Below are 60,948 nucleotides of genomic sequence, written 5' to 3'. Positions count from 1 at the left end.
GAGACAAGAACCTGGATTGAGTTATATTGGATCAGCCATGGTAGGATACTGCTCCACTGTTCAACAGGGTAGAGGACTACACCTATTTCTTGGGTCAAAGTTAGATTTGTTATTGAAACACTTGCGCCAACGTCTGGATTGCCAAAACTGTTGAATTTACTGTTAGCTCCATGAAATTCACCCAAGGAAGAGACTTTATTTGAATGAGCATTTTTAATTAAAGCTTAGTCCAATCTTTTCATTTGGCACTTACAACTGATGACACTAAACACCATTAAAGTAACAATTATTGCTGAGCCTCCAATCAGGACCGCCTTGGAAGAGGACAGGTTATTGTCACCTAAAGACAAAAGCAAACTGGATTAGTTAATTGTCAGATTTGATAAATTGTTTCAAAGCCATTCCAAAGCAATTTTTCACCTTGCTCCATCTGGTTCTCTACTGTAGAAAATTCTGTAGAAATCAGAACAGCCCCTGATGACACATACCCCTGCACATGGTGGGTTCTGTCAGCACTTCGCCCTGTAGTAATTACACAGCTGGTCAGTACAGGATTACAGGCAAACAGCACAGGTTTGGTGCCCATCTTCAAGCATTACCTATTCGTTGTTTCCTTGGTACACATTGACCTGGACACAGGAATCTATTTACTGGCTCCTTCCTGCACAAGGCTACGCTGCAATGGAAATACACCTGGGGGAGAGAAAATGATAACAATAGTGGAATACAAACATACTGAAAAAACACTGTACTGGACAAATCCTCACCTGTTCCTCAGTATAATTGCCCAAGGTGAAAGTAAACATCTGGACTTCAAACCTTTTGAAGTGAGCAGGATATTTAACCCTCTCACTCTCGGCTACCGGATGGAAGGTGGTTCTATACAAGTCAGCTTTGTTCTCACAGCTGTAAAACAAAAGATAGTCACTTGCCACCCAAAGGCAGATGTCAAAACTGTCCCACCTTTACAAAGCAGCAGCTCCTACTTGCCTGTTGATAATTAGAGGCCACTGTGGAATGCTGCGTCTGTCCGGTGACGCAGTTGCCCAACAGTCTTGCAGGAACAATTCAATTTGTGGATCTTCATTGTGTAGCAGTTGCACTTCAACATAGACAGGATCAGTCAGATACTTCACGAGTGGATAGTCACCTTCCTCATACAGGGCAGAATAGGACACATCTGCAAACCAACAAAGCAAAGAGGTCCAAAAAAATTAGGGGTGGAAAGGAAAATCCTCATTCCAATTCTTAATTAAGATAGCTGCAATCAAGTCAGACTGGATCTCAAAATTTACCCCTCCGACAGAGGTGTTCTAATATTGAGCCACTGTAGGTGGCGATTTACCTTTGGCAAGTTGCATCATCAAGACGAGAGGTCCATATCCAGGTACAACAGTTGGCTGAGGATTCACTTGGTGTTCAAACTGAAGATGCAGAGTGTCATTTACATGGTAATGACAGGATACTGCAAGCCTAGGTACATAGATGGTCACTTTGTATTTTCATATACTCACAGAAGGGAAAGCAAACACTAAAATCAAGCTCTTGCTCCAGAATCTTACCGATACAGTGGATCACTAGCTGGTGCTGATTTTTTGAAGAAAGCCACTTCATTCTCATAGATCATGTAGTCCTCCTCAAACTACCACAAGAAACACAATTAGTCCATGATGAGATCATGTCTAATACTAATTGTCCCAGAGGCAGTTTAGTTTCAATAGAAGCCAGTTGTTGCTTACCCTTCTACTCGTTCCACATGTATTTGCAGAAAAATCAAATGTGACCTTGAAGGCACTCCTCTCCTTTGGTCTACAGGTTTTATCTTTCAGCATCATTTTCCCATCCACTCCCAACAATGCTTCCAGCTTCAGAACAGTGATGACAATCCTTCCACTTGGGAAACATGCTATATTAAAAGGGAAAAGAAAAAAAAAGTTAGTGATGCCAAGACTAAGCAAGAGTTGATGCTTACAGCAAGTGAAGTCAGGAACTTACTTATCAAATCACTTATTGAAAAGCTGCAAGAAACAGAAAAGTTGACCAGAACTTCCAGGGTTTCATTATCCCGGAATGTGAACGCAAACCTGCTGCGAAGACCTTGCTCATTTATTGCCTGGAATGAAGCCACAATTAGTTGGGATACACACAAACTAAGACAAAACAGATTTGAGTTAAATAGTTACTACCTCATGAACAACTTCAGCTGCATCGTGTGGAACGGTTACTACTGAGTGGGTACCATTCTCTCTCAGGTGATAACCTCTCTGCTCAGCAGAGTGAGGGGTGAGCTGCATGTTTCCAATGAAAGGAATCCAGTACCGATCTGACATTCCACGTGTTACCATCAAGGTCACGTTCTCTTCATCACAAAAGCCATCTGCCACAGGAAGTACTAGCAAAAGGCACATTTCATATTACTTCAAAAAGCATTTTCACGGATCACTTTGCAGTCTACATCAGGGCAAGAACCACCTACCTATTGTGTGCTGATGTATTAAGTGAGCTGGATGCGAGAATGTTAGATTTTCTGGAACCACAGTCATTGTGTAGATGACATCAAGGGTATATCGTTCAACACCATCACCTATATACTGGAAGGAGGAAGCCACAAGTCAGCACCATCTCCCAACGTGGAAGCCATTCACCCAGACATCCCATTACCTTTCTGTCTACAACTGGTGACTCCATGGGAACTTCCAGGATGAAGATTCTATTTAAGGTGGTCTCATCTGGGTTAGTCCCAGTGTACACATTAAATATCAGGGTTTCTTCATCCACAGGGAAGGACTGTGTGCCCAGAGTGAGCTTGGTGAGTTCTACATCAGGAAGGAAGTTGCCCAATGAGACATTGAATAGCCATTGCTCAGGAATGGTATCTGGAAGAAAAAAAAAAAATTGGCATCTGTGTAACTAACTCATCCAAACCACCAATTAGATATTTGAACAGCTTTTCCTTTGTCCCATTTGTAGGCTTAATGACTATTTATAATTGAGGAAGCAAGTTTCCAAAAAAGGTAAAATATATTGTTTGGGTTTAGAGAACTGAAGGGTAACTTTGGACAAGCTCCAAGTAGTGAGTTAAAACAGTATTCCCAATAAGTTAGAGTTCACTCAAAATTTTTAGATGAGCCACATTCAGTAAACCCGGAATGTTCACTGTGGGTCATTTGGGATTTCCAAGAAAGACCAGCAACAGAAGCATGTTCTTAAAAGTGAGCATCAATAGGTGTTGTTCAGCATTCTATAGAAAGGAATTTAAACATTAAATCTCTTAAATGTAGAAAGCAAGGAAGTTAGCCTGTATACTGAAGAACACATCTGCCTTGGGACCCTCCAATCACAGGATGAATGCCTATTTCACCAGTTCCCAGATCTTCCCAACCCCAACTCAGCACCACCCTCTTGAGCTGTTCATCTTCCTTCCCACCCATCTGCTCTACTCTGGAGTATCACCATCACCCCCACTTAATCTACCAACTGCATTCCCAGCTATCTTCCCCAGCCCCACTTTCTCTCAGCCCCCTTGTGTAACCCTTCCCTTAACATTCTTGAAGATCTTTGCTTGAAATAGCTCTTGCTCCTTGGGTGCTGCCTGATCAGCTGTCTTTTTCCAACACCACATGACTGATCTCCAGCATCTGCAGTTTTTATGTTCTCCCCACAGAATTATGTCTGCTTAACTTACAAAGTTAAGTTGAGGGGATGCTTCATGTGATTGTTTATCCTATAACTGACCTCATTCTAAAAGTGGTAGTATATTCAACTAAAATGTGGAAGTTACCTCAGGTATTATAAGTCTGTGGAACTCATTACCCTTACATGCAGTGGATGTTGCAACATTAGTGTCTCAAATTTAGACAGAGGGTTGAAGGTTTATGGAGAGTGAGCAAAAAAGAAATAATTAAGTCTTTGGGTGACTAAAAGTTTAGTAGTTCTGGAGAGTACCCATTGTTAATTACAGGTGACAAAAATGGTGAGGAAATAAAGTCACAAAATCTTATTTATTTAGTACACAAGCCCTTTGGCTCAAATATGTACCAAACATCACTACACTCAGCCCTTAGTTTTGAGAATATTATGAGTGTTCAACCAAAGTACTTTTTCTTAAAGGCTTCTTGTCTACTTTCCCCAGACAGTGCATTCCAGACCACCACCTTCTGGCAAAAGGAATCTGCTCTTCTCTCCTCCCCCCCTCCAACCCTCAACCCTCCTGCCTGAATCTGGAGATTCAAAAGGTAATTGCAGGGAATACAAACAAAAACTCTTCAAACTCACGGAGAAAGTCCAATTAAAAAGTTGGACAAGCACACTTCTATTGCAAGGAGACTGGACATACTAAACCAATTGTTGGAAGCTCAAGACTGATTATTCAGGTGTTCATTTTCACTGCAATCTTCAGAAAGCATCAGGAAAGGGATAGAAAATTTTTGCAGTTTTGGTAGAGCAGGTTTCCTCAGCCTGCCAGAGAGATGGTGAGGGAAAAACTAAAACAAACAAAACATTCTATGCTAAAGCAAATCAGAACACTAGAAACTGAGTTTTATTTCAAAAATTAACTCCTTATTCTGAAGGAGGCAGGCCAATAGAATTGTTACACTGAAGCAAGTCAGTCATTGCTGTTGGCTGATTACTGCCTTCCAGAGGGAAGGCAGACAGGACAAAAAGTTAGCAGTATATGTATGGAGAGGTCACTCAATTAATGGGACTAGTTTGTAAAGTGAGTGATTGTAGCATGGGTAAAGTGCAGTCATGTAATAAAAAGTCACTTTAGAGAGAATTGCTTAAAGTATGGAAGAATCAGACCTAGTTCAGAAATAGCCAGAGGGTCATTCACAAGAGCACTGTATGACTAAGTTTATCATAAAACAGATTACAGGAGGAATATCCAAGAGTTTTCTGGCTGTAATTAGAACATAGCTAGAAATAAGAGGCTTTGTACAAGATTCTTTCCTGTGTGCAGTTATGAGGTGTCTTCAAAAACTAAAAAAAAAAAATGTGCATAACTCACATTGAATAGAAATGCAAAGAAACTAATCCTAACAAACAAGATGTACCATGCATCTGTATCATAAATAACTATTTGCCCTTTAATTCCAATAAGAGGTTTGGAATATTCAGCAGGTTAAGTCATGTAAGACTTCCCAGAAAATCAGGAAACTGCAGTATTTTCCAGTGAAATATTCAGATTGGAATAAAATTCATTCCTTCAGCTCATCCATAGGTTTAAAAACATTGTATAAGCTGGACCAAAAACCTGGTCAGAATGTCATGATTTGACAAATTCCTGTTACTGTTTGCCATAAGGAATGGACCTAACAAAATCCATTGTCAAAAAGGCCCAAAAACATGGAGAAAAAAATCCTTGTACAAATAAACTCTAAGCCAACTGAAAGACAGTGAGTTGTCAAGCACAAAAAAGTGACTTTAACCTTAAAGACTAGAGTCACCTTGGAATGGTGACAAATTTAGTACATCAAAAGGGTGGATTTAAATTAGAAATTTCAAATTTCTACTCTATTCTTTTGACAACTTTGGCAAAGGCAAGAAATTTGAGTGGGTAAAGCAAAGCAAAGTGCCTTGACAACCTGAAAGTCGCAGTGATTACTGAGAGTTTTAGCAGCAGTAAACTCTAATCCATTTAGTTATTCCAGAGATATGTTGGCACAGAATTGAGGAAAAGGAACCAGTTATTTTTCTGGTCAAGTTGAATTTGTTCCAGAAATATTCAATATAGTGAAGAAAGTCACTTAACTGAAGTCTACCACATTTTGAAGTCTGCATTCCTGACACCAGTGATTTGTGGATTTATAATCCTCATTTAATTCATTAAAGCTACAGCAAAAGTCTGGATTGGTGTTAAACTTCAACTATTTTAGATTGGAATATCATTTGTGACAAGAGGCAACAGATGCTTGGTCAAGATTAAACGTAAAGGAAATAAAGTTAAAAATGAATTTTTAGAATGATTAAAAATATTCTTGATTAGAATAGAAACTACTTCAGTTTGAGGAAGCGTGAATATTTTGGAAAGGCATTATGTTGTAGATGAAACTGGTTTAGTTTCAGTTCTGTGAAGACTTAACAGCCAGAAAAATTAGTGGGTCAAAACATCTGTAACGTGACCAAAGCTCGCTGACTGGACATGCTACTTGCAATTTACAGAATAGCATACATTTTTTAAAAACACTTGCACTTGTGCCAGTCTCAGCAGAAAAATCTAATGAATTCAATCACTTTCTACATAATCGAAAGACTCAACCTTAACTCTTCAATTTATCTAACTGATAAGACTAATACTTCACTCAGGTGTCTCAAGTGTCATAAACCAGGATATTGCTGGGGGAAAAAAAAAAGGGCTAAATCCTGTTGTTCATAGAGATCTCTCCAAATACCATTTTTCCACTCTTGTTAAAAAAAGGCTTGGCAGCCTTGAATGTTCCCTGACTTGTGACTGTGGTAACAATTGATCAATTCAGCTTCCATCCTGGAATTGGAGGTCTTAACTATTGGTTGGCTTGGGGTTCAATAGGCTGTTAACATTCTCAAGCCATAAATTTGTAAGTTAGAACAGTCACATTTGGCTTGGATTTAAAAACAGTAAGCCCATCATTGGAAGATATTAAAAGTGAAATACCAACTGGAGTTCACTCCAGTTCTTATTCTCCCTTTCTCTCCCAGCTACCAAACCAATAGTGCAAGACAAGGGACAAGTGTCCTGCCTCCACAAAGCCCATTGTGGAAAAACAGCCATTAGAAACATTTTGTACAATAATGACAATCATTTAAACAGCCTAAAATCAAGTTATGCCTTATATTAATAAATATTTTTCCGAGAGAATTTGAGTGGAGAGGAATCCCATTCTAAGTTAGTTCAGCCATCTTAGAAAAGTTGGCATGTACATACCATCAATGAGAACCAATGGCTGAGGTATAAAGGGTGTAGTAACTGGGTGGATCACGTTGATTTTATTCAGTCCCCATGCCTCATCTTTCCACAGGTGCTCCAAGAACAAATTGATGCTGTACTTTATACCATACTGTCCATCCACCACATGGCTCTGTGGAAGTAGTAGTGAGAAGAAATGAGTGGGCAGTTTGATAAATTGGTAATTTTAGATGGTAAAGTCCTCTCAAGATAATCTAAATTTGTATGTTTACCACACTTTAATATTTGGATACTGGTCTTCATCAGGATATAAATAGTGTATAGAACTACAATTTGTTCACATATGAAACTATTCAAGGTGTAGAGGCACTGAACTTTCTGGCAAGAACCTGTCAACTATGGTTGATGATCGGAGTCCATTTCAAACACTGCAGTGAATCAGGAAAGATCATTTTATTGGACTGGTTTGGTTCCACAAGTTTGTCACAAACTAGGAATTTCACATGTTACAGGGTGGGTGGACGGACGGGTGGACGGACGGACGGACACCTAGATCCTTTTAGAGGCTCCTCCAATACTTCGCCCAACAGATTTGGGATTTCTGAAGTTTGACAACAAGCAGGCTACAGGATTTTGATTTGGGAGACAAGGCAGGGGGAAATAACAGGGAATCTGATAGCAAGGACAGGTTAATCCTCAATGCTAGAGGGGAATTGGGGCAAGGATCCAACTGTGACAGCTGGTCTGCACAAGACTACAGATAGGCCAGGTTTGTACATAGGTGGAGTCTGGAAAACTTAAGTCAAGGAAATTGTATCAAGTTCAAATGCAGGCAGTGATAAAAAAATCAAAAATCAATGCAACTGGGAGGGACAGCAAACACTAAATTGCAGTAAGACAGGTAAAACCATTAAGGCTCACTAGTGTACAACATTTATAGCCACATGGTTAAATTGACACCAAAGTAAAAAGCAATACAGAACATTCATAGATAGGACTGGATTTCTAGCAGGTAAGGGATGTGATGTGTGCAACTCTGCTGCAGCAAGAAAGGCACGGTTGTCAAGTTAAAAGGGTCTAAGGACCTAGGAGAAAAGGGAGGACTGCAGATGCTGGAGAGTCAAAAAGTATGGTGTTGGAAGGGCTTATGCCCAAAACAGACTCTTGCTCCTCAACCTGCTGAGCTTTTCTAGTGCCACACTGGCAAATAAGGACCCATCTGGGAGTGGGCGGTTAGGCAATTTTGGAAGATTGTAATTAGAGGTTACATCTGCAGTTCTACAAATTGAAGGTTAGATAAAGCAGGAAGCTGCAGGCTATTTCAAATCTAATTAGTTTTTGGGATAGCTAGCAGGAGGTACCAACAGGACATTTTAATCACACAGCAAGGTTTTCCTTTCATAAGGGTTGGAATTGAGCACTTAAAATCAATGTTGATAACAAGGAAAAGATCATGCACCTGGAACTTCTAGAAGGCATTTAACAAGATACCACAAAAAGGGTAGTTAGGGAACTTGAAAGATGACTGATCAGTAGGAAACAAAACAGTCTGGATAAATTGCTAGCTGGTGAAATACTGGCATGCTTCAGGGATAGTTTACAATCTACATTGGTTTTTATTCAATGATGATGGTGTTTCTTATTTTGCATAATAAATTTGGCAAGTTGAGAAGTTACAAATAAAATGAGGGGTACAAGATAAGGGTGAAAAGCAGGTAGAATGCAATGTGGAGAAATGTCAACTCCTCCATTGTAAATGATCTAGCTTTCTATTCTCTCAAAGAGACTGGAATGCTGTAGAGGAATCAGATGTCCTAGTTCATAGACAGCACAACTGTTAGCATGAAGGTAAACTAATTAGGATGAATAGAATGTTAGTCTTTTCTGTAGTGTGGGAAATGCATTTAGAAGTCCTCCTACAACTGTACAGAACATGGTGTACTGTTTAGTTTCTTTACCGAAAGGGGGGAGACACTTGCATTGGAAGCAGTCTAGAGGAAGTTTCCAAGAGTCAAACTAGTGACTAACTGTAGTCTTGGAGAAAGAAAGTTGAGCAGGTTGGACTGGCACACCTAAAATTAAGAATGTGGGGTGATTTTTTTTAGACAAACTTGAAGGGACTAGTTAGATTAGATCTGGAGAGCATCTGCAGTGCAGGATGCTAGAGGAAAGGCAACTCTAGAATGATTTTCTTCATTAAATGAGAAATCTAATCAAAATCTTGTCTTCAGTGCTTTGCTCAGAAGATATCATTGAGATTCAAGGTCATATTACATTTCTAGTAAACTAAAATCATGAGTCATTGAGCTGGTACAGGAGTAGAAGTACATATCAGAGCAACCACAGATTTGACAAACTGAATGGCCTTCTGCTCTTATGAAATACTGAAGATCGTTTGAGTTAGCTGCTTTTATCCTTTCACTTGCAAGGCAAAATCCAAAATCCAACCTTGTAATATCCATCCTGTGCTCCAATGGGGACCCTTATAGCAAGGCCTGTATCATTCTTATCAATGGTATAGTTTCTTTCTCCCATTGTTGTGGAATTCAACTTGATCCCATTTACTCCCATGGAGGTGTTGTCCTGATGAACTGCACTGGTGACAAGTGGAGTGAAGATTCTTGGTACTGTCCAGATGATTAGGTCATCAGTGAATGAAGTACCATCTGAGGGATAACAAGTAGTAGGTTTAGAATTGCTAAAAATAGAGTTAGAATGTACAGCATGGATTCAGACCCTGCAGTCCAACTTGTCCATGCCAACCAGATATCCTAAAATTAATCTAGTTCCATATCATCTAAACCCTTATTCATACACATCCAGGTGCCTTGAAATGTTGCAATTCTACAAACCTCCACGCTTCCTCTGAAGGCTCATTCCACATGTGCACCATCCTCTGCATGAGAAAGTTGGCTGTTAGGTTTAAGGTGAGGGAAAGAAAAGGGACCTATGCCCTCCAGTTCTGGACTCCCATCAGCGATAAGACTTATCTATTCACCATATCATGCCCCTGGATTTTTAAAGCCTCTATAAAAGAGGCTCAGCCTGAGCCTGAGGTTAGAAGGAAAAATAGTCCCAGCCTATTCAGGCTTTCCTTTTTGCTCAAACCCTGGCAACATCTTGTAAATCTTTGAGCCCTTTCAGGTTTCACAACATCCTGTCTACAGAGGGAGACTAGAATTGAATGCAGTATTCCAATATTAGCCTAACTAATTTAGTCCTAAATATCTCCACTAACTCCATAGAAGTCGAAGCAGCTCCCTAAGGGTCATGAAGAGTACTCAGCCCTCACTCTACTGCTTAGACCAGACCGTAATGTTTCAAATGAAACAGGGAATATTAAAAGGAGGTGTGTAAATAGACTTCAATGAAGCCTACAATTGTGCTTAATTTAAAAGATACAAGATTAGCAATCTTACCAAGAGGACAAGCCACAGCAGTGTCAACAACAAGAATCATCCAGTGCTGTTTATAAAAAGTACTTGATCGTATTACTGACAAGGGCACACCATGGACCTAATTATAAAAAAGCATCAGTTACTGCATTTACATGCAATCTAAAAAGGCTCAGGAAAGCCAGAGTAGTATAATGAACTTACCAAAACAGTTTGAGCCTCATTTGTATGATATGGAGCACGAAGCAATATACGAGACATTGTACTATTGATTCCATAATTCATTTGATGTGCTTCTTTGACAGTCATAGTCCTTTTGTCACCAGATATATGGAATACCACTTGCCATATTCCACTTTCTGCACTACTTGCCTAGATCAGCAATAAAGATAATTAAAACTCCACTGAAGCTGCAACAAGGACTGTCACAAATTCTGCAAATATTACTGGAGGTCACCTTCAACATGAAGTTCATGTACAATGCCATAAAGGAAAACCAAAGAGAGACACCAGTGTCCCTGACTTCCAACTTGCCTATCTCTATTAGAAGTGTGAAGCTGCAAGCAAAATGGAAATTCCACAAGACAATTTGATATAATCAATGCTCTGACATCTTGTGTCAGAAAAAGGCCTTTTGACATGTTCTGGGGCTCAAAAAAAGTTAAACATTTTTTTAAAAGATCACAATTCTAAAATTAACATTTTGGCCCAGTGATGATCCATAACTTTACTCATGTTTTGATTAGACACTTAGGAAAGCTCAAGTTAACAAGCCAAACAGGTTAAAAGGCAGTACACGGCAATTTCTTCAAACAGTGTTGGAAGAAAAAAAAACAAATACATTGGGCCTACTTTTGCCATTGTTCAAGAAAATATAGTCTACAGCCATGGTTGCATTCATTAGAATGAAGCATTGCAAATTAAAACGAATTACGAAGAATAGGCCACCATTGAAAATTTCATCCATGACATCTTACTTCTGGAAGAATTAAAGACCAGTCCTGAGAATCCTGTGCATAATCGTCTTCAATTGGTGGTATCTTTCTTTGTACTGAAACCTGCATAAGATTTAAAAAAATTACTGGTCATTAACAGCAGCCCCAGCTGCATACATAATTAGTGCCGAGTCAATGTTAGATGGCAGTCTGAGCTACTGACTAGACAAAGGATGATTAAAGTTAGTTATGAGCTCAGATTCTACAATTTGTTGTTAGGTACCTAATTTGTATTTTAGATATTACTAGTCTTCCAGAACAGCTTAGAATTGCTACTAACTGTAGAAAATAGTCAAACCAGTATTTGGCATTAGCCGTTTACCTGCATGTAGTTTTCTTCACAGAAGATTTCCCTTGCAGCCCATGGTGAGTACATACATGAAAGTGTTTGAACATATGTTGAAGCCATTATCCTGTTAGTTCCTACATGTATTTGTACAGTGAGGTTGAACTGTTCATCATTCTGTAGACAAAATTAAAAAAAGTATAATTCAATAACAAGGGTCACCATCTTGACATGGTCTTTATACACATGCTTTCACTTTATCCTGCAAAGGACCTGAATATTTATTCAATTATAGTGACTATAGGTTCAAAATCCTCTCCATCTCATGGTGTTAAAAGATGTTAAAACACAAAACAGGCTATGCAGTAAAGATGAATTCAGTGACTCCGTAAAAGGAAATTACAAAACCAGAAAACCACCAAGATGGAGGTTTGGATTAAGTTGCGTTAGGAGTTGGTTGAGCCAAAAAGAAATTTCAAATATAACATCCAGGATTTAAGTAATAAAAACAATTGTAAAACTTATAAAAGGTAATGCAATGGAGAGAGGGGTAAACAGGCACAGAAACCAATTACACTTCAGGATTTTTGCACGATATTTTTGTTTGACTTTTTCTGTATGGAGGTACTAACCTGTTGCAGTTACCCAATAGTAACCACAAAAATCTGACTAGCTGCATGGTTTGTCTCTTCCTCCCCCTACCACTCCACATCCTCCAGCCCCCTCCCTTATGAGAAATACATGGAGCCTTTTATTCCTAGAAGGATTCTCACTGGTCTTTCCTTCATCCATCAGCCCACCTTAAAGTAGGTCAACTCATTCTTGGGGGCACTTAAACATTTCTTGCATTTTCTTTGGTTCTGTCTACACAGACTGAAGATAGGAAAAACACCTAGATCTGAAATTTATATCTTCATATCTTACCACAATATGTACACAGCAGCTGAGGACAGAGGCACGGAACTCAACATTATTCCACAAATCCACTGTAATGGTGTAGCCACACTGTGAAGCAAAGCTTGGTGTAACAAGATAGATTTTACCAGCAGGATCTAGAAAAGTTATAGAAAACCTAGAGTTAGCTTCAAAATCATGAACTGTCTGCACACACTGCAAACAAATTTGCTTCAATTGGCAGGAATACCTATACAGGTGCACATGGAAGTTTGCTGTTTATTCACCAGAAAAGCAATTAGATTTCTGAATTATTTATTAAAGGATCAAAGCAATGTCACTTTCCCTAACTAAAATAGTAAGTACTGACTTAACAGTGTGACTGAGCACACTTAAGATTAATGATCTGTTTTGTTCCACATCCATTCTAATTGATTCTCAAGAGTGGTTCTGAAAATAGATTTTTAGTGCAGTAGTTCAAAACCTGGAAATGCCTGCTAGAGTCATGACGACAAACCTAGGTTACATGTGATTTATAAAATGGAGATCCTTATTAATGGAAGCAATGGCTTAAAAATTAAATAGTCAACAAGACTAAAAATGTTGACCAAGACCAAAAGGGAACAGTAATGTAGATTCACTCATTTGGAAGTGACAAGGTAACTTGTTGCATTGTTAGGTACAAATCTTCATTAACCATAGTGTTCAAGTTATGAAAATCCATAATTAAATCAAAGTCACTATTTTCAGAATCTGATTTTTACTAACAGTAAAACAAAACATCCAAATATCACACTGAGCTTGGACTTTAAGCTCAGGGTTGGTAGCTTAAAGTGTTAAAACAAATTAACTAAGAATTAGACAGTCATTCCAGGCCAGTCATTGAACAACCTGTTTAAGGAGAGCCTACAGTGATAATACAATGATTATCCAAGAATCATCTAATACCAGAGAAATATGGCAAGAGTGTGGTGTGGTGTGGGGTGGTAGTGAATTAAAATGGCAGGAGGCAACAGTGTGCCTTTGAAGAGCTGGTGTAGTCAATCATTTTCTGCTGCAGTTGTGAAATCCAGCCAATTAGGATGAGTGGAGAGCAAGCATTTGTTTGAACAGAAAATTCAAGCCATCAGGCTTACAAAAAAAAAGGTGCAAACTTATTGCAAGTATCCCATGAAACTTTATATTGGGAAAGATGGGCTTAATTGAGCATCAAAATTCAATCCTTTTATCACTCCAGTATTTAACAGTATCAAGACACTGACACAACACTGTTGTAAATAGAGGTGGTGAAAAAAAAAGCAGACAATTCAGATTAGTCTTCAGATGACATACAACGGATAGGTCCATCAGACCAATATTGGGAGCAGAGATCTGTTACACACCGACTCCAAGGTAAAGCAGCAACACTCACCAACAATGCTAATCTGCCAGAACTTCCCGGCAAGAAAATCCTTATTCAGTCCAACCCAAAAGACACTGTCGCGGCATTCAGCCTTCAGCAAACCTACAACAATAGATTAAAGAAAGTTCTTCAACATTAAAGACACCAGCTCAGAGTCAAAGCACAAAACAAACACTTTATCTTTGGATAGAACACTGACCTGGAGGGGCACTTTGCATCCAGACTTCAGGAGCTGTTGCAGACACCGATAATATCAAACTGTTAAAGAGAGGAAGAAGCAATTAGCAAAAACATGGGAGCGTCCATCCCGTTTCCAACTTTCTCCCCATCGCACAGACTCACCCAAAGAGCAGGATCGATGCCATAATCCACAATCTAGCCCCTGGCTGAGCAGCAACTGCTGTCCCAGCTCCCATTGTAAAAGTGACAGAGAGGGGGAGGAGGCGCGCACCATTTAACCCGGGCCCCGGGTCACGCGCTCATCAGCAGCAGCCCCTCCCCCTCCCCCACACCTGTCCCTCCCATCCCCCTCCCCCACACCTGTCCCTCCCCTCCCCCTCCCCCACACCTGTCCCTCCCCTCCCCCTCCCCCACACCTGTCCCTCCCCTCCCCCTCCCCATACCTGTCCCTCCTCCACACCTACCACTCACCTCCCCTCTGCACACCTGTCCCTCCCCCTCCCCATACCTGTCCCTCCTCCACACCTACCATCCCCTCCCCTCTGCACACCTGTCCCTCCCCTCCAACTCCCTCACCTGTTCCTCTCCTTACCCACACCTGTTCCTCCCCTCCAACTCCCTCACCTGTTCCTCTCCTTACCCACACCTGTTCCTCCCCTCCAACTCCCTCACCTGTCCCTCTCCTTACCCACACCTGTTCCAGCTGAACCCACTCTCCCCTCCCACCCCACTCCTCTCCAGTTGACACACCTGCCAATTATCTGTTTGCTGAGTCTCTGGTAACTGGTAAAGGTCTTTTCTGATCTTAAATGTTAACATGGTGTACAATTTGGTGGTAAAGTCAACAGAATATTTAAAATGGTAACAGAGTTCCATAGAGTTGTACAGTAAGGAAACAGAACCTTTGGTCCAACTTGTCCATGCCGATCGAAAAACCTACATGAATCTGGTTCCATTTGCCAGCACCTGGCCCATATCTCTCCAAACCCTTCCTATTCATTTACCCATCCAGATGTCTTTTAAATGTTGCAATTGTACCAGCCTCCACCACTTCCTCTGGCTACTCATTCCATATACGCACCACCCTCTGAGTGAAAAAGGTGCCCCTTAGGTCCCTTTTAATTTTTTCCCCTCTCACCTTAAACCTTTGCTGTCTAATTCTGGAATCCTGGCATAAGTAAGTGAATAAAAAAACTTTAAGTAATCAAAAATCATTAAGGGTGACAGTTCAGGTGATGTGTCAGGACTACAGTAAGTTGGATTTCTAGATCCTATTGTGATCGAGGGCAAAGACACCTAAATTTATGAGCTGGAGGGTGAACTACAGACACTGCCTCAGGGAGAGGGAAAGTTACTTGGATATTTTGTACCACAGGCAGTCACATCATTTTGGATAGGGTTTTCTGATTAGCCCAGTGGCCAGGGACAGGAGAGTGTGACCGTATGTAAGACAGGTAACAGGGTCCAGAGAGCAGGCGTATCTGCTCCTTCAGTTCTGCAGTAGGTTTGAGGTTCTCTCAAACTGTTTGGATGAGAGTAATGCTGCTTGATGGATGTACAAACTGACAATGCCATTGTATACAGGAAGCCATTCAAGTGAGGGAAACAACAAGGAATGTATTAATATGTGATAGTATAGTGTTTGGGTTTGAAACTGTTCGTTGCAGCAAAGAGTGAGAGTCTGATGCCAGGGTTTTGGACATCTATTTAGGACTGGAATGAAACTTGCAGTGGGAGAGAGATCTAGAATCATAGAATCCCTACAGTATGGAAACAGGCCCTTTGGCCCAACAAGTCCACACCGACTCCCCAAATATTAACCCACCCAGACTCATTCCCTTATCCTGACTATATAGTTACTCCTGACTAATGCACCTAACCTACACGTTCATGAACACTATCGGTAATTTAGCATTGCCAATTCACCTAACCTGCACACCTTTGAATTGTTGGAGGAAACCGGAGCACCCGGAGGAAACCCACACCGAAACAGGGGAGAATGTGCAAACTCCACACAGTCAATCACCCGAGTTTGGAATCGAACCCGAGTCCCTGGCGCTGTGAGGCAGCAGTGAGCCACCGTGCCATCCCATCTACTGGATACCCATTCCACAAATAGGATTAGGAAAGAGGCTCTGCACAGTGAGTAGAAAGAGCTAGGCACTAAATTGAAATGCAGAACCTCAAATACCTTATAATTTCTGGAACATTACCTGAACTGTTTGCAAATTGGCATAGATGCATAAATTAGAGAGATGAATCTGTACCTCAACAACTGGAGTGGGAGAAGTAGGCTTGTGACTCACTGACATCAATACTGGTAAAGTAAGGGCTGTTTCATTTGGACAATCTACCCTTGAACCACATAACTAGCAAGAAGGAACATAGGAAGCTAGGACTGGAAGGGTAGCACTCTTAATCAAGTATGGTCGGAGAGTGATGGTGGTGGAGTAGTCTCCTAAGCCAGAGATCGTTCACTTCATCTATTTCCTTTCACTTTCATTTGTTTGTTTCTTCTTCTCTTTCATTTTTTTTCTCTATTTACCTCCATTCCTCAGATGGCATCAGTGGTGCAGAATTGAGCCAGCATAGATTTGAAGGACTCCCAGCCTCAGTGAAACCCAACACGGACTCCCAGCCTTGAGGAAGTCTGGTGTGGACTCCCGCCCTTGAGGAAGCCCAACATGGACTCACTGCTTTAGAAAGACAGCAATGCTGATCTTCTACCTTTATTTCTTCACCTTTCCAATTTATACCTAAAATATTGTACCTCAATATCTTTGTGCCTAAGATGGCCCTGGAAGTGGCGACATTGTACAATTTTCACCGTACTCATGCATCCCTGTACTTGAGTACATGTGACAATAAACCTAATTCTAATTCATGCAATAGTTAGAGGTGACCTTAGTTCAAGTGATCAGGGTGTTAAATTAATGTAAGTAGAATTGAGGGATTATGAGGGAAAGAAGCCACTAATGGAAGAGATCTCCAGATTTCCTAACACTGACATGAGACAAAGTACACAGGAAGAAATATTGAGTGCTTATGATAAAGGAATGGCAATAATCATGAGTGACTTTAATCTACATATAACTGGATAAATGAGAGTCACAGTAGTAGCCTGGCTGAAGAGTTCATATAATGCTTTCAAGATTATTTTTACAGTAACACATTTTGGAATTGACCAGAGACCAGATTATATTAGACTTGGTATTGTGCAATGTGACAGAATTAACTAATGACCTCAGAGTTAAGGCACCCCTAGGTTGTAGTGACCACAATATAATTACACTTTTTGAAAGGAATAAGTTGGGTCTGAGACTAGAGTTTTAAACTTAAAAAAGAGCAACTATGTGGGTGTGAAACCTGAGGTAGCTGAAGTGAACTGGGAAACTAGGCTAAGGAATAGATCGATATGAGTGGGAGATAGTTAAGGGGATACTTCAGAATTACCAGAACAAAATAATTCCTACTCGAAAGACAAATTCTAAAAAGAGGACCCATCATCCATGGCTAACTGAATAACTTCAGGAAAGTTGTGTCACCAGTCTTACCAGATCATAGGGGCTACTCTCTCATTAGAGAGAAGTGATTGGTGGTGATTTAACCTGAGGGCCACCAGACCTCAGGTGAGGGAAGAGGTTGAGAAGGAGAATCCTTCATGGTAACCTCAAACCGGTGATGGGAATTGAACCTACACTGCTCTGTAAACCAATGATCCAGCCAGCTGAGCTAAACTGATTCCTACTTAGGGAAAGTATCAACTTAAAAATCTGAACAAAATGATTGGGTCATAATATAAACAACAGCAGAAAATGACTTCAAGGTTAATCAGGAGGAAGAAATTAGAATACGAGACAAAGCTAGCTTGGAATGTAAAAACAGATAGCAAGAATTTCTATAGGTATTTAAAAAAAGAGTAAACAAAGCCAGTGTACATCCTGCAGAGCGTGAGAATGGTGAGGTCATAGAAGATAATAAGGCAATTGTGGATGAAATGATGAAATATTTTGCTTGTGCCTTCACTATACAGAATACAAAAAGCATCCCAGTAATAGATGTCAACCAGGAGATGGAAGGAAGAAGGGAACATAGCAAAACTTTAATTGCGAAAAAAGTGGTGCTTAACAAATTGACAGAGCTGCTAGCTGACAGGTCTCCTGGTCCAGATGGAGTTCATCCTATAGTCTTGAAAGAAGTTGCTAATGACATTGTGGATATGTTGGTGTGAATGTTCCAAAATCCCTTTCCAAAATTCCGGAAATGTTCTATCAGACTTAAAAGTACTAACCCTAGGTAGCACAGTGGCTCAGTGCTTAGCATTGCTGCCTCACAGCGCCAGGGACCTGAGTTTGATTCTAGCCTTGGTTGGCTGTCTGTGTAGAATTTGCACATTCTCCCTATCTCAGTGTGAGTTTCTGTCAGGTGCCCCGGTTTCCTCCCACAGCCCAATGATGTGCAGGTTAAGTGGATTGGTCATGGTAAATGTGGTGTTACAGGATGGGTGGTGTCTGGGTGGAATGTTCTTTGGACAGTCAATGCAGACTCAATGCGCCAAATATCTTCTCTCGGTACTGTAGGGATTCAATTCAAAAGGGGAGGGAGGCAGAAGACAGGAAACCACAGGCTTGACATCTATCATGGGTAAGGTGTTAGAATCAATTAAAGATTGTGGCTGTGCAATTAGAGAAACAAGATAATCATAAAGAGTCAACACGGGTTTGTCAAAAGCAAGTCACGTTAAACCATTTCTTTGGAGTTCTTTGAATGCATAACATGTGTAGTAGTGTAGATCCTGTAGACTTACTATACTTTCCAGACAACATTTGATAAGGTACTGGATCAAAGGTTAGTCTAGATTTAAAATGCTCATTGTATAGAAGGTAACCATGTCACTTTGGATGGAAGATTGGCTGGTTACAGAAAACAGAGAGTATACATACATGTATACATACCAATCTTGCTGATTGGTGGAGTCCTGCAGAGGTCTGTGCTGGCGGCTCAACCTTTTATAATTTACAGCATAGACTTCGATGAGGGGAGCAAAGCCGTGGTAGCTAAATTTGCAGGTGACACCAAGGTTAGAAAATGTTGCAAAGAAGACATAAGGAAATTGCAGGTAGATATGGATAACTTGGGTGGGTGGGCACAAATGTGGCAGATGGAGTACATTGTGAGAAAATGTAAAGTTCATTTTTTTGGCAAGGAGAATAAAAATGCAGAGTATTACTTAAGCAGAAACTAACTACAGAATTCCAAGATGCAGAGGAAGTTAAGTGTTCTGTTATATGAATCACAATAAGTTATATGCAAGTACAGCATTTGGAGATGTTACCCTTTATTGGAAGTGAATGCAAGTTTCAGCTGAAGAGGGTGATACAACAACATGATTAGTGTGCTTTTTTTTCTATTTTAAAAAAAAAAGTAGTAAATGCATTGGAGGTAGTTCAGAGGAAGTTTACTCACTTGATATTTGGAATTAAGGGGTTGGTTTATGAATCTAGTTTTGATATGTGGGACAAACTGGGCTTGTTCCTACTGAAAGCTCCAAGAGAGGTGATTGAAATGTCTAAGATGCTGAATATCTACCTTGTCAAGGCCAAAGAGACACATCCTCTTGTGTGTCCAGAGGAAAAGCAGGGGACACTTTAAAAATTAAGCATTATTTCAGGATATAAGAAACTTTATAGGGCTGCACATCTTTGAAACTCTCTGCTTCAGAAGGTGGTTAAGGCAGAATGTTTTTGAGGTGGATAGATTGTTAGGCAGGGAACTTGAGGGTTGATGTGGGTACATAAGCATGTGGAATCCAGATGGCCTTACTTTCACCAGTTTCTGAAGTGTTTTTCCTTAGCTGAAACCTTCATACCACAGATTGAGAAATAGCCAGTAAACTACATTCACCAAGCTATTCATTTCAACTAGGAGAAAGTGAAGACTTCGGATACTGGACAGTCAGAGTGAAGTGTGGTGCTGGAAAAGCACAGTAGGTCAGGCAGCATAGAAGAGCTGGAGAGTTGACATTTTGGGCATAGGCCCTTCCTGATGAAGGGCTTATGCCCAAAACATTAACTCTCCTGCTCCTTGGATGCTGCCTGATCTGCTGTGCTTTTCCAATGCTATACTTTTTGACTTCTCATTTCAACGGTCAATGGTCAATACGAATCATGACTCCATTATCACCATTTCTTGTTCTTCTAATTGTAACCTCAGAAATGCAAAACTTCCTTTTCTGCCCAGCTTTCATCATAACAGCCTCCATATTCAAATGGATCTTCTGCAGTCTTCATACTTTCATCAGAAAGCATATGCTTTCCCTCTTGGGCAATACTGTGTGGTGACAATACATTGATTTAATGATTTGCATTAAGTAGTATAACTACTAGTTTGAGAATTGAGATTGCTTTCATGACCCTGCATTTAACAGTTAGGGTCATGAAACAAGCCCAAGCTAATCACCATTCAAAAGGCCAGTTTGCTAGAGTAGCTTAAAAGTCAGAGGTGAAATGTGAACAAACTAGACAAGTCTTGTCTACATAAGATTGAAATTATTCACGTAGGTCCCAGACTCAGACTTGAAGATCTAAGTCAGAGATATACATGGAAACAGACCCTTCAGTCCAAACCGTCTATGCTGACCTGATATCCCAACCCAATCTAGTCCCACCTGCCAGCACCTGGCCCATATCCCTCCAAACCCTTCCAATTCAAATATCCATCCAAATGCCTCTTAAATGTTGCAATTGTACCAGCCTCCACCACTTCCTCTGGCAGCTCATTCCCATACACGTACCACCCTCTGCGTGAAAAAGTTGCCCCTTAGGTCTCATCTTTCCCTTCTCACCCTAAACCTATGCCCTCTAGTTTTGGACTCCCCAACCTCAGGGAAATGACTTTGTCTATTTATCCTATCCATGCCCCTCAATTTTATAAACCTCTAAGGCAACCCCTCAGTCTCAGACGGTCTAGGGAAAAACAGCCCCACCCTGTTCAGCCTCTCGTTTTAGCTCAAATCCTCCAACCCCGGCAACATCCTTGTAAATCTTTTCAAGTTTCACAACATCCTTCCAATAGGAAGGAGACCAGAATTGCACGCAATATTCCAACAGTAGCCTAACCAATGTCCTGTACAGCTGCAACATGACCTCCCAACTCCTGTACTCAATACTCTGACCAATAAAGGAAAGCATACCAAACGCCTTCTTCACTATCCTATCTACCTGTGACTCCACTCAAGAAACTATGAACCTGATCTCCAAGGTCTCTTTGTTCAGCAACACTCCCTAGGACCTTACCATTAATTGTATACGTCCTGCTAAGATTTGCTTTCCCAAAATGCAGCACCTCACATTTATCTGAATTAAACTCCATCTGCCACTTCTCAGCCCATTGGTCCATCTGGTCAAGATCCTGTTGTAATCTGAAGTAACCCTCTTCGCTGTCCACTAAACCTCCAATTTTGGTGTCATCTGCAAACTTACTAGCTGTACCTCTTATACTCTCATCCAAATCATTTATGTAAATGACCAAAAGTAGAGGGCCCAGCACCGATCCTTGTGGCACTCTACTGGTCACAGGCCTCCAGTCTGAAAAACAACCCTCCACCACCACCCTGTCTTCTATCTTTGAGCCAGTTCTGTATCCAAATGGTTAGTTCTCCCTGTATTCCATGAGATCTAACCTTGCTAATCAGTCTCCCATGGGGAACCTTGTTGAACACCTTACTGAAGTCCATATAGATCACATCTACTGCTCTACCCTCAATTCTCTGTCAGTTTGAGAGACATGATTTCCCATGCACAAAGCCATGTTGACTATCCCAAATCAGTCCTTGCCTTTCCAAAGGCATATACATCCTGTCCCTCAGGCTTCCCTCCAACAACTTGCCTACTGAGGTCAGGCTCACCGGTCTATAGTTCCCTGGCTTGTCATTACTGCTCTTAAACAGTAGCACCATGTTTGCTAACCTAGTCTTTCAGCACCTCACCTGTGACTCAGCAAGAGGCCCAGCAATCACTTCTCTGGCTTTCCACAGAGTTCTCTGGTACATCTGATCAGGTCCTGGGAATTTATCCACCTTTACCCTTTAAGACATCCAGCACTTTCTCCTCTAATCTGAAGAATTTGCAAGATGTCACCATCTATTTCCCTACAGTCTATATTTTCCATGTCCTTTCCAACAGTAAATAGTGATGCAAAATATTCATTTAATAGCTCCCTCATTTTCTGTGGATCCACACAAAGGCTGCCTTGCTGATCTTTGAGGGGCCCTATTGTCTCCCTAGTTACCCTTTTGTCCTTAATAGATTTGTAAAAACCCTTTGGATTCTCCTTAATTCTGTTTGCCAAAGCTCTCATGTCACCATTTTGCCCTCCTGATTTCCCTCTTAAAATATACTTTTATACTCTTGAGGATTCACTCGATCTATCCTGTCTATACCTGACATATGCTTCCTTTTTCTTAACCAAACCCTCAATTTCTTTAGTCATCCAGCATTCCCTATACCTACCAGCCTTCCTTCCACCCTGACAGGAACATACTTTCTCTGGGATTGTTATTTCTGAAGGCTTCCCATTTTCCAGCCATCCCTTTACCTGCGATCATCTGCCTCCAATCAGCTTTTGAAGGTTCTTGCCTAATACCGTCAAAATTGGCCTTTCTCCAATTTAGAAATTCAACTTTTAGATCTGGTCTATCCTTTTCCATCACTATTTTAAAACAAATAGAATTATGGTCACTGGCCCCAAAGTGCTCCCCCACTGACACCTCAGTCACCTGCCCTGCCTTATTTCCCAAGAGTCGGTCAAGTTTTGCATCTTCCCTAGTAGGTACACCCACATACTAAAAATCAGAAAACTGTCTTGTACACACTTAATAGACTGAGACTGCCCTAGTGTTATGTAAAAACAGCTCAGCTGTATCCCATTGCTACAGACATAAGTTACATCAGGAGATATATCCAAGTCAAAAGTGTGCATTCCTTTTGCTTGCTGTCTGTTTTGCATAATTCAGTGTAGTGAGGTTTATATTTGAACTGATGCAACAATAGTGACTCCATAACATACTTGAAGGATCTTAACGGAACAAAAAAAAAAGAAAGTGATTTCTCAGAATAAGAACATTGACCTATTAAAAGGTGCCTTCACTTTCCTAGATTTCATTTTTTTAATGAACCGGTCAAAGTTAAAAATCACATGACACTAGGTTATAGTCCAACAAGTTTATTTGAAAATAAAAGCTTTCAGAGCATTGCTCCTTAGTCAGGATACATAGGACAAATAATTTATGTAAAAAGATCAGAGTGGCATACAACTAACAATGTATTAGACAAACCTAAATGGCTATTAAGTCTGCAATCTCAGAATGGTGATGCAGGTTTTGATTCATATGTAAATCCTAGAAAATACTGCTGTGAGATAACTTGCAAAGCTTAATATAGGGAAGAACTGTTAGAGGAAACAAGAGTAACAAGATTAGAAACAAAACTTGCTGAAAACTTTAAAGCTATAAAGGGCAATAGATAGACAACAGCCATCAGGAGGTAGTTTCGTTACCTAGTAGGGACGTGGAATACACTGCCTGCAACAGTAGTGGACCTGCCAACTTTAAAGGGCATTTAAAGTGGTCAATGGATAAACAAGTGGATGAAAATGGAATAATGTAGGTTAGATGGGCTTCAGATTGTTGCACCAACCTATGGAACCATCGAGGGCTGAAGGGCCTGTATTGCAATGTTCAATGCTCTAAAAATCTCAGGTCAGGCAGCATTTGAGGAGAGAAAGCAGAGTTAATATTTAGAACTAACTAGCTGGAAGATGTTTTTTATGCTAAAGATGGTGAGGGGTAGGGGTAGGGGTGGAGACAGAAAAAGGAGGAGTGAACACTAGATTCAGGTGGAGGGAAAGGGCAGAGAGGAGTGAGAGTGTGATAGTAGTGATTGGGCAGACAAATGAATGGGTAAAGTTCAGAAAAAATGCTGGAAAAGCTCAGCAAGTCTGGCAACAGTAACTCCTGTTTGGTAGCAGCTTGAGAGAGATGACAAGGTCTATTTTTGGGGGTGGGGGGGGGGGTGGGAAGAGAAAAGAAGAGCAGGGGAAGAGAAAAGAGATTTGGGAAAGGACATTGGAGAATGTACTCACCTCAAGTATTGAACTTGGTGCAGAGTCTGGAAGGCTTTGGGTCCCCAAGTGAAAAATGAAATGGTTTGTTCTTCCAGCTTGTACTGAGTTTTGCTAGAGCAATGCAGCAAGGCAAAGATGGATGTTGACCAGGGACGTCAGTAATGTCTTGAAGTGGTAGGCAACCAGAAGCTCAGTCAGTTTTGCAAACAGAACATCAGGCTTTTAAACAAAACCTGGTCACCTAATCTGCACTGTGTTTCCCCAATGTAGAGCAGCCCAGATTGTGGGCAAACAGTATTTTAGATTGAGTGACGTGCAGGTAAATCACTGCTTCATGTGAAAAGGTGTGTTTAAGACCTTGGTTAGTGGGGTGTGGGAAAAAAAGTGGGAAGTAAACAGGTAGATATTACACCAGATTGTATGGGAAGGTGACAAAACATTGGGAGGGAAGGTGAAGTGGACCAAGGTGGCCATAGCAGTCCCTGTGGAAGGCTGACAAAAAGGAGGAAGAGAGGGGGAAAGTATGTTGCTGTGGTGGCAGAAATTGGCTAACAATCCTTTGGATATGCAGGCTGGTGGGATAGCAAGTGAGGCCTGGGGATGGGTTCACTATCTCTGTGGAGGGCAGGTAAGGGCCAAAATCAGGACAGAGATGGGGCCCTTAGTCACATCCAGCTTTCAGACCAGTGCTGGGGAGCCCTTGGTCAAAAGGTGACTATGGATATGTTGTGGCTCTCTTGTTGCCATTGGCATCATGAGCACATCCTGTTCCAGAAAAAAGGAAAAAAGCTTTCTAAATTCTATTCTAGGTTGAGCGCAAGGATGCTTGGTCAAAATAACTTGGAGTCAGTGGGTTTGTATGGGTAGCCAGCCTATACCTGGAAGTTGATGTCAAAGGAGACATCAGGGAGAGACATGAAGGTCACAGCAGGTAGAAGTTGGAATCAAGATTTGATAAATTTTCTCCAACCTCTTGTCCAGAACTGAGGAAAGTAGAACTAAATAGGTTATTGACACTGGAGAAAGTAGTGGGTGGATGCCCCAGTAGGACTAGAACAAAGCATGTTCCATGTACCCTGCAAAAGACTGACAATAACTGGAGCCCATGGCCACACTTTTGACCTGATGAAAGTGAGGAGTTAATTGGAAATGTTTTATTTTGCACTCTTGTTTACACTGAAATCTTGTACCAATATGAACTGAAAAACCCTAACTTTAATAAGATTAAGCAAGCTCCTTGGATAGCTTTAAGCCCAGAAGCTGCTTACATATGTCACAAAGCTAGTCCTTTTTTCCCCTAAAAAGCTGTTCCTTGGCTAAAGGAGACTGTCCTTGAATTTTTTCCCCCCCAGAGGGGTAATAAACTGCACTGGGCTCTGATTGGTCTGGTTTGGTACAGAGATTAAGGATTGAGAGGCCCTTTGTTTATATGTAAACAGATGAGACTTCAGGCCAAAGTGGTCATACTTTAGAAGTGACCTGCATAAAGAAAATAAAAAGAGGTATGGTCAGCTCTCTAGCTGAACTGAACAGTTTTAGTTCAGTTTGAACTAGTTAGAAATTCAACAGGGAGCTATGTGGAAACGTTCTGCCCTTCAACTTCAACCTGTAAGCATGTGTTCCATTTATATAATCTTTTAAAAGAGAGTTTGCTTACTTGGTCTGTAGTATATATTCTTAGCAGCATAATTAAGTCTAGTTCTGTAGGGGTTCTTTATTCTCATTTCAGTGTAATTGTGATTAAATTTGTCCATTTTAAAATGTAGTAGTTAGCTATCTTACACTGGGTAATTTTCACTGTACACTTACTGAAACAAATTGCAAAAAGTTATGGTCTTGGGCTGCCTACTCACAAATGTTGAGTGGTCTGGCTTAGTCCATCACAAGTTAGTCAGAAGTGCTAATATGAATTGCTACAAGCAACATTAAAAAAGCAAACTTTGAAAGACCAGGACATTACATTAAAAGAAAACACCTTAGAATTCCTTATAAAATGTTTCTGTTTCACAGTAATGTTAAAATTTGCTTCTGTATAAAGTTAAAACTGTTGAAATTAGTGACTGACAAGTGAAAGCTGAAAATGTGTTGCTGGAAAAACGCAGGTCAGGCAGCTTATGCCCGAAACATCGATTCTCCTGTTCCCTGGATGCTGCCTGACCTGCTGCGCTTTTCCAGCAACACATTTTCAGCTCTGATCTCCAGCATCTGCAGCCCTCACTTTCTCCCCACTGACAAGTGAAAGCCAATGTTGGCTAAGCAGAGCATTTTACATCAAATAGATCTGTTAATTGTTAAAGTGTTAGACAGATAATCACCTGCTTCATACTGACAAATCTCTGCTCTGGAATCTGCTAAATGCTGAGCATTCTAGTATAAACTGTAGTGTTCACCTTTAAGTAGTCATTTTTCTATTTTCATGCCTCAGATTATACCCAAGATAACACCCAAAATAGTGCCACTCTACACCCCTGTAGGTTCTACTATCAAAATCATGTACTCCTAAGTCTATATGAGTGAGTGTTTGGCATGAAGAGGACAGATCAAAGTGGCTCCCCGTATCTGGAGCTATCTGGTCCTTAAAAACAGAATCAGAACATTTTAGAACAACAGTCTGTTTTAATGGTGCAACTATTAAAGTCTAGAAGATTCAAAACAGGGAGCCAGTGGAGATCAGAGGCAGAAGCGGTCAGGTATTTGTTCCAATTAACACCACTTTCAAATAACACTAGTGAACATTTCCAATTTCCTTTCAGTGGCTTGTTTCAAGAGCTTAGATCTTTCTCCTATAAAAGGATTATTTGAAAGTATTTCCTGATAGGAATGTGCATCTTCAGGAGGCATAACTTTGATTACATGATCCTAAATGACCTACCTTAAGCACAAAGTTAAGCCATCTTCAGTTACTGCCATTATCTTGAGCATGAGTAATCCACAGGAAAAGATGGATGCAAATGAATTAAGATTAAAATGGAAGAAAACAGTCCAATGCAGTAGACCAAAAAAGTCCTCATTCAACTGAACTTGAAACCACTGACTTTAGGAATAGATCCGAATTGAAATGTTATCAGCATGTTGCTGGAGACATCTGTTCTAAGCAGGTAGCACAGGGCCACCATATCTACAGGAGGGACCTGGTGAAATTGCAACTTACAACATTTTGGGGTGGAACATGATAGAGACATGGTCCAGACAAAATACTGTAGTGATAGTACAACTTTGAGCAAGAAGGTGAGAGAATTCAGTTCATGCCAAAAGTCATGAGTCTGACCGCCCAGGCTCCAAGTGACAGTAGTGGTTTGGTGGCATCTAGAGATTGGCCAGTTTAAGCAAACTGTGGCTCAAGTTACAGCCAAACCCCTTACTAGCCAGTAAGGCCATAAGAAAAGTAGAATTGTTATAGCTTAGGACAAGCCATTTATGACTCAGATGCTTATTTGGAGAAAGTTAGAAGACTGAAGATGTTCAAAAAAGTCAAAACAAAAGAAGCGTGGTACTGGAAAAGCACAGCCAGCCAACATTTTAGGAGCAAGAGTGTCAATGTTTTGGGCATTAAATCCTGCATTCCTGAAGGGTTTATGCCCGACATGTCAACTCTCCTATTTCTGATGTTGCCTGATATATAAGCCAAGTATACACTGATTTGACATTAATGACAAAAATCCAATTTGAATTGGTCATTAGCTTTTAGTTAAAGATCACCAAGCTCCATGTTTTCTGTAACCAAAAATGAACACAGTAAAAGCAATCACTGCTGAGCCTCCAAGCAGCAGCAGCCAACGGGACTGGTCTTGCATATCTAAAAAAAAAAAAGAAAGATGTTTCAGCACCACAGATTAAAAACAAAAAAAAAGTTCCCTTTAAGCTGTTCAAGTGATTTTTCACCTTGCTCAATCTGGTTCTCTACTGTAGGGAATTCTGTAGAAATCAGAACAGCCCCTGATGACACATACCCCTGCACATGGTGGGTTCTGTCAGCACTTCGCCCTGTAGTAATTACACAGCTGGTCAGTACAGGATTACAGGCAAACAGCACAGGTTTGGTGCCCATCTTCAAGCATTACCTATTCGTTGTTTCCTTGGTACACATTGACCTGGACACAGGAATCTATTTACTGGCTCCTTCCTGCACAAGGCTACGCTGCAATGGAAATACACCTGGGGAGAGAGAAAAGAAGAAGATGATAACAATAGCTGAATACAAACATACTGAAAAAACACTGTACTGGACAAATCCTCACCTGTTCCTCAGTATAATTGCCCAAGGTGAAAGTAAACATCTGGACTTCAAACCTTTTGAAGTGAGCAGGATATTTAACCCTCTCACTCTCGGCTACCGGATGGAAGGTGGTTCTATACAAGTCAGCTTTGTTCTCACAGCTGTAAAACAAAAGATAGTCACTTGCCACCCAAAGGCAGATGTCAAAACTGTCCCCCCTTTACAAAGCAGCAGCTCCTACTTGCCTGTTGATAATTAGAGGCCACTGTGGAATGCTGCGTCTGTCCGGTGACGCAGTTGCCCAACAGTCTTGCAGGAACAATTCAATTTGTGGATCTTCATTGTGTAGCAGTTGCACTTCAACATAGACAGGATCAGTCAGATACTTCACGACTGGATAGTCACCTTCCTCATACAGGGCAGAATAGGACACATCTGCAAACCAACAAAGCAAAGAGGTCCAATAAAATTAGGGGTGGAAAGGAAAATACTCATTCCAATTCTTAATTAAGATAGCTGCAATCAAGTCAGACGGGTTCTCAAAATTTACCCCTCTGACGGAAGTGTTCTAATATCGAGCCACTGTAGGTGGCGATTTACCTTTCTGGATCAATGGTGCTGGAAGAGCACAGCAGTTCAGGCAGCATCGAGGAGCTTCAGCAAAATCGACGTTTCGGGCAAAAGCCCTTCATCAGGAATAAAGGCAGAGAGCCTGAAGCGAGGAGAGATAAGCTAGAGGAGGTTGGGGGTGGGGAGAAAGTAGCATAGAGTACAATGGGTGAGTGGGGGAGGGGATGAAGGTGATAGGTCAGGGAGGAGACGGTGGAGTGGAGAGGTGGAAAAGGAGCTAGGCAGGTCAGACAAGTCAAGGGGACTGGAAGTTTGAAACTAGGATGAGGTGGGGGAAGGGCAAATGAGGAAGCTGTTGAAGTCCACATTGATGCCCTGGGGTTGAAGTGTTCCGAGGCGGAAGATGAGGCGTACTTCCTCCAGGTGTCTGGTGGTGAGGGAGCAGCGGTGAAGGAGGCCCAGGACCTCCATGTCCTTGGCAGAGTGGGAGGGGGAGTTGAAATGTTGGGCCACAGGGCGGTTTGGTTGATTGGTGCGGGTGTCCCAGAGATGTTCCCTAAAGCACTCTGCTAGGAGGCGCCCAGTCTCCCCAATGTAGAGGAGACCGCATCAGGAGCAACGGATACAATAAATGATATTAGTGGATGTGCAGGTAAAATTGATGGATATGGAAGGCACCTTTAGGGCCTTGGATAGAGGGGAGGGAGGAGCTGTGGGCACAGGTTTTACAGTTCCTGCGGTGGCAGGGGAAAGTGCCAGGATGAGGGTGGGTCGTGTGTGGGGGGGGGGGTTTATGCGGAGGTTTGTAGGGTGGAAGGTGAGCACCAGGGGCGTTCTGTCCTTGTTACGGTTGGAGGGGTGGGCCTGAGGACGGAGGTGCGGGATGTGGACGAGATGCATTGGAGGGCATCTTTAACCAAGTGGGAAGAGAAATTGCGGTCTCTAAAGAAGAAGGCCATCTGGTGTGTTCTGTGGTGGAACGGGTCCTCCTGGGAGCAGATACGGCAGAGCCGGAGGAATTGGGAATACGGGATGGCATTTTTGCAAGAGATAGGGTGGGAAGAGGTGTAATCCAGGTAGCTGTGGAGTCGGTGGGTTTGTAGAAAATGTCAGTGTCAGGTCGGTCGTCACTAATGAAGATGGAGGTGTCCAGGAAGGGGAGGGAGGTGTCAGAGATGGTCCAGGTAAATTTAAGGTCAGGGTGGAATTACCTTTGGGAGGCGATTTACCTTTGGCAAGTTGCATCATCAAGACGAGAGGTCCATGTCCAGGTACAACAGTTGGCTGAGGATTCACTTGGTGTTCAAACTGAAGATGCAGAGTGTCATTTACATGGTAATGACAGGATACTGCAAGCCTAGGTACATAGATGGTCACTTTGTATTTTCATATACTCACAGAAGGGAAAGCAAACACTAAAATCAAGCTCTTGCTCCAGAATCTTACCGATACAGTGGATCACTAGCTGGTGCTGATTTTTTGAAGAAAGCCACTTCATTCTCATAGATCATGTAGTCCTCCTCAAACTACCACAAGAAACACAATTAGTCCATGATGAGATCATGTTTAATACTAATTGTCCCAGAGGCAGTTTAGTTTCAATAGAAGCCAGTTGTTGCTTACCCTTCTACTTGTTCCACATGTATTTGCAGAAAAATCAAATGTGACCTTGAAGGCACTCCTCTCCTTTGGTCTACAGGTTTTATCTTTCAGCATCATTTTCCCATCCACTCCCAACAATGCTTCCAGCTTCAGAACAGTGATGACAATCCTTCCACTTGGGAAACATGCTATATTAAAGGGAAAAGAAAAAAAGTTAGTGATGCCAAGACTAAGCAAGAGTTGATGCTTACAGCAAGTGAAGTCAGGAACTTACTTATCAAATCACTTATTGAAAAGCTGCAAGAAACAGAAAAGTTGACCAGAACTTCCAGGGTTTCATTATCCCGGAATTTGAACTCAAACCTGTTGCGAAGACCTTGCTCATTTATTGCCTGGAATGAAGCCACAATTAGTTGGGATACACACAAACTAAAACAAAACAGATTTGAGTTAAATAGTTACTACCTCATGAACAACTTCAGCTGCATCATGTGGAATGGTTATTACTGAGTGGGTACCATTCTCTCTCAGGTGATAACCTCTCTGCTCAGCAGAGTGAGGGGTGAGCTGCATGTTTCCAAAGAAAGGAATCCAGTACCGATCTGACATTCCACGTGTTACCATCAAGGTCACGTTCTCTTCATCACAAAAGCCATCTGCCACAGGAAGTACTAGCAAAAGGCACATTTCATATTACTTCAAAAAGCATTTTCATGGATCACTTTGCTGTCTACATCAGGGCAAGAACCACCTACCTATTGTGTGCTGATGTATTAAGTGAGCTGGATGTGTGAATGTTAGATTTTCTGGAACCACAGTCATTGTGAAGATGACATCAAGGGTATATTGTTCAACACCATCACCTATATACTGGAAGGAGGAAGCCACAAGTCAGCACCATCTCCCAACGTGGAAGCCATTCACCCAGACATCCCATTACCTTTCTGTCTACAACTGGTGACTCCATGGGAACTTCCAGGATGAAGATTCTATTTAAGGTGGTCTCATCTGGGTTAGTCCCAGTGTACACATTAAATATCAGGGTTTCTTCATCCACAGGGAAGGACTGTGCGCCCAGAGTGAGCTTGGTGAGTTCTACATCAGGAAGGAAGTTGCCCAATGAGACATTGAATAGCCATTGCTCAGGAATGGTATCTGGAAGACAGTTTTAAAAATTACAATTCTACAGACTGTGAAACCACTTTTGGATAGACAGGCTACTGGTCTTTGCCAGAATTTACAACAGTTAGATGGAATTTCCTTTTTGGGGGTCTGAACATTAAGGCATTTAACTGGTCTTTAGATAAATATATGATAATGGAATTGTGTAGTAGGCTTTAGATTTGTTGCACTGACATGTGAAACCAGCGATGGCCAAAGGGCCTGTGCTGATATATGTTCAAATTCTATTGAACGGGCTGAACATTAGATCAGTGCAAGCATACAGTTTTCATTTCAGCTGAACATTGAGATCTAGCAACAATTGGAAGGATGGACTTAATAGTTCAGATCAGTTACTTCTTAAACACTTCAGCCACCATTTATGAACTACCAGGTTTGTTTATCCCTACTTACCCAACTTAATTTCGGTGGAGAATTTGCTAGTAGCAAGTGATTGGAGGACATTGAAATACACAGAAAAACCAGATGTGTTTTTGTGGACAAAAAACAGTTGTAGTGATTGGATATGAATTCAGCTAAAGATCCATTCCTGGCCTAAACATTTAAGCAACCAAAAGGCTTCTTTACTAGCCTCTCACCAACTAAATGATACTTCCAAAAGATGGACTGGTACAAGGGAACAGTATTCTTCCCAGGTTAAGTACATTGATTGGAACATCCTTTGAATCTCAGGATTCGTGATTTGATAGTACTTCTGCCACTTAGCCTACAGGTGGATCAAGGCACCAACCCATCACCTTAATATTTGAACTTAATTACATGACCATTTACATATCAAGGCCATGTTTACTTTTTAAAGATAGAACCTGCTATTTGCTCAACTGTTCCCTTCTTACACAAGTACATACCATCAATGAGAACCAGAGGCTGAGGTATAAAGGGTGTAGTAACTGGGTGGATCACATTGATTTTATTCAGTCCCCATGCCTCATCTTTCCACAGGTGCTCCAAGAACAAATTGATGCTGTACTTTATACCATACTGTCCATCCACCACATGGCTCTGAAAGCAGATGTTTAATTTAAAAACAGACCAACATGAAGTTATTTCCACCCTGCCTCCCCACATAGTTGTTCAGATTGATTGAAATAGTCAGTAGTCTGAGGCTTTGGGTTAAGGTTTCAGTCTCTATGTAGGCTGGAGTGTGAATCCTTCCACCACATGTGCTGAGAGCCTGTGAAGGATCTATGTCTCAATTTTGTAAATTTCAGGTCACTCCCACCCTTCAAATGTCCAAGTGAAAACAAACCAAAGTTTGTCCAAGCTCTTCCCATAGCTAATATGTTCCAAACCAAGCCACATTCTGGTAACGTGTTGTCTCTACACAAATATCCATATCCTTAGAGTATCATCTGGAACTGTACTCAATATTCCAAGTGTGACTTGATTAAAGTTTATACAGCTGCAATGACTTGCCTATTTATATACAGTCCCAAACAATTCTTTCATGATCACCTCATCCACGGAAGTTGGGCCTACATGCCTAGACTTCTGTTTATTGATGCTGAGAGTTCTCTCCTGCATTAGATCTTTCAAAATGCATTGCCTCTAGTCCAGAGGAGTCTTCATGTGCCAAGTCCTGTTGTATCCTAGTGTATTGTCTAGCAGCCCTCACTATCTACAGATCCCCCAGTCTTTTGGGTACAATCTTACCAAAGAGCCTACCTGCATTCTTAGATTCATTTAAAACAGGGTTCTCACCACTGATCCCTGTGGAACATTACTCATGGTTTAGAGAAAAAAAAAAAAGACTTATGATGGTAGTTCTGTATCCATTTTTCCCAACTTATCACATTCTAGCAAGGTAAGCTGTTAGAGAAAAAGTCACATGGGATCCGTGTAGATGTTTACTACCCTGCCCTCAAATCAGAGACCTCAACTCCAGTTTGAGGCAACATTCCCCACACAAGGCTATCTAGTCAAAGTTCATTCTCCCCACAGAAATGTGGGAAAATGCAAGAATCTTCAGTTAAAATTTCCCTCCTACCTGACAAGGCTCACCAGACTTCGTGCCCAAATTATCCCTGTTGCCCTTGAAAATAGGCTGGCTATTCTAGTGCTCTGGGATCTCTGGAGGAAAGAGGGAATGTTTTATTCAAGACCCTCCTCCAGCATTCTGGAGGAGATGATCCTGAGTTCCTGAGGATTTACCTACCTTAATATGGACATGCCCCAGAATATAACTGAAGCTTATCTGCCATGTGGTGTTACACCAATGTGCATTAGAGGAAGTTCTAAAAATTAAGAACATCAGTCCTAAAGATTGATAATATTTAAAAAGGGTTCATAAAAAGCCAAACATGACAGGGACTGGATGACTGACAAACTCCTGATTAGAATGTAAACACTTCCCTGAAAGAAGATTACATTCCAACTTTGTCTATCATGTATGGCTTTTATGATTCAATTTGAGATTTAAACTAGGTGGCATGATAGCTTAAGATTGCAATGCATCTTAAATAGAAGATTGCATAGACATGATTATTAGATGCTACACAAAGACAATTTTCTCAACCTTGTAATATCCATCCTGTGCTCCAATGGGGACCCTTATAGCAAGGCCTGTATCATTCTTATCAATGGTATAGTTTCTTTCTCCCATTGTTGTGGAATTCAACTTGATCCCATTTACTCCCATGGACGTGTTGTCCTGATGAACTGCACTGGTGACGAGTGGAGTGAAGATTCTTGGTACTGTCCAGATGATTAGGTCATCAGTGAATGAAGTACCATCTAGGGGGGAAAAAAAAAAAAAAGGGAAACAAAGTAACATTTGATTTGACAAATCAGTTTTAAGAATGACCAAACCAGAGATTGCAAGTAGAATGTCGGTGGGGGGAGGAACCAGAGTACCATATTTGACAGTTGCAGAAAGGGTTAACTAGCAAAGCTGGGAAATAGTCTCAGATGAACAGATTTGCTTCATTAATTTATCCAATTTCAGATGGTTTAACATTTACCCATTAGAAGCCATCCTATAGTAAAGTGGAAACATTGGATTTCTTACCAAGAGGACAAGCCACTGCAGTGTCAATTAGCAGAGCCATCCAATGCTCTTTGTAGAAGGTAGTTGATCGGATTACAGTCAAAGGAATTCCATGAACCTAATTAGAAGTGACTAGTTTACACATCAAGCAATATTCAAATATAGCAGTAATGTTCCAGTTATAAAACAACACCACCATGAGGAAATTAAATAGTGAACTCACCAAAACTGTTTGAGCCTCATTAGTATGGTATGGAGCACGAAGCAAGATACGACTCACTGTCATATTGATTCCATAGTTCATTTGACGTGCTTCTTTCACAGTCATAATCCGGTTGTCACCAGGAGTGTGAAATACCACTTGCCATATTCCACTTTCTGCACTACTTGCCTAGAACAGTAAAAATCAATGAAAATTCCATGAAACCATTGCAACAAGTTGGATAAGTAATTCCATTCATGGTGCATCCATGCTCAAGCACTGGAACAGGAGGAGGAGATTGGTTCCTTTGTTTGTACACTTGTACAGGCTGCTCCTCCTCTTACCTCGCCACCCTAATCACCGAGTGGTGGAAAGCCCATGTACTTAGTTGCTACCTCAACTTCATTCTTTAAGAATGGATCCAGTATTTAAAAAAATTGGATAAATTTTAAGCACTACAAAAACCTCAAAAAAAATCTGAGCTTGCAAGTATGGTGAAAACCCTGTGCAGTTGTACTGGTTAGGGCCTTCCACTTAACTTTGATATCATGTACTTCTTTCAACTATTGGAAATGTAAATTCTTAATTTAAGACATTAAAAAATTTAGTAAAAAAGATTCCTTGGAGGAAAAGGGTTTTAAATAAGATCATTTAGAAATCTAGGAGGAAAAACCTAAGTGCGCCCTTACACAAATTTTCTGCAGAGTAACAGGACTGTCAGTAACCATGGCATAATAAGCAATTGAAATCCTCCTATCTCAGTCACTTAGGAAACTCGGAAAGCAGAATGTGAGGAAGGGACTTTCGCACTGGAGGATTTCTTGGGATCAGACCCAAAAGAATGGTAAAACTGAACAGCAGAAAGAACCTTTGAAGGGAATTTGAACATGGCATCATAACTAGTTAAATGGAACACTTATCACATGATTTTAAGTAAAAATATACCTTTAATGCACAACAATATCAGCCAGTGGTACTGAATGGGTAATGTCTGAAACCTGGCACTATGAGAACACGATCTATTAGCTTATTGTGATCACTAATGAGTTTGACAATCACTAGAATTAAGTTAGAAAGATTGAATGCTTTTACCTTCAGCCTTAGTGTCATCCGATTTCTATTTTAATGTTGTTCAATGACACAGCTGTGATAGGCTTCCTTCAGTATCAATAGGATTCCATTATCTTTATTTCTTAATCTTTTAAACTGCCAAAGCATCTCACTTGTTTAAACACGCTCCATAAATTTAGGCCTTCCACAACAACTTCTGCAGTTTACTAAGTAATGCAGAACTCCCCTTCTCCCTCCCATACTGCTTTGGAGACAATAGCATTTCTGTTACTATCTTTGGGATTAGATTGTCAGAGTAGGAGTTTTCCCCATTTTATCCCTTTAATGCATTGAGCGGTTTACCCCCACCAAAAAAACAACCAAAATACACTTACTCAAATTCCTTATTGGAATTCAATATATTGAGTTAGGGAAACTGACAGAGTCCAAATATAAAAACTTAAAATGCTTGAAGTTGACTTGGCATTAAGGTTCAATGATATTGAAAGTAAAAAGTAAACTAATGTTTGTGTCAAATATGAAAAGACTTGCACCAATATTAGAGTACTTTTCTTGTTCTCTTCAAGAGAAGTCCACAAAAAGGACCATACTTACCTTTCTCCATTACAGACATTATGTTGCACAGCACCAGTTTGTATAAAGGCAAGGAAGCAGGCATCAAGGCATGAACTTTTGTACTAGATTTGAACATACACCATTCACCAGCCACTAAACTCAAAAGTCTGTAGTAGTGATCTGTTCAGAATCAGGAGGTATGGCAAATTCCAGGTTTCCTTAGTTTGTAGTTAATTTATATTCTCATTTTAGCAAGTTAAGTAATTCCATAGTTGTTAATCATCTGGTAGGATCTGACATTAGCATTTGATGCTAACAAGATCAACTCATTAGAACATCAGTTCCCTCCATTTGGAGATGATTTCAGTATTCTGTGTATGTAGTTCACAGGGACAGTTAAGGAGTTCATTAAGATGGAGGCTAAAATACAGACTCAAGAGTCCAAACATGGTCAAACTATAGAAAGTAACATTTTCAGCACTAAGCACAATTCATCTCATTTTAGAAGAGCTAAAAAATTTTTTAGAAAGAACACTTACTTCCGGAAATACTAAAGCCCAATCTTCAGCATCTTGGGCATAGTCTATATCTGGTATATTTCTTTGTACAGACACCTGTAAGGAATTGAAAAACAACTACATTTCTGTAGCTAGCATACAGATGCAAGTCACATGTCAAGATTGTGGCAAAGAGCACAACACTCGATCATAAGCTAATGTAAAAGTTTGGCACAGATGAAGTAGTCAGATAGGAACATGCGGTCTCTGAAAAGAACACTATCCAAAATAATTCACCAGTGCATTCTGGAGTGAGCTGATACTCTGGTTAAGAACCAACAAGGTGTGCATGTGTGTAACTATTTGGCCTTTATTTAGAACCAAAACATCAATCCTTGATGAAAATTAAGGCAGAATAGCCTAAAGGATTGCTCTCTAGTCTTAAAGAGAATTAAAACACATTTACATCTAAATTAAAATATTTAAAAGTATAGTATTAAGTGTCTAGGATTAAAAGGTCCATTGTACCATATTTCTTACATTCTCAGTCTGGACAGCTACATTCAATGCTGTTTTTTTACCTGCATGTAGTTTTCTTCACAAAAGATTTCCCTTGCAGCCCATGGTGAATACATACACAAGAGAGTTTGGATATATGTTGAAGCTTCCACATCAGTTCCAGATAGTTTTATTTGGATAACAAGACTGAACTGTTCATCATTCTGCAAAACAATTTAAAATACAGTACCTAAGATTGAAACATCTGGTCACAATACAAGAAAATCCAAAATTGATCACTCATTAGAAAAATCTATAGTTCTGCAATAGCTTCATATTATGCACTTCACTCATATCCCCATATGGTAAGCTTGAAGGCTCGAGTCCTTTAGTGACGTAGCATATTGAACTTCTTATCTGAAACCAGCAAGGAGCCCAGTTCTCCATTAGTTATCTCCCTCACTCACCCATCCCCATTTTTGCTGTTTGAAGGAAGGTCTCTTGAAACAATAAAGATTGAAAAAGAAAATTGGTGTTTATACAAGCATCAGTAACCTGCATTTGCCTTTGTCCTGAAAAGGAATATTTACATCACACTGATAGTGGCCAAGACAAAAATTCACATTTGAAACTGTACCTCCATACTGGAAGTAGGAGAAGTACTTACCAAATTGTGGACATGACAGCTGAGGACAGAGGCACGAAATTCAATATTCTGGTGATTCACTGCAATTGTATAACCACACTGGGATGCAAACCTTGGTGTGATAGGAAAAATATAGCCAGACTGATCTGAGAAAGAAAAAAGATTAAGCTGAATTGCCTGTGGTTGACTCTGCTCTGCAAAGAGAGCATGATTTTTAAAAATAAAAATTTCCTGAGAATCCATGGAGTAGAAAATAAAGTGTTGTGTTAGAGGGATGGAAAATGGAAAGAAACAGGAACCCTTTTGGAATGCAAAGAGGCTGACAAATGACAAAACGAACTGATCGATGGATAGTGGGCAAATTTTTGTCTACTTTAAAGTTGCATTGAGGAAGGACAAGAGTTTAAATTTAGGATTTTTAAAAAAACTCAAGTTATGGGAAGGAAGCTCAGCCTTGTGTTAAGGACATCTGTAGATGCTCCTGCATGTTTGGATGACCTGATCTGCAGGAACCGCTGGTTTGATCAGCTCAAGCACTGGGTTGTTCAGGCTTTGAACATTAGTTGGAGACATCATATAGCATCTGCAAAGCTGAGAGTTGCATGGACAGCACAATTTTTAAAAAAGTGGTCAGCCTGCAACTAAGGGAGGCAATGTCAGGGAAGGATTAGATGACCAGAAGAAAAGCCGGTAGTTAGGATAAACCCCAGAATGCATCTAACTCAAGAGGAGTTTGTGCCATAAAACAGCAAGAGTTATGGTCTCTTCTGGGAAGTGCAGTCAGACCCACCTGGGCAGATGGTAAGAACTAACATGGAAGATAGTTAGCTGCTTCTGTAACTGCAGACATGCTGCCACTGATTGCAGCATGTTGGTACCCATGTGAACAACCACCCCCACCCCTCAAATGGATTAGAAAGGAGGTCCTGCATCAAGAATTTGGGGAGGTAGACAACATTGAAAAAAAAATCAGGATCTTCATGGTTCAAGATTGCTTGCTAGCACTCTAAAAAAGGTAGGCATCAGATGGGTGTGTAGCTTGAGTCAGTGTAGGACCAAGGGCTTTGGTTCCAGGATCACTGGGTTTGTTTCGAGAGAATGGTTGGCTTTGGGCAAGTCTAATGGGTTGTACTGAAGCAATTCAGTGAACATCTTTACAGGGAGCAACTGTTCATGCCACTTGCTAGAGGCTGATGTTTAATGGGTATATGAAGATTGCAGGGCACTAGTTTAAGGGAAAGTTTCCCTCAAATTTGTTTCCAAAAGGCTAAAGTATAGAGTAGGGGATAACTGGAAGAGGAATCCAAGCAATGAATTAGTTGGAGCCAGAGGATTTCGTAAATGTAACTTTAAATTGTTAAGTCGGTGGTCATTGGTTTCTTTACCAATTACTTTGCAGAGAAGGAGACTGATACATTGTGAACACAGCACAATTAGAGGGAGTATTAATTGGTTTAGAGGACCTAGATGAGATATACCCCAGGGTGCTGTGGAAAGCAAGGGAGGAGAGAATGCAGGGGCCTGAATTTTAAAATCTTTTGGTCACAGGTGTGTTAGAGGACTGAAGGCCAGCTCGTGGCCTGAAATTATTCAACGATGACAATATGGGCAGATCAGGGAACCTTAGCCCAGTGTCAACAGTCCCTATTGATGGGAAAGTATTGCCAAAAAAAAACACAGGCAAGAGTTAAATCAAAAACAGTCAGCATGACTATCATAAGATCATGTCAGACAGGTTAAGTTGTACAGGTGACAAGATGGATCAGTGAGGGTAGTGCAGTTGATGATGCAACTTGCTTGATTTTCTTTTGACAAGGTCTTGCAGACTACCAGCCAAAGTAGTCAGAACCAGAGCAGCTTGGATCCAAAACTGGCTTAGAAACAGGCTGAGACCACACTATTCAGAAAGTGGATGTGACTAGAAACTGGTGTCCTGTAACACTCCACAGGGCACGATATTGGTCAATTGCTGTTTGTGCACATCAGGCTCGGTCAGTATGTTTGCAAGGTAAAAAACAATGACTGCAGATGCTGGAAGAGCACAGTAGTTCAGGCAGCATCCAAGGAGCAGCAAAATCAATGTTTTGGGCAAAAACCCTGAAGGGCTTTTGCCCAAAACGTCAATTTCGCTGCTCCTTGGATGCTGCCTGAACTACTGTGCTCTTCCAGCACCACTAATCCAGAATGTTTGCAGTCTAGTTTTGTATCTGGTTGAGCCAAGGTTGGATTAGCAGGCCAAGTGTTAAGAAGGTACGTTTCTAATTCTGGAATTCACTTACAGGAGATGAGCACTCAGTCAATATTTCCCATCCCTAATTGCCCTTGAAGGTGGTGAGCTGCCTGAAATCATTGCAGTCCACATGCTGTAGGTAGAGTCCAATGCAGTTACAGCACTAAAGTAGGGATATTAAGTCAGGATGATCAGTGGCTTGGAGCAGAACTCAGGTGATACTCCCATGCTACTGCTATTCAGCATGTATTCAGAAAGCAGGCAATTCAGCTGGTATGGGAAACCAAGATGCCTCACCATTGCCAGTGTTTGTATGCAAAGATTTAAAAACTCAATATACATCATTGAAGGTGGGAAAGTCAAATCTGACTGATCGGCCAAGCTCCCTCTTGGCTGGGATAAGCTTCAGTCTGTTATCAAGCTAAAGATTGTTAATTCATGCAGTGTTAGTTAAGTCACAACTAGCATGTTCTGTACCCAACAGAATTTTGGCTCAAGTTTATCAAGCTAGTCTGTATTGTCAGAAGTTAATCCATGGCTAAAGCTTCCTGTTGTGATATTATAAATCCCATGATTACTCATCAGGATGAGTAATGACCACCTGAGAGCAGCTATCTACAGTCTAGAATGATTTTTCCAACAGAGTAAGTCACCTCCAATGCCATTGTGGCTCATTTCATGATGAATGAACACCACAGTTTAACAGGGATATATGTTTTGATAGTGGCTACATCCAGTCAGCATACTGCTGTTCAAGTATGCCTTGGAGTTTTCAGAAGGAAATTATACTGAAGATAGACATTTGACCCTTCAAGCTCACTTGCCATTTCACATCATTGAACATCCACTGAGCTTCTCCTGTTTCTCCTCCCTCCCATATTCTGATACTTATAACAGTGGATCAATATTTTGGCTTCAACTATTTTGTGGTAGAGCAATTTCTCATCTTGGGCCAGACTTCCTGACACAAAGGTTGTCAACCTACATACGCACTACACACCACAGCCTTGGGTCGGATTGTTTTCTCAACTGAATAATTTTCATTACTCCAGGATCAGAGGAGTGCAGAGTAACTCAAAGCTGCCTATTGCTCTGAGAAATGCAAGTGCCTAAGGATGTAGGCATTCCCAATGTAGCTAACTTCCCCAATTCATAAGACTACATTCTGGTTCCTTCACCTTCTCAAACTCAGTACAAAAGGTCAAGTTGCACTTTAACATATGACCAACACTACCCTTCAATTGTAACTGAAGTTTCGTGGATTTTAACCTTAACTATCAAAAATGCAAACTAAAAGCCAGAAACTCCATGCTCCCATATCCTAAGTACATAGAATGATTCCTTTACTGTTCCTTGATCTTAATGCCATTATACTATTTGCAATGGTTTAAAATTGGTCATCGTGCAAGTCATCCAAGATGAGTAAACACTTTCCAAAAAATTGGATCTATGCTGCTCCAGTACCAGCATAAGTTAAAGGTGCAATTTGGCGTTTGGATCAGCTAACACCAGGGCCAGATGCATGCCACCTCATTGGGGTGGCTTTTTTGAGAAATAATTAAAAGTATGCAATCAACTCATTACAGAGCACTTCCCAGACTAATCAAGATAATCCAGCTTCAACACAACTTCCAGTTCAGTTATGGACTATGAAACAGCTTATGTCAGGCCCAATTTCTAGTGAAAGTCAAAAATTAAGGGAAAAAAAAAATCACATTAGATTAAAATAGCAGCATGTTGTCACATATTGGCCTGTGATATAGAAGTAAGTTGGTTCTGAAAAAAAATTAAAAAACAAAATCACTAAGTAGTGAGCTATCACTTCTGGAGAGGGGGAAGTCAAGTGTTAACACTCCACAATACAAACAAATGGCCAGTTTGATTTTTGCATTGGGAGATGTAGTAATGCCTGATCACTACACACAATGATCATTTCTAGATTTGGAGATAAACAAGTCTGCAAATCTGTACTAGTAGCATTCAGAGATGTACAGAATGGAAACAGATCCTTTGGTCTAACTCATCCTTGCCAATGAGATATTCTAGATTAATCCTATTTGTCAACATTTGGCCCATACCCCAAAAACCTTCACTATTCATTTACCCATCCAGATGCCTTTGAAGATTTCAGCTCATTCCATATATGCACCACCCTATGCATGAAAAAAGTTGCCCCTTTTGAATTTTCCCTCTTATGTTGACTTATACCCTTTAGTTTTGGACTGCACTAACCCGAGAACATACATTTATTCATCCTATGCCCCTCATGATCTTGTAAAGATCAAAGATCACCCCTCAGCCTCAAACACTTCAGGGGAAGGTAGCCTCCAGCCTTTTTCAGCACCTCCCCTTAGCTTCACAACATCCTCCCTAAAGGAGACTAGAATGTAATTTCATATCCCAAAAGTGACCCAAGTGTCCTGTACAGCTCCAACATGACCTTCCAACTCCTATACCTCAATGTACTGACCAAAGGAAAGCATAATAAACACCTGGAAGTTAAAACTGGTCAGTAGCAGTTCAGACAAACCCTGAACAGTCAAATCAAAAACCATGTTACTTTCACCACTGTTCAAAACATCAAGATTTAATCTCATGAGACTGTCAAAGACTACCCAAGGGAAATTCTAATTGCAACTTAGAGACAACCCAACTTTCAGAAGTACAAAGATAAACAGGACAGTCCTTCACATCAGAATATTTACACACCATGAACCAATCCATGAGTAAAATCAAGATTCAATGGGAATACCAAGTTAGGAACTGGGTTAGTGGTGCTGGAAGAGCACAGCAGTTCTGGTAGCATCCAAAGAGCTTTTATACCAAGTTAGGCAAATACAAGATCAGAAAGAGCAGGGACTAATTCAAAACAGGTCTGACAATCTTGTCTGTATCCAAAGGAATCAGCAACTGAAAACTACCATGAAACATCACTTTGAAAAAAAAGGAGGAGTTGTTACTTCTGCACACTTTGTTGATCAGTGAAAGTTTTGTTTGAAGCTTAATACTTTAAATATTTAAAGATTCAAGCATTAAGAATTTACAAGACTGTAAAAGCAACCAGTTATTTATAGATGGAGGTGAAGCAAAAAAACAGGGAATTGTTTGCAGTCTCAGGAAGGTATACAACGGATGGGTCCATCAGACCAACATTGGGAGCAGAGATCTGTTACACACCGACTCCAAGGTAAAGCAGCAACACTCACCAACAATGCTAATCTGCCAGAACTTCCCGGCAAGAAAATCCTTATTCAGTCCAACCCAAAAGACACTGTCGCGGCATTCAGCCTTCAGCAAACCTACAACAATAGATTAAAGAAAGTTCTTCAACATTAAAGACACCAGCTCAGAGTCAAAGCACAAAACAAACACTTTATCTTTGGATAGAACACTGACCTGGAGGGGCACTTTGCATCCAGACTTCAGGAGCTGTTGCAGACACCGATAATATCAAACTGTTAAAGAGAGGAAGAAGCAATTAGCAAAAACATGGGAGCGTCCATCCCGTTTCCAACTTTCTCCCCATCGCACAGACTCACCCAAAGAGCAGGATCGATGCCATAATCCACAATCTAGCCCCTGGCTGAGCAGCAACTGCTGTCCCAGCTCCCATTGTAAAAGTGACAGAGAGGGGGAGGAGGCGCGCACCATTTAACCCGGGCCCCGGGTCACGCGCTCATCAGCAGCAGCCCCTCCCCCTCCCCTGTCCCTCCCATCCCCCTCCCCCTCCCCCACACCTGTCCCTCCCATCCCCCTCCCCCTCCCCACACCTGTCCCTCCCCTCCCCCTCCCCCTCCCTATACCTGTCCCTCCTCCACACCTGTCCCTCCCCATCCCCCTCCCCATACCTGTCTCTCCTCCACACCTACCACTCCCTTCCCCTCTGCACACCTGTCCCTCTCTCTCCCCCACGCCTGTCCCTCCCCCTCCCCACATCTACCCCACCCATACCTGCTCAAGCTGACCTTCCCCCAATCACACCTGCCCTGGGTGACACCCCCACCCCCATCCAGTCCTGCTCCCTATTCTCCAGCCCCTTCCCCACCCCAGGGGTCTTGTGACATCCCCCAGTCAAGGTCAACCACCTCCCAGAAACACACTACTCCAATCTCATCTTCAACATATATATCAGATTTTCCTAGCTGTGGACAGTTCAGGTTAAGGGTCACTGAACATGTAACTAACTCTGCTTTCTTCCCACAGATACTGCCAGACCTGCTGAGTTTCTGCAGCAATTTCTGTTTTTGTTACAGATCTTCAACATCTGCAGATCAGTGTCGTTCCACTGCTGTGTCCTGAGTGATATTCAGACTTCGAGGTACTAGGTTATATTTTCATAGGTATGAACTTTCCATATTGATATCAGTTTTAGTTTTCTAAGGAAATATTTGTACATGTAGCATCAATGCAGTTTTTGGAGGCTTCTATGCATATGCAATGATTCAATTTATAGAATTAATATCATATATTGAAAATAGTTATGAATATGTAGGGTGGCACAGTGGCTCAGTAGTTAGCACTGCTGCCCCACAGTGCTAGATATCTTGGTTCAGTTCCAACCTTGGGCGGCTGTCTGTGAAGTTTGCACGTTCTCCCTGTATCTGTGTGAGTTTTCTCTGAATGCTCCAGCTCCTTTTGCAATCCAAAGTTGTGCAGGCACGGTGGTTTGACTATGGGAAATGTAGGGTTACTAGGATGGGATGCTCTTTGGAGAGCTGTGTGGACTCAATGGGCCGAATGGCCTAATTCCACGCTGTAGGGATCCTATGATTATATACCTATCTCATTAGTCAGAGTGTTATCACTTAAATTCTTTGATATTGGATTGGATACTGACGTAAGCTGAAGTTAATGTAAATGTTGGCATTGTAAAGCATGCTGAAACCATAATACTTAGGGTTAGTTTGCCACCTAGTGTCGTGACTGCTCTGTTAAATGAAGCATTTTAAAGGAAAATGTTCTATAGGGTGTGCCTGGAGAAACTGTTGTTTTCACTCTATCTTCAATTCAATTCAAAATTTCATTATGCTGTGTAGTTGTTGCTTAAAAAACAGAGGTAGATATGTAGGTATGAGGGATACTTTGTGCATAATACTATTCATGATATAAAATTCATCAATTTGGCTTCCCTGTTTGGAGCATATTTATCCAGAATGAAAATGTTGTAATTTCTAGACAGATCCTGATTGTCTCCATTTCTAACATTTTCTTGCAGATAGAAGTTAATTTTAAATTCACAATAGATGATTTGTGATTATTAGTTGTCTTGATATGTACAAACAATGAGATAATACACATCTGTGGAAAGGAAACTAATAGTTTCTTGGACAATGGCAGCTGAAGTAATTTAATTACATGCATCTTATTTGTGTCAAATTACATTTTGTATTCAACGTTAGCACTGGAACTGTGAAAGTTGCAGGACCCTGTGAATCACTCTTGGGTTATTTCTAGACACAAGTCCACAGCTAATCAAGAAGCAATTATACTATCTAGATGGTAAAGTTGATCAATTATTGTCATGCATATTTAACAAAGGATTGCTATGTTCTGTATTGTGGGAAAAAAAGCTGACATCTACTTTGAAGAGATCATAAGTACACACAGAGTCATGAGTCATTGAGATTAGATTAGATTCCCTACAGTGTGGAAACAGACCCTTCGGCCCATCCAGTCCACACCGACCCTCTGGTACAGCATGGAAACAGATCCTTAAGTCCAACTCGTCCATGCCGACCAGATATCTTAAATAAACCGAGTCCCATTTGCCAGCACTTGGCTCATATCCCTCTAAATCCTTCCTATTCATGTATCCATCCAGATATCTTTTAAATGTTGTACTTATACCAGCCTTCACCACTTTCTCTGGCAGCTCATTCCATACATGCACCACCCTTTGTGTGAAAAAGTTGCCCCTTAAGTCCCTTTTAAATTTTTCCATTCTCATCCTAAACTTATGCCCTCTAGTTCTGGACTCGCTCACCCCAGGGACCATACCTTGTCTATTTATCCTATCCATGCCCCTCATGATTTTTATAAACCCCTATAAATCTCTATATGGTCACCCCTCAGCCTCTGATGCTCCAGGGAAAACAGCCCCAGCGTATTCAGACTCTCCCTGTAGCTCAAACCCTTCTACCCTGGCAACATCCTTGTAAGCTGTTCTGATCCCATTCAAGTTTCACAATATCCTCCCTATAGGAGGAAGACCAGAGCTGCACACAATATTCCAAATGTGGCCTAACCAATTTCCTATACAGCCGCTACGTGACCTCCCAACTCCTATACTCCATACTCTGCCCAATAAAGGAAAGCATACTAAACACCTTCTTCACTATCCTATTTATCTCTGACTCCACTTACAGGGAGCTATGAACTTGTGCTCCAAGGTCTCTTTGTTCAGCAACACTCCCCAGGACCTTACCGTTAAGTGTATAAGTCCTGCTAAGATTGGCCTTTCCAAAATGCAGCATCTCACATTTATCTAAATTAAACTCCATCTGACACACCTTGGCCTGTTGGCCCATCTGATCAAGATCCCGTTGTACTCTGAGTTAACCTTATTTGCTGTCCACTACACCTCCAATTTTGTTGTTATCTGCAAACTTACTAACTATACCACCTATGTTCACATCCAAATCATTTATATAAATGAAGAAAAGTAGTGGACCCAGCACCGATCTTTGTGGCACTCCGCTGGGCACAGGCCTCCAATCTGAAAAGTAACCACCACTACCCTCTGTCTTCGACCTTCAAGCCAGTTCTGCATCCAAATGGCTAGTTCTCCCTAAGTGATCTAACCTTGCTAACCAGACTACCATGAAGAGCCTTGTTGAATGCCTTACTAAAGTCCATATAGATCACGTCCACCACTCTGCCGTCATCAATCCTCTTTGTTACTTCTTCAGAAAACTCAATCAGATTTGTGAGACATGATTTCCCACGCAGAAAATCATGTTGACTAAGCCTATTCAGTCCCTGCCTTTCCAAATATACTTAAATCCTGTCCGTTAGGATTCCCTTCAACAACTTGCCCACCATTGATATCAGGCTCACCAGTCTATAGTTCCCTGGCTTTTCCTTATGGCCTTTCTTATAGTGGCACTACATTAGCCACCCTCCAGTCTTCCGGCACCTCACCTGTGACTATCAATTAATCACATGTCTCAGCAAGGGGCCCAGCAATCACTTTCCCACAGAGTTTAAGGGTACACTTGATCAGGTCCTGGGGATTTATCCACCTTTATGTGTTTTAAGACATCCGGCACCTTCTCTTCTGTAATATGGTCATTTTTCAAGATGTCAACATCTATTTTCCCACATTTTGTATCTTCCGTGTCCTTCTTCACAATAAATACTGATTCAAAATACTTGTTTGGTATCTCCCCCATCTCCTGTGGTTCGACACATAGGCTGCCTTGCTGATCTTAGAGGGGTCCTATTTTCTCCCTAATTACCCTTTTGTCCTTATTGTATTTATAAAATCCCTTTGGATTCTCCTTAACCCTGTTTTCGAAAGCAACGTCCTGATTTCCCTCTTAAATATACTCCTACTGCCTTTATCTTGTTTTAAGGATTCGCTCAATCTTTGCTATCTATACCTGACATATGCATCCTTCATTTTCTTGACTAAAACCTCAATTTCTCTAGTCATCCAGCATTCTCAACACCGACTAGCCTTTCCCTTCACCCTAACAGGAACACACTGTCTCTGGTGCTGCAGTTTTATGATGCTTATATGCTATCTCTTAGAGAATTGGACAGGACTTAAGAACCTGCACATTAAGGACATTTAGTTTGGATTCTATTTTCTAAACATTTTAAATAATGATGCAATAAAAGCTCTGAAAAGGATTTGAGCTATTGGGAGAGGCTGAACAGGCTGGGGCTGTTTTCCCTGGAGCGTTGGAGGCTGAGGTTTACAAAATTATGAGGGGCATGGATAGGGTAAATGGACAAAGTCTTTTCCCTGGGGTTGGGGAGTCCAGTACTAGAGGGCATAGGTTTAGGGTGAGAAGGGAAATTATAAAAGAGACCTAAGGGACAACATTTTCACACAGAGGGTGGTACATGTATGGAATGAGCTGCCAGAGGAAGTGGTGGAGGCTGGTACAATTGCAACATTTAAAAGACATTTGGATGGGTATATGAATAGGATGGGTTTGGAGGGATATGGGCCAGGTGCTGGCAGATTGGACTAGATTGGGTTGGGATATCTGGTTGGCATGGACGGGTTGGACTGAAGGGTCTGTTTCCATGCTCTACATCTCTATGACTCTATGTTGTTTGTTTGACAGTTCATATTTCTTTGTGTAATCTTATTTATTTTAAAAATACTTTTAGCTTAAATTACTGAAAGAAGTGTAAAGGTTTTGATCTACTGAAGTGAATGGGGATGCATGGTGGATATCATGTTTCAGGGTTTATGAATGTTTCATTATGGATTTTAGTATGATTTACTTTAAAATGTTACATTTAATTTAAAGTTTGGTCCGTCGTGATGAAATAGTTTGAATAAGGGGGATGGAAAATGCATATTAAAGATGGATGAGCCATTTTGTGCTGAATGCTTTTTACATAATACTCTAACTTGAGAGAAAGGAGTTATTGTTAATGTTCCAGGTAAGTGACTGGGTTGTTATGCAGGTATGACTTTCTTGTGAGCCGTCCAGGCATATTATATCTGTTTGGCTGTTTTTGAAAAGAGCAATTAAATAGTTCCTAAGGGCTACAGACTCAGGGCTCATTTAATTGGGAACCCTAATTATGAACCCACAGACAGCAAATGATTCAAAGGTCAAACCGCTGGTTCCAAGGGAAATGACCAAACCAATCTGGAATATTTGATTAGGGGAACAGACAGGAACAGGTTCAGAATAATCAGAAATGCTAATGCAAACAATGCATTTGGTTTTTGGGGGGAATGAGGGATAAGACAGTATCGAGTTGAAGTGCAGTGGAATTGATGAAAGATGTTTCTTTATTCAATGATTTATTATTGCAAAGCAAACTAGTTACATGATTTGTTTGTAACCTGATTTGAGTAAAGTGTCAAGCAGTCTGCTTTTTGGAAGATTGGAGAAATGCATGTAAATCATACCAAATACCAGAAATATTGAAGTTCAGTATTTGGAGCACAGTATGAACTTATAACAGTGTAGTTAATATAGTTGTTAATATAGAATACTACAGTACAAGGATAATGCTAATCCTATAGCTATGTGCTCTCATTCATTAATTTTGCTAAGAACATGAGAAGAGTTATGGGTGTTCTATGACAATTTTGGCTGTTTACTGCATAATTCATTTTTTTATTTGACCATAAAGACAAAAACTAGAATGAACAATGTTATCATAGAGCAGGGTCGATGAGCGATGCCTGAAATGAAATGGAACTAGGAATATGTGCTGGTTATATATAAAGGGCTAAAAGGGCCAGCACATGTAAATTGGTAATTGATTCAAAAACATGAGTGACTAAGTGGTGGAGGATAAAGGAAAAAGATGGCACAGTGGCAGCATCCTTACTCCTGGATTGGGAGGCACGGGTTCAAGTCCCACCTCCTCCAGAGGTGTGTAATAATGTATCTGAAGGGGTTGACTAGCAAAATATGTTAAATAAAAGAATACAAAGGGAAAAAGATAAGGACGGTTGATGTGCGATGGTAGTGTGCTAACCTCTGAACCAGGAAACCCGGGTTCATGTCCCACCTAACATCTCTTAACAGGTTGCTAAGAAAATATCTGAAGGAAAATGTAACACAGGTAATTTGATGGTGGAGAAATACATTGAGTGGTGTGTAAAAGCATCTCTGGATTTAAAAGGAAGGTAATAAAAGAGTGAAAAAATATATATGTGTATGTAGGTGGTATTAACCTACCTCTATCAATGGAAGGGAGAAAGTGAGGTCTGCAGATGCTGGAGATCAGAGATGGAAATGTGTTGCTGGAAAAGCGCAGCAACACATTAGCCCTGAAGAAGGGCTAATGCCCGAAACGTCGATTCTCCTGTTCCCTAGATGCTGCCTGACCTGCTGCGCTTTTCCAGTAACACATTTCCATCTCTATCAATGGAAGCCCAAGGAGTTCAACTCTGACCTGCTATAGAGATGTGGCATAACACATCTGAGTAGGTTGTCTAAAATTAATCTGTATCCAAGGAACCTTGTGACACAGTCCGTGTTTCTGGCTGGAAGGTCCGAGATCACATCTCACCAGATAACATGTATGAACAGGTTGAAAAAAAAACAGTAAATTTTGGGAGAACATGCAATCAATGCTGTTGGAGTTTCTGGTTTGCGAAATAAAAATAAAACTCTAACTAGAAAAGTATGAACTCTGTCTAGCCAACATTTTAACCTCTGGTAGTTAGCATTGGTAACAGCAGATATTTGTAAGTCAAACTGTTTGTAAATCAAAGGTTGAGAACAATGTAATGAAAGAGTAATTTGGAAAAAAACTTCAGAATGTTGAACCTGTGAAAATTATTGGGTATGGTTCCTTACTAACACTACTTCCTTACTAAAGGGAAAAAAAGGAATGGCTTTAACACATTCAATGCCACACAGTTACAAAACAAGTAACAACAGAATTTGAGCCTGTTGATTTGAACATAGGTGAAGGTTTGGATAAATTATTAAATTTCATGGATAAAATTGATCAAAAAGATGATTTACTAAAGCGAGGTATTGTCAGAGTTTGACAAATGTGGAAAAAAATGAAGATAGTTCCATAACAGAATGGACATCAGAATTCAGTCAATACTGTACATGGCTGCAGACATTCCAGAACTTCAACAAGCTTGACACCATCCAGGGCAAGGTAGACAGGCAGGGGGCTGGAAGAACACAGCAAGCCAGGCAGCATCAGGAGGTGGAGAAGTCGACATTCCTGGTGTAGCCCTTCTTCACGCTGCCTGGCTTGCTGTGTTCGTCCAGCCTCCTGCCTGTCTACTTTGGATTCCGGCATCTGCAGTTTGTTTGTTTCTAGCCATTCAGGACAAAACAGCCATTTGATTGGCACCACATCCACAAACATCCACTCCCTCCACCAACAATGCTCCTTAGCAGCAGTGTGTACTATGTACAAGATGCACTGCAGGAAATCACCAAAGATCCTAAGACAGCACCTTCCAAACCTATGACCACTTCCATCTAGAAGGACATAGACAGCCAAAATATAGGAATGCCACCACCTTCAAGTTCCTCTCCAAGCCATTCACCCTCCTGACTTGGAAATATATCACCATTCCTTCACTGTTGCTCAGTCAAAATCCTGGAATTCCTTCCCTAATAGCATTGTGGGTCAACCCACTACAGGTGGACTGCAGCAGTTCAAGAAGTCAGCTCATCACCACCGTCTTAGGGGCAACTAGGGCCGGGCAATAACTGGCCCAGCCAACGATGCCCACATGCCCCAAATGAATAAATTTTTAAAAATTTAAAATTCCTCAATCTACATTGGCATGCAAGTTATTCGACTATGTAGAAGCATCAAGTATAGACAATTTTGATGGGATTTAAGTTTGCAAAAAGACATGTACTGCTTAAACAAGTTCTGAAGCGTTAAACAAAAGTTTGGAAAACATTCATTTCCAGCAGCATTCATAGCACAAATGGGATAATTAGCCATACAACATAAAAGTGAGGACACAATGTTAATGGGCTTATGAGACTATCAAGATACAAGTCACAAGTGACCGAAAGAAAGGAGATCTTTAAGTGAGAGAATTGAGAATAGAAATACTTTTGACAATTTTGAGAAGTTAAGATAATTTGGGATTTAAAATAAAAGATTAAACTCCAAAAATGGCCAGGTTGTGGTCATTTGATGTCCAGATGTGATTCAAAGTATTATTAAGTCATGAACTGTCCCAAATCAAATATTTACAGTTTTCAAAACTAAACACAAAACAGAAGATTTGGGAAGATAGAGATATTAATCAAACAGAGGGTATTGTATAGTTCAAAAGTCATTTCAGTCTCATGATGAGTGTATTAGAATCTTCGAGGAGAAAGTGAGGTCTGCAGACGCTGGAGATCAAAGCTGAAACTTTATTGCTGGAACAGCACAGCAGGTCAGGCAGCATCTAGGGAACAGAAGATTCGACGAAGAAGGGCGTGTGCCCGAAACGTCGAATCTTCTGTTCCCTGGATGCTGCCTGACCTGCTGTGCTGTTCCAGCAATAAAGTTTCAGCGTATTAGAATCTTCCAATTACACAGTAGCAGTTGCATATCTATAGTGTTTGGAATTGACTGTCTGAAATTTCACCTAGACTCAGAATAACAGGGAATTGGAAATAGAAGTACAAAGGAGGGAACTTGTGCTTGGAGGTAGAGGATGTGGACGAGATCCTAAATGGGTACTTTGTATTGGTATTCTCCAGGAGAAGGATTGTAAGGTTTGTGTGGAGCATGCTAATACACTAGGGCATTTTGAAATCAAGAAAGAAGTGGTGTTGAGTCTCTTGAAGAGCATTAAGGTGATAAGCCCCCTGGCCCCGATGGTATCTATGCCAGGTTATTGAAAGTGGAAAGAGAGGAGTTTGCTGGGTCCTTGATCAAGAGCTTTGTATTCTCGTTAGCCATTGGAGAGGTCTCCGAGAACTGGTGAGAAGCTAATGTTGTTCCTTTGTTCAAGAAGAGAAATAGGGATAATCCAGGAAACTGTAGACCAGTGAATGTCACATCGGCAGTTGGGAAGCTATTGGAGAGAATTCTTAGGGATAGGATTTACATGCATTTGTAAAAGCATGGCCCAATGCAGGACAAGTCAGCATGGTCTCGTGCAGGGCAGGCCATGTCTGATTAACTTTATTGGATTTTTTGAGAAGGTGATGAAGGTGATTGATGAGGGTGGAGCAGTGAATGTTATCTACATCGGTTTTAATAAAGCTTGTGACAAGTTCCCTCATGGTAGGCTCTTCCAGAAGATTAAAATGCATGGGATCCATGGTGACTTGGCCACGTGGATTCAGAGTTGGCTTGCCCATAGAAGGGTAGTGGTAGAAAGGGTGATTTTCAAACTGGAGGTCCATGAACAGTGGTGTTCTGCAGGGATCTGGAATGGCACCTCCGCTGTTTGTGATTTACATATAAATGACTTGGATGAAAATATAGATTAGTGGGCTAGTAAATTTGGAGATGACGCAAAGATCGGGGGAGTTATGGATAGTGTAGAAGTTTGTCAAAGACTACAGCGGAATATAGATCAGTTGCAGATATGGACGGAGAAATGGAAAATAGAGGTTAATCCTATTAAGTATGAGGTACTGCCATTTGGGAGATCAAATGTTCAAAATGATCAAAAAAAAATACAGTTAATGGCAGGACTCTGAACAACATTGATGTACAGAGGGATCTTGGGGTTCTAGTGCATAGCTTCCTGAAAGTGGCCACACAGGTAGATAGGGTGATAACGAAGGCATATGGCATGCTTGCCTTTATTGGTCGGAGTAAAAACAATGACTGCAGATGCTGGAAACCAGATTCTGGATCAGTGGTGCTGGAAGAGGTCGGAGTGTTGAGCAGCAGAGTCATGATGTCTTGTTGCAGCGTTATAAGACTTTGGGTAGGCCACACTTAGAGTACTGCATTCAATTCTGGTCACCACATTACACCAAGGATGTTGAGGCTTAGGAGAGGGTGCAAAAGAGGTTTACCAGGATGATACCTGGATTAGAGAGTATGAGCAATAAGGAGAAGCTAGAAAAACTTGGGTTGTTTTCTCTGGAGCGGTGCAAGCTGAGGGGACACTTGATCGAAGTTTATAAAATTACTGGATGGATAGATAGGGTTGACAGTCAGAACATTTTTCCCAGAGTTGAAATGTGTAATACCAGTGGGCATACATTTAAGGTGAGAGGGAGAAAGTTCAAAGGAGACGTGAGGGACAGGTTATTTTACACAGAGAGTGAGGAGTCTGGAAAACAATGCCAGGGTGGTGGTGGTGGCAGATACGAAACGGTTGTTTAAGGGACCTTTAGATAATCACATCAATCTATGAGGAATGGAGGGATATGTACCAAGGGCAGGCAAAAGGGATTAGTTTAATTTGGAATCATGTTTGGTACAACATTGTGGGCCGAAGGGCCTGTTCCTGTGCTGTACTGTTCAATGTTCTATGTTCTAAAAGTTAAGGAATTTGAGAGTTCCATCAGTTTCAGATTTGGGGATAATAACACAGTAACATCTTCAAATAGGGTGGTCATTCTTTGTAAAATAGCTGCTATCAATCATGTTATTAGCATGGATGTGGCATGCAGTGTAATATTGTTATTCAGTAGGCCCTTGATGAAAAAGCACAGATGAAACTGAATATGGAAAATTACAAAGTTATTGTATTTAGAAAATCTGTAAAGTTGAAATTTATACAATAAGAAAATTATTGGGTAAAGTTTCAGCCCTAACTGCTCCTTCCCAGTATTTTGAATTTATGCTCGTGAACATAGTGAGGCTAATTTGGAAAGGGTTATGCAACATATTTCAAGTAAAAATTCTTTATTTTTGATGTAAGTATTGACCGTAAATGGCAAGTATTTTTCATTTTGATATGCTAAAAAGAGAGATTTTGCAATAGCTTTCTCATGATCTCAATCACAAGTGACTGGCTTGTTTGAAAGAAACAAAACCGTGACAGATGTTATTTACTAAGAAAAGCCTTTTAATGAATGGAACCCATGCATGGTGTCAGGCAAAAACAGACTTGTTAAGAGGTGAATGTATTTCTGTAAACACCAACAATAGTTTATGGGTATTCATGATGATGGATCATAATCCTGGATCTCCTATGGACTTTTGAACTTTTAATATTTTGTTTCAAAAGTAGACATACAGCCAAAAATGAACAAAGATGTAAATTCAGAGCAATATAATTCAGTGATGGGCAAGCCTGTATGGATAATGCTGAGACTTGAGAGAGACCTTGGAGTTTGGCATCTGACTCATGTAAAATAAAAACCAGAAGAACTACAGATGCTGTAAATCAGAAACAAAAATAGAAATTGCTGTAAAAGCTCAGCAGGTCTGGCAGCATCTGTGGAAAGAAATCAGAGTTAACGTTTCAGGTCGAGTGACCCTTCCTCTGAATGTGATTGATGTCAAAGGTAGCTTCAAAGAGAAGAACTTCAAAAGGGAGAACTGTACTGCAAGCTGAACACTCATTTCTGATGTATTATTCTCAGACTAAGAACATGATGGGAGGAACAAGAGCATTCTGGGAGAGAGAGCGAGAGAGAGAGAGAGAGATGTTTGTGTATTTCCTCTTTTAAGTACGTACAAGACTGGGGAATAAAAGCCAGTTTCAACCCTGGTCTGTGTGTGCTAGTGGATGAAGATGTATGCTGTTAAGAGCACAATTGAGAATGCGTTTGTCCTACTTTAGGTGGAAAGAAAGAAAGCTTCCCTCTCATTTGCCAAAAAAAAAGTGATCCAAAGGAAACAGGACAAAGGGCTTTCAGTTGGCTTGCAAGACAAGCTTCTTGAACCAACCAACATTGGGGTTGCTGGTATCACCCAGTATAAGGGCTGCAACATCCCATCACCTATTCTACATGGAATCCTGAGACTAAAAAACTAATAACTCTTTAATTTTTTAAAACTCACCTCTCATTTTTAATCTGGGGTATGTGTATTGCATTAAGTTCCTCTCACATTTAGTAACTATATGGGACACTGGCTACTTTAAACATAAATGCATTTGATCTGGGAGAAGGGCGTAAACAAGGGAAGTGTTCCTTATTAAGTTAACCTTGCTGCAACCAACTGAGGGGACAGTGAGTAAAGAAGGGGAGCCAAGACATTCCTCCTCCACCCAGGGACTTGAAAAATTGGATTATTCCATCTGGAATTGTAATAAATTGTGGCATCTCACATTAGGACTGATTGTACCAGGACCTTTAAAATTACTCAGGACAAGAATGTTAGTCCCTAAATACTCTCGTGCAATGTTATAAAAGTAAGTCTGTTCTCAAAAATAGCACCTTCAGTAATTTTTAGTAAAATTTCTTAGGGTCAGGGAAAAAAAACACAGATTGGAACATATTTTAGAATGTTACATATAATGTCATACATGTATTTTAAGAGGAAGAAAAATACTTATTTCACAAACTCAGGGAATTCCAAACCGAAATTGAAGTACTTTTGAAATGCAGTCATTGTTGAAAATCAGGAAGTGCAGCAAGCAATTTATAATGTGCTGATAACCAAATAAACTGATCTCAATAAGACATGTCAATTGAAGAATAAATCTTGTCCTAGAACACCAAGGAGAGCTCTCTCCCTTTCCGCAAAATAGTACCAAGGACTCTTGTGCACCCATCTGAGACAGCTGACAGGGTCTCAGTTTAACATCACATCCTGAACATGGAACCTCCAAAAATGTAGCACTCCCTCAGTGTTGCATTAGGAGGATAAACCTAGATCTTAATGGTCAAGCCTATGGAGTAAGACTTGTATTACCCAGGATGCAGGGCCTCACAGCGCCAGGGACCCTGGGTTCAATTCCAGCCTTGGGCGACTGTCTGTGTGGAGTTTGCACATTCATCCTGTGTCTGTGTGGGTTTCCTGTGGGTGCTCCGGTTTCGTCCCACAATCCAAAGATGAGCAGGTTAGGTGAATTGGCCATGCTAAATTGCCCAGAGTGTTCAGGGATATGTAGGTTAGGTGCATTAGTCAAGGATAAACATAGAGTAATGGGTTTGGGTGGGAGACTCTTCGGATGGTTGGTGTGGACTTGTTGGGCCAAAGAGCCTGTTTCTAGCACTGTAGGGATTTTAAGATATGCTCTAGGAGCTGTTCCTTGGGTTGCATATCAAGACAAGCATCAACTGTAGCAGAAGGACCATAAATTTGTTGAAAGATGCTCTTTGGTCTGCCTGAACGTTGTTGGTCTTCCAATATAAAGAGTTGACCTCGACTGAGGATTGCAGACTGGTACATTCCAAGGTCCAGGACTATGTACCGAGGGTTGCACTAAATATTGGGCAGATGCTGCTGAGGCACAGTGGAGAAGATCTATTGTCTAATGTTTTTCTGTCAAAGTACAATGATGGTCTGTCAAGATCCAAGATCTTTTCGAAGCCTTAATGAGAATTTAAATAATTTCCTTGCATAATTAGAAATTGCCCTTTTTTGCAACTAGATAGAAACTCTGAGGGATGTCAAGTCCCAAATGTACTTTTTCTGAAAAGTCTGTGCAAATCTGTTTTTGGACCCTTGTATGTACTTGTGGATAGTTTTATGAATAAAGTATATTTGCAATACAAAGAAGACTTGCATAATTCATGGCATTCCATCAGTGTTGCAGAGAGTTGTCAGCCTGTTTTATTTTGTGTTCAATTTTCTCGAGAGGCATTGACCCACAATCTTGTGATGCAGAGACAAGAATGTTACCACTGAACCACCATGATTTTCTGTTTTTACTGCATTCTACTTAAATACTAAGATACATTGTAAACTGTTGCAATTCACATCTGATTCCAAATCAGAAAGCATAATTGAACCTGAGAAATCAGGACATGAACTGCTAAGTAAATTAAACAAAATATATAAATAGATGGAGCAAGCACTGATGAAATTTAATGTAGACAAGTATAACACAGGAGAACAAACGCGAGATGCATGATGGCAATGAAATAGTTTCAAGGGTGATGTTGAATGAGATCAAAGGAATTTGTTATACTAAATGTCAATCTCACAGAAAAGCAATCAACCAAACAAACAAAATGTTGAACTGTATAAACAAAATAGCATAGACATTTGAACAAGACCAAACGGTAATAATGTGTTTGTGCTATGGAAGATTTCATTTTGAGCACACTGCCATCAAGGCAAGCAAAAGAAAAGACCTTCAGAGTGTGGAGATACTTCAGAGAAGAATCGTGCAGTGGATCCTTTATTTTTAGAGAACTGAGTTATAAAGAAGGAAGAGAAGAACTTGACCTTTTCAGTCTTAAACTGGCTGTCTGTGATATGTGTTATAGTAATTAGAAAAGCAAGACACAGAAACACTAACATAATTATGACATTTTGAAGACCTTTGCACAGAGAGGGACCAATACTTTTAGACCAGATATTTGTACAGGGGAAAGGAGACAAAATCCCTTAAATAGTTTCAGAAATAATTGAATAATGTGAGTCTTGATAGATAATCTAAGATTAATTCAGGAAAGTTGCTATTTATTTATATTATGTATGGAATAAAATGAAAATATATAATGAAATGTGATGATATTTAATCTAGTCTGAAGATCTTGTAAAATATTTATTTCTTTTCTTTGCCTCTGGTTATTTATTTCATGATGTTTGTGAAATATTATACTTGTATTTGTTATTTGCTTAATTTCTTTTTTCTATTGATTTCTAGTCAATACGTCTGACACACCTCTAGGGCAGTTTGCATTTGAACCCAGGTGTAGGAACACTATTATTGTCAAGATCTGGTTAATGTCTGGCTTATGTTTACATCTCTTACATAACATTTAAATTAAGTTTGAACATTAAGGTTTAAATTTCAAAGTAATTAACTATAACCTGCACTTGTTATTTCAGACTTTACTGTAATGGAGAGGGCCTGTTAATTTATTTTTGTGATTTCTTTACAAACCTCAAGAGGGAGGCAAAACATTTCTGACTCTGGTAATCTCTTCTGCACAAAATAGGTTTTCAACACGTGGAGCTAACTGTCACTTGTTGAACACGAGCTACTTTAACAAAGTTAGTGAAAATCTAAAATGATCATTAATACATTAAACAGTTTCTCCCCCTCCTTTTGCACGTGTCATTTGGCCTTATAATTGTGTCTGATGTCTCCTTCGTATGTTGTTTCACTACTTACCAATCTGTCTTTCTGTTTACCTCTCTGTCTATCTGCATAAACTGTAATTGGGAGCACAGAATATGGATTGTCTCAAGCAGCTTTTCATTCAATAAAAAAATTTCTGGCCTGGAGCTTCTACTGATGTGTAATGACCAGGTTGTGCCTAGAATGTGTTGGACATTGCATTAAAGTTACATAGGTGAAGTTCTGCTCATATGCAAATCTCATCAATATAAACCTGAACATAAAGTATTCTATAAATCAATGTAATCAACAGTCTAAGGACTAGTCATCATCCAAAAGCATAATTTTTGTTTTCACACATATTTGTAAATTCAGCTCTTTGTTATCTCTCCTGATATCTCCACTGCTGCTACACTATTGGATTATCTGGCATGAAATACCATTGAATACACATTTTCACTTATTAAATATTGGGAATTTTTCAGTCCCCACTCCAAACTCCTAGCTATTGTCTATATCTCTCTCCCTGAATACAGTCTAGACTAAACCAGCAGGAAAAGCTCAGCAGGTCAGGCAGCATCTGTAAAGAGAAATCAGAGTTAATCTTTTGGGTATGGTCACCCTTGCTCAGTCGTTTTCAATCCTGGTGTCTCATTTGATCCTAAGGTGAATTTTCAACCTCATATTGGCACTATCTCCTGCCTCCTTCCATCTCTACAATGTTGCTCGATTTTACTATTGAAATAGTTCATCTTCCACTGAAACCTTCTTTGATGCTTTTACAACCTCTTAACTTGATTATTTTGATGCTCTCCTGTCTGGCCACCCACATTCTAGCCTGTGCAAACTTTCAATCATCTAAACTGATACTGCCTGTGTCTTAACTCCCACTGAGTCTTGTTCACCCATTACCTTTGCGTTAGCTCAATTTCTTTAGTCCCCAATTGTGAGCAATGACTCACTTGTCAAATTCTCATCCTTCTTTGCAAATCTATCCATTGCCTCAGCCTTTCCTACCCCTGTAATCCCCTCCAGCCTGAAAATCCTCTGAGATATCTCTATTCCTCTAATTCTGGCCTAGTCTGCATCCCAATTTTAAATATTCCTAATTATTGCCTGCAGGTTCTAAATTTTGGAATATTTGCCCTACACCTCTCCGTCTCATTTTAGGGCCGAAGGGCCTGTTCTGCGCTGTATTGTTCCCCTTAATAAAACTACCTCCTTTGATCAAAGTTTGGTTATCTGACTTAATACCTTCTGATGTGACTTTGAATATAATTTGTGCTTGTTTTTGTAGCATAGCAGGAGGAATGGAATTGCTGAAATATGAGCCATTAATCAATGCGTTAAGCTGTGACTTTTTTTTCCGAATCAGGATATATCCGTTTCTTGAATTGACTGCTGCTCTCAATGAACTCATAGTTATTACTGCAGCAGCTGGGAAGACAGATGCTTTGAAGTGCCTACTGGATCTTATGCCTTTGTGCCAGAGAACCTGCTTGCAATGTGAGGGCTCTCTCAACTGAAAGCAATTGGTGGGAACTTGCCTCTTAAATTTGGTCAGATTTATGAGCAGGAACTACTTTTAGTTGATGCACTGTTGAGCTAGCATTAAAGGTGTGCAGGTTCGTGAGTGGAAAGTAATTAAATTGCAATGCACTTAAGCTTGAAATTCAGCAATCTTTTCTGCCACTACTTCTGATTTTTAGCATAATTGCTCCAAGTGCCAAAATGACTGCCGGCACATCTACA

General features: G+C 40.6%; 2 protein-coding genes across 2 annotated transcripts; both read right to left on the bottom strand.

The window, feature by feature from the left end:
- Positions 1 to 303: 303 nt before the first annotated feature.
- LOC122548593 (uncharacterized) lies at positions 304 to 28,208 on the bottom strand. Its single transcript, XM_087975813.1, has 20 exons — positions 28,043 to 28,208; positions 27,860 to 27,956; positions 14,058 to 14,116; positions 13,868 to 13,960; positions 12,487 to 12,614; positions 11,599 to 11,739; positions 11,259 to 11,339; positions 10,486 to 10,653; positions 10,306 to 10,402; positions 9,335 to 9,552; positions 6,905 to 7,058; positions 2,662 to 2,876; positions 2,477 to 2,591; positions 1,740 to 1,906; positions 1,563 to 1,642; positions 1,346 to 1,473; positions 991 to 1,180; positions 768 to 906; positions 421 to 693; positions 304 to 340 (listed from the first exon to the last, which is right to left on the bottom strand). Exons 1-19 carry the CDS (start codon positions 28,206 to 28,208, stop codon positions 589 to 591), a joined length of 2,541 nt encoding a protein of 846 aa, XP_087831939.1. The 3' UTR covers positions 304 to 340; positions 421 to 588.
- LOC122540582 (uncharacterized) lies at positions 28,062 to 44,028 on the bottom strand. The gene is made up of 18 exons (XM_087975812.1): positions 43,955 to 44,028; positions 43,812 to 43,870; positions 43,622 to 43,714; positions 38,207 to 38,331; positions 37,623 to 37,763; positions 37,084 to 37,158; positions 34,940 to 35,107; positions 34,738 to 34,834; positions 34,246 to 34,463; positions 32,579 to 32,732; positions 31,489 to 31,703; positions 31,304 to 31,418; positions 30,570 to 30,736; positions 30,393 to 30,472; positions 30,176 to 30,303; positions 28,622 to 28,811; positions 28,399 to 28,537; positions 28,062 to 28,315 (listed from the first exon to the last, which is right to left on the bottom strand). Exons 1-18 carry the CDS (start codon positions 44,026 to 44,028, stop codon positions 28,211 to 28,213), a joined length of 2,343 nt encoding a protein of 780 aa, XP_087831938.1. The 3' UTR covers positions 28,062 to 28,210.
- Between the last annotated feature and the right edge of the window lie 16,920 nt (positions 44,029 to 60,948).

Source organism: Chiloscyllium plagiosum, unplaced genomic scaffold, assembly GCF_037043375.1.
Source record: "Chiloscyllium plagiosum isolate Xiang-an unplaced genomic scaffold, Cpla_swu_hap1 HiC_scaffold_3, whole genome shotgun sequence".
NCBI lineage: Eukaryota > Metazoa > Chordata > Chondrichthyes > Orectolobiformes > Hemiscylliidae > Chiloscyllium > Chiloscyllium plagiosum.
The sequence above is the reverse complement of the archived record's forward strand: the minus strand, read 5'-3'. Positions and strand labels throughout refer to the sequence as shown.

Excerpts from the sequence above, each read along its gene's own strand:
- LOC122548593 (XM_087975813.1), bottom strand. The coding sequence starts at position 28,208 with ATGGGCACCAAACCTGTGCTGTTTGCCTGTAATCCTGTACTGACCAGC. Across the intron at positions 27,957-28,042 it reads AGAGAACCAGATTGAGCAAG|ATATGCAAGACCAGTCCCGT; the intron begins GTGAAAAATCAC and ends TTTTTTTTTTAG. Across the intron at positions 10,403-10,485 it reads ATGAGGCTCAAACTGTTTTG|GTCCATGGTGTGCCCTTGTC; the intron begins GTAAGTTCATTA and ends TTTTATAATTAG.
- LOC122540582 (XM_087975812.1), bottom strand. The coding sequence starts at position 44,028 with ATGGGAGCTGGGACAGCAGTTGCTGCTCAGCCAGGGGCTAGATTGTGG. Across the intron at positions 32,733-34,245 it reads CACAGGATGGATATTACAAG|AGCCATGTGGTGGATGGACA; the intron begins GTTGAGAAAATT and ends ATCTGCTTTCAG. Across the intron at positions 30,304-30,392 it reads GCTAGTGATCCACTGTATCG|GCTTGCAGTATCCTGTCATT; the intron begins GTAAGATTCTGG and ends CTATGTACCTAG.